General features: G+C 39.4%; 1 protein-coding gene and 1 long non-coding RNA gene across 5 annotated transcripts in view; one reads left to right on the top strand and one right to left on the bottom strand.

The window, feature by feature from the left end:
• Positions 1 to 24,392: 24,392 nt before the first annotated feature.
• Positions 24,393 to 42,006, bottom strand: LOC121922873. 4 transcript variants are annotated; one of them, XR_006102245.1, is made up of 6 exons: positions 41,675 to 42,006; positions 36,552 to 36,606; positions 32,953 to 33,162; positions 29,146 to 29,243; positions 26,456 to 26,547; positions 24,393 to 25,079 (listed from the first exon to the last, which is right to left on the bottom strand). XR_006102245.1 is itself a non-coding variant. In XM_042452782.1 (5 exons), the coding sequence occupies exons 1-5, from the start codon at positions 41,723 to 41,725 to the stop codon at positions 26,512 to 26,514; spliced, it is 450 nt and encodes a 149-aa protein (XP_042308716.1). In that variant the 5' UTR covers positions 41,726 to 42,006; the 3' UTR covers positions 24,393 to 26,511. The 4 variants fall into 4 exon arrangements, 2 of the variants coding, with proteins under 2 accessions (XP_042308716.1, XP_042308715.1); XR_006102244.1 differs by having other exon boundaries at positions 26,456 to 29,243; XM_042452782.1 differs by having other exon boundaries at positions 24,393 to 26,547.
• Positions 42,007 to 69,299: 27,293 nt separating this feature from the next.
• Positions 69,300 to 69,470, top strand: part of LOC121921473 — a 9,603-nt gene continuing 9,432 nt past the window's right edge. Inside the window, exon 1 of the long non-coding RNA XR_006101956.1 lies at positions 69,300 to 69,379. This is a non-coding gene — a long non-coding RNA (uncharacterized LOC121921473). The remainder of the gene's footprint in view (positions 69,380 to 69,470) is intronic.

The raw sequence follows: 69,470 nt of genomic DNA, 5'->3' as shown, positions 1-69,470 counted from the left end.
GAAACATTACAGCTGGACAAGCACCGTAGTTCTAGACCCTGTAGTGGACTTTCCAAATGTGTGGCCGTTTCATGCTGGTAAAATAACCTCCCTCCTTAATCCAACATCTGGCTCTCATGCCAGCACATGATAACTTTGCTCACTGCCTCTGTCCTAAGAGACTAAAACAAAACCCTGCAAAACAGTCAGTATACCATAGGATTAAAAAGATGTAACTCATCCTTCATGTAGATTACAAGGCTATCTAATCCTTTATTCTTTCTGGATATTTTCTCAACTGTCTTTGCCCTAGTCATTCCATCTAATAAATATCCCTTTTTTATCTACTGAGAGACATAACAATTTCAACACAGCAGAACAGCTCTTCCTTACTGGTGCCATTAGAAATGCCTTCCACTATACCTGTCCCCATAGACTCATTCACTCACTGAAGTAAAGGATTGTATTTTCCCTCCTTCTCTCTGTATTTAAGAAGGTGATGAGATCATTTATTGTTCTTAACTTTTAATGGAGCCTGTCAATGATTTTTTGGGTTGTTGTTGGTTTTTCTGCTTGCTGCCACTGTTGCTCCAGCAAGATCGGTAACAGCTCCAAGCTACATGATGCTAAATCAGACCACACTTCACTGAGGGAGGAAAAAAAGAACTAGAATGAAAGAAAAACTTACCACAAATGAAGAAGCAGTTTAAACTGGTTTGGGTAATGGGGTGGGGGGCAGAGAGAACGCTGGATAGAAAATAAGAAACTTTTCCTCCCTGCGCCTTTCGTATATATTGAAAAGACAGTTTGGAAAGGAAATTAGTAAAAACAAACAGAAAGTGCCAGGGTTTCTTTATCATACCTGGAGTAGGATATGCTAAATTCCACAGGCTTTCGTACTGGCGCCAGGTGTTGTGTTTTGAAAAAAAATGGCACCCATGGTTCCATAAAACGTTCTGTTGGGGCTTCAAAGCCATGGCAACCCTATGTGGCACAGGATGTACTCAATTAATTATGTGATTTTAAAATGACATGCGTAAGGAAAAGTCAAAATAAAAAAAAGTTGAAGAAGAAAAAGTACATTAAAATAAGGGGGAGAGAGAGAAGTAAACTGAAAGGCCTTGTTGTCTGTCTGCCAAACAGCAGTAGCAGATAAGGCCTGTAGTTACTGTGGAAACACAGGCCTGTAGGAGCCAGAATCCAGTTTCAGAAACCACAAAATCAACATAAACGTGTGCAAAAATAAAAAGGTTTGTTTGGCAAGTAATAAGGAGAAGGCTACCAATGTAAAAAACAGATGAACCAGGGTGACCTTAGCCAACGTTAAGCCATAATAATGACGGCGTCCCACATAGATTTGGCACCTCCAAAATGAGCGGTAATGAGACGCAGTCCATGTTGCCTACAGTTATCATATAATTGCTACTTTTTAAACAGTGAACACTGGAGTGAAGTGGGGTAGAAACTTCATTAAAGCTACATTAGCAGATCTTATTTATGACTCACAGATCAGGAAATTTGCAGCAATTTTTTTCACTTCTGTTGTTATGTTTTTCCCCTATTGCTTTCTGCTAATGGCATATTTATTTTCACTAGCTTTTCTATAGCATGATTGTAACTGAGGCATAAGACAGGTAACAAATTAAACATTAAAAGCTTCCTAAATTCCTGAGTCCTGCAGGTTAGATAGATGAGAGGTTTGAAGATTGCTTTTCTTTTGAAGGTTGCTGTGATTCTGCACCCCACCCTCTGAATTACAGGACATTTATATTATGCCGATGTATTGGAATGGTGATCTCCTCTGTTCATATTTTGTCTTTCTTTGAAAAATAGCATTCAAGGTAGATAACAGAAATAAGTCAAATAAAAATAGATTAAAGATATGATTAAAATGCATTCATAAAATGTAATAATACCACTCAAACCATTCAAGCCTTTCCAGGAGCAATACAGTTTACATGCCAAAGGTCTGTTTGAATAAAGAAACATCTTTACTTGACAGCAACAAAGGGAGGCAGCCTAAACATTTGTCCTCACCAAATATGGCCCTGATGATGGCACAACCAAGAAGAAGGACTCCCTGGTGATCTCAAAATATGGACAGGCTTGTAAAAAAAAAAAAAAAACCAGACTTTCTGCTTCTGAGAAAAAAGAGGATATGTTAAAAAGCTGAGTGGGGCTTAGTAGCCACTGAAATTGGTTTCAGGACTCCCTGTGGAGACCAAAATATGTGGATGCTCAAGGGACATTATATACATTGATGTAGTAAAATGGTTTCCCTTATGTAAAATGGCAAAATCAAGGTTTGCTTTTTGAAATATTTATATATTTATATGCTTAATATTTTCAAATTGGATGGTTGAATCTGTGGATAAAGAATATGTGGGTATGAAGGGCCAACTGTACACGGAGACCCTTTAAACTCTTCAACATGTGAATTCTTCTTTGTTGGGCCAGAAAATGGGTGGAGTGAGCGGTCTGGAAAGGTCAGGGGTGGGGACTTCAAAAACCCCTTTAGATAGCTCCATAGGGCTTGAGGAGCACAATTTACCCACATACTTTGCCTACTTCTGCTTTATGTCTCATTCTTACTGGGGCTGGAAAGAGCAAAGAGAGTCCTGCTTCTTTTATTTGAGTAGTATAAATAATACAGCAGAAAGAAGGAGAGAAAGAGAGGTGATTTTAAAAAAAATGCTTCTCTCCCTTTTTTTCAAACAAATGGGTCAATGAGTGGGAGGTGCAGTTTTATTTTTCAAGAACTTCTGTTTTCTTTTTGGACTGTAAATTCTGTGGAAGCACATACAACTTGAAAGAAGCAGCACTTCACGAACAAGCACAGTGATATTAGCTATGCTTTCAGGAGTATATTTCCTAAATAATTTTTAAAAAATGGTGATTTGGTTAGGGGTGTGTGTATGTATGCGTGTGCGTGAGTGTGTGAAGAGAGGGTTATAACCAAACTATTTCCAATGTATTTTAATTCACCCATTTATTTTCACATTTCACTATATGCTTTTCTTCTTATTTCTCAGTCCCATCTCCGTTGATCTTTTCTATGTAAGGGTTGCTGTTGTTGCTTCTGCTGGACCTTTAGAGTCAGTCTGATGGCCTCCCTGCTTATTTGTTACTTTAAGTTTAATTTGTGTGGCATCTTTCAGTTTCTCCTTTCTGTGCAATGCCTTGCTGGTTGGACCGGAAAATGTGAGCTCATAGGGGTGGTGAGAGTAGTATTATGCTGTGGATGTCAGGCTGCCCCCAACACTCTGCTTTGCACTCTCGGGATTAAAGCTAACTTCTTTGCCAGTGTTTCTTTTTTTTAAAAAAAAAAAATCTGCATAATGTTTCACTCACCACACAAACATGAGTGCTGCCTAGCAGTCCTTTTGTGTTTTCCTGGAATCAGATACAATTTGTTTTTCACTTTCATGATTCGTCAAGTGACACTCCCCTCTCCTGCATTCCTTTTTCCTGTGTCAAGTAACTTTCACCTTGAGCCTTTGTTGTGCTATCTCCAGCTCCATTTAATCTTGGGAACTTGCTTGCAATGTGGAGTGTTTCTGCACCATGTTCCAGAAAACTAGATGTGCCCTCATCCTAGCTTCACCCCTTAATCCTCCAACAATCAGGCAGCATAACATCCCATATCCACTGTGTATCCTAAGTCCTCATTGGGCTATTCCCATGTTTTCAGGACTCTTTATTTTTCAGTTTCTCCTGAGTCCAACTTTTTTTCAATGGGGCTTGTGCCCATGAGACAGTGCATGGATTAGAAGCTTGCTGTGCAATGGCTCTTACTGTAACTAAAGTATTTTCCTGTTCCTTCCTCCCCCAGACCAAAAGATATGTAGCTAGATCCCTAGGCCAAAGGCCTAACTGTGTGTGTGTGGGGGGGGGGGGAGGGTGTACATTTAATGGGTAGTGCAGGCCCATTTCCTCAGTATCACAACATTGTGTGCCTTTCTTTTTACAAGATCGCTCAGGCCATCATCATTTAACAATGAGCAGAGCATATTATTAAGGCATGGGAGCTTCAAGGAATGATGACATCCATAAACTTTTTTTTATCAACACAGAACCATGTATGACAACATGTATGTATGTATGTTAGTTCAATCTGTTATTGGGAAGTTTTGTGTCAAGGTGTTTAATGTGTTAATGTGTTGTTCTGGTATTTGTTTACTGTATTGTATTGTATTATATGTTTTTAACAATAAACTTTATTAAAATTTAAAAAAAAAGAACCATGTATGTCAACATGTGGCATTTTTGTGTTAAAGTAGACCATCATTCCTTACTTTGGCACATTGTAAAGAATTGTGTAAATATACCTAGAGTCCTCCCAAAACAAGAGGCTACAGACAGCACTAGAACTAGTTGGCTGTGCCATTGCTGAACTCTTTATTCTGCCTAAAGTGCCCATGGACTCCAGCAGAGGCCAACAGTCAATGGCTGCTATTGAATTTTGCCTAAGAGAATCTTAAACTAGGTTCGGTTGATCTGCACAAAAAATATAAGAGGTAAACAGAATTCTGAAAAGATCGGCTATTTTTCCCCCAGAAACTGACATTAATCTCAAGATGTCAACTTTTATTTCATTTTAATTTAATTTGTTGTGGCATGATAAGGGTGGGGAAATTATTCGGTCATACTACATAAACACAAGAGATTGCTAAACCAAGGCCTTTGATTATAAAACTAATTGACATAACTGACATAATACTAATTACATGACATATGCCCACCCAACAAAATGAAGAAAACTAGGAAAATGAATGTTGTTTTTGTGATTTTCCATTAACAAATGAAAGTTACTGGGAAATGTATTGGTTGATGTCAAATGTCAAAATGAGCAAAGTTCCTGGATCCTGCTTGCACGCATATTTAGGAATTTTCATTCCAAGTCAAGCAATGCCTAACATTTTATTCTTTAGTCAATGCAATCAAAATAACAGCATTCCATCTAATTCTGTAGTCACTACTTTGTGGGAGCAGGCTAAGACTTTGCAATCTCCCCATTTTTGATCAAGGCTGAGGCAGCAACAGTATGCTGTTTGTTTTTACCCCACTTCACTAATGTTACAGAAAGCTCAGCCTAAAGACTTTGGTTGTGTGATCTAAGCCACTGCTACCCAAAGTGGTAATGTTTGGGCCAGTGCTGGAAGTTTGAATCATTGGGAGTTTGTCCCTGATAAGTTTCCCGGGGGGGGGAGAAAGAAACCACTATAGCCAATGGACACAAATTTGTTACTGATCCCTGATCTAATCTAGCATACAGGGGTTCCTTATCTCCATCTGGTTCCCTAAGCCCCCAGTGGCAGAATCATCTGTCTCCATAATGATGTCTACAGAGCCCTGGTGATGCAGTGGTTAAATGCCTGTATTGCAGCCCCTCACTCACAAACCATAAGGTTGCGAGTTCAATACCAGCAAAAGGGCTTAAGCTCGACTCAGGCTTGTATCCTTTTGAGGTCACTAAAATGAGTACCCAGCTTGTTGGGGGCAATTAGCTTACACTTTGTAAACTGCTTAGGGAGTGCTTAAGTGCTCTGATAAGCGGTGTAGAAATACACTTGCTATTGCTATTGCTACAGATCCTAAATGGTGACTTTACATGCAACCTGATTTCCTGCTTATCCTGTCATTATTGACACCGTTTCATGCACTAGGGCATGTTTTGTTGTTGTTAACTGCCCTTGAGTTGATCTCAATCCGTGGCGACCGTGCTGCTGATACATCTCCAAGACCCTCTGTCCTCCTCTGCACAATACCTGTAAACTCATACCTGTGATTTCTTTAATAAAGTCCATCCATCTTGCATGCAGCCTTCTTGTCTTTCTACTTCCCTCTACCTTTCTTAGCATTACTGTTTTTTCCAATGATTCATGTCTTCTCATGATGTGTCCAAAATACGACAACCTGAGTTTTGTCATCTTGGCTTCTAGGGAGATTTATTGCTTGATCTGCTCCAGGACCCATTTGTTGGTCTTTTTGGCTGTCTGTGGAATCCTTAGCACTTTTCTCCAGCACACCATTTCAAATGAGTTGATTTTCCTCCTATCCTCCTTCTTAACTGACCAGTTCTCACATTCATATATTGCAATTGGAAATACAATGGCTTGTACAATTCTAACTTTTTTGCTCAGTTGTATATCCTTGTATTTTAGGATCTTTTCTAGTTCTTTCATAGCTTCCCATTCTTAATCTTCTTCTGATTTCCTGGCTGCAGTCTCCATTTCTACCAAGGTTTAATTTCAGGCTTGAGAATTCTTTTACTACTTCTATTTCTTTGTTGTCTAATTCAATTTTGCATAGGTTCTCTATAGCTGTTATTTTCGTTTTATATACTGTATGTTCAACAATAGGCCTGCCTTTGCACTTTCTTCCTTGGTCTTTCTTAGTAGTTGTTCCAGGTCTTTGAGGTTTTCTGCTAGTATTATGGTATCATCTGCCTATCTCAGATTGTTGATATTCCTTCCTCATATTTTCACTCCTCCTTCTTCTGTGTCCAAGTCTGCTTTTCCCACAATATGTTCTGCATATAAGTTGAACAAGTAGGGTGATAAGATGCAGCCTTGTCTGACTCCTTTGTCAATTGGGAACCATCCTGTTTCTCCATGTTCTGTTCTGACAGTAGCTTCTTGTCCTGAGTACAGATGTGTTGGCACTCCCATGTCTTTAAGGTCGTTCCATAGCCTTTCATGACCCAAGCAGTCAAAGGCTTTGCTATAGTCTATAAAGCACATGCTGATTTTCTTTTGGAACTCCGTGGTGTGCTCCATTATCTATTATATGTTTGCAATGTGGTCCCTAGTGCCTCTTCCTTTCCCCCCCCCCCCCGGACTTCTGGTATTTCTCTCTCGATGTATGGTTGGAGTCTATGTTGTAGAATTTTGAGCATAATATCAGTGCTATTGTTCTATAGTTGTTGCAATTTTTTGTTTCTTTTTTTGTGGATGGGGATGTATATTGAGCATTTCCTGTCTGTCAGCCATCATTCTGTTGACATATGTTAGTTAGCACTATAGTTGACTCTGTCGATGTGGATTGCAGCAGTTCAACTGGAATATCATCTTTTCACCATGTGTCTTATTGCAGCTTCTACCTCTTTCTTTCTTTCTTTCTTTTTAGAATTTGGGGTTCATTTTCATATGGCTCTTCGCTCCATGTGTCCTTAATTGTGTCATCTCTTTTATATAGCTCTTCTGTGTATTGCATCCATTGTCTTTTTATTCCTTCCTGGCATGTTAGTCTCCCTGAATTACATTTTCTTGCAGAATTCACAAACAAGTATATTAAATGTATTACATTAATGTACATTAAATACACTTGCATAGAATGTTGTTTATAAATTTTCCATCGCCTTTGTGTAGAATGTTATATACATTTCCACAGATTTTTGCTTATAAATATAAGAACTAATGAAGATAAACCTAACCTGTAGACTGTGGCTTTATAAAACATAGCTAGGTATCAAGGAAGTGAAAATAATTGGGGAATAAGAATAAGTTTGTCATCACACCATTCTAGTATGGGAACAAGAGAGCAGAGTAAGGCAGAGAGAAGCATTTGGAAAAAGCATCATCCTTACCAGATTTCGTAGGCCCATCAATGTGAGGAAAATGTCAGTAAATCTGAAACCTTGTGAAGTGAATGTTGTTCACCCACACAACTTTCAGCAGTATCATTTTGTATTCTTAGTTGCCATATGGCACTAAAGAGGGAAGTCTGTCAGCTCTGTGATATTAGCTTTGGAAAAGTCTCTCTCTCCTTACTCTGCACCATTCGTTACATGGTAGAATAAGATGTGATTTGATGGCTTATCTTAATATTTATTATTTTTATTAAAGCACTTTCTATCTCTAATGAGTTTTAGACAACATCTAAAAATAAATATTTAACAGTTAAAAACTTATAATTTGAATGTAAACTGTTGAATAGCTAACAGTAAGCCGATTCAGTGTAGATAGGGAATAGATGAATACATTAGGGATATAGATATAAATCACTATGTATTTCATTCTTTATTTTGAATGATATAAATAAAGAGGAAGAGGACAACTACTTATTTGATATCCTGTGCTTGTCCCAGGATGGGACCCAAAACAAATTAAATTAAAACAAAGTTTAGCTAAAAAAAACTTTAATTTTTTTAAAAAAACAATTAAACAACCAGTTATATTAAAAACACTGATTTAACACAGACCCAAAACAGATGGGCTGAATAGACTGGCATGAGGCTGCATCGGTGCCATTCATGCCAGTACTGTGGTAACCACATGTGTTGTAGTCGTGAATTAGGCCATCGAAAGGAGGGGATTCTTGCTGCTGTGGTTGTTCTTAACTGCCCTCAAGTCAACCTTGCCTCATGGTGACTCTGTGGGTGAGACATCTGCAGGACTCTCGATCTTCTACTACTCTACTCAGGTACTGTAGGATCGAGGCCTGTGGATTCTCTGATTGAGTCCATCCATATGGCATGTGATTGTCTTTCTTTCTGCATGATTGTCTTTTCTAATGAGTCATGCTTTCTTGTGATGTGACCAAAATATGACAGCCTCAGTTTAGTCATCCTGGTGTCCAGGGAGAATTTGGGCTTGATCTCTTCTATGACCTATTGTTTGTCTTCTTGGTCATCCATGATATCCTCAGCATTCTTTTCCAGCACCACAATTTTTAATGGTCAGTGCAGTCAAAGGCTTTACTGTAGTGAATAAAACACATGCGGATTTTCTTATGGAATTCCTTGGTGCACTCCATTATCAATTGCATGTTTGCAGTATGATATTTAGTGCTTTTCCATTCCTGAAACCAGTTTGCACCTCTGGAATTTCTTTTCCATATATGGTTGGAGTGTTTGTTGCAGAACTTTGAGCATGACTTTGGCCCAGTACAGACCGCTGGTTTGCAGCAACCTGGGACCAAGTCTAGGGTTTCAGAATGTGCAGCATCTGCATGTTCCAAAACCCTAGCACGTATGAGCGGCACCATCTTTACGCAGCGCTGTCCATATGACATGAGCATCCATGATGCAAGTGCGGCACAGCATCCGCACCTCCGGGCTCTGCACTTCCATCATGGACAAGTCACAATGCACCAATGATGCACTGATGATATTGTCCATGTGTGCCAAGAAGAAACCAGTTTTTCCGTGTCTTTTTTGGCCCGGAGGGATGCTGTGCGGTTTGGCTCCTGCGACGTCCCTCCAAAGGAAAACTGGGTGCCTCCAGCCCACCCTTATTGGCCGATCTGGAGAGCCCCTTTGTTTGTGTGTGATATTAGTGCAATGTCCTGTAGTTACTGTAATCTTTTGTGTATCTGTTTTTGGGTATAGGAATGTACAGTGGTGCCTCGGGTTACGAAAGTAATTCGTTCCGCGGCCGCTTTCGTAACCCGAAAAGCCTTCGTAAGCCGAATTGCCATAGGCGCTAATGGGGAAAAGCCGCGTTTCGTGCGAAAAAGCGCCGAAAAGCACCAAAAATTTTCTTCGTATCCCGAAAAAACATTCGTAACCCGGAACAATGATTTCCAATGGGATTTTTTCGTATCCCGAAAATTTCGTAACCTGGGTATTTCGTATCCCGAGGTACCACTGTATATTGATTGTTTCCAGTCTTGGGCCATTGCTTTGTTTTCCGTATATGTTGCCAGATTTTAGTTAGAACTGGATTCCGTGGATTGTAGCAGTTCTATTGGTATGTCATCTGATGCTTTTTTCTTCTCAATTGCTTTGAGTGCATCTTTCACCTTTCTAAAATCTGGGGTTCATCTTTGTATGTTTCTCCTTCCCTTGTGGCATTTACCCTGTCACGTTTTTTATATTTTCTGTGTCTCACCAAACATGTCTATGTTGGTGATGAGACCAAGCAAAAGCCCTCCCCCAGAGATCTTAAAACTTGAGTAGACCTATATAGGGAGATGCAAACAGTATCTTTCCGATAGTTTTCAATATTATAATCAGCACTTTGAATTCTGCCTGGAAAGGGACCAGATGTAGCTGGGTGGAGAGACAAGAACTCAAACAGAGGAAGTAAGTTAATAACCATCCTGCATTTTCCATTTTATATGGACTGATTCATTGTGGATGTAGCTCATTCTTAAAGCATCAGAGTGTGTTTACGTGCTATCTTCTCATGTCAATATTTTTACACTCTATCATTCAGTCCATTGGAGGCAGATGAGGGGGGGGCATCCCTAGAATTTAAGTAAAGGTAAATGAACAAACACATAACCAATAAAGGAAAAAGAAAAAGATTTGAACAGTGAACAGAACAGTCTGTCTGTTAAAAATTGCTATTTATTGATAAAATAACTAATCTAAACATCTGTAGACTGTATCTTTTTTCAAAGATGTCTGGTTGTGCTGAATGAAGATTCTACATTTTAAGAATCAAAGGGAGGTGGGGGAGATAATAATTTTCTAAAGAGGTTAGACATAACAACAGGAGAAAATAAAAGAAGCTGCCTAGTTCTTACAAGTCTAATCTGTATCTACTGAGCCTCTGGCTGGCAGATCAGCAGATCTCTCCCATCCCCACTCATTCCAGGACTGCTAATGGTAAGTCTTTTCTATTTCACTGGGCAAACTTAATAAAAGATGACTGTATGCAGCTAACATACTCTGCTGGATGTACTCTGCATACATGCTGTGATTTTCTGTATTGTCTTCAGTGGAGAAAGCTGTTGAGGATCAGCTGTCTTCAGTAAAGGCCTGCATCATTTTCTTCTGAGATATCCAAAGAAATTGCCATGTCAGCTAAATCGAGAAGCAAGGTGGCCCCTCCTAAAGTGCAAGGGCCAGGACTTTCCTTTATCTTTGGTGTCCCTGTAAGAAGGGCATGTGTTAATCATGCGCTTCAGCTACAGTGTAATGTCAATTCTGAGGCATGTGATCACAGACCTGGGGCTTGCTCTTTCTGCTTCTTAGCTTGTGACTTTTCTGCAAGCTAAAAAGAATCTACTGTAACTTTTCACAGCATGCCTTTAGCATCAGACAATTGGGTTCAACATATAGATGGTACACATTTAAGTTGGTAGCCAGCAAAGCATATATTGAGTCATGGAGGAATTGATCGTAAAGGAGAAAGCAAAGAAAGAAATGAACACAACTCTCCACACAACAATATAAGATACAATATTGGTATCATAAGCACAAGTCATCTGTTCCACCTTCCAAATGATATTGACTAAGCATTTCTACACAGAGGTAAGGCCCACTGAATTCAGCAGGATTTTCTTCTGAATAAATATGCATAATGAGTATTGCTTAGATATTAGAAGCATGGGGGGGGGGGGGGTAATGATGGGAGCCAAATGAGGGTATTACCTCCCAAATGATAATTTTGAATCCCATTTTGGGAGAAAGATGAGATATAAATCCAATAATAAATAAATAAATATCCCTCCCCCTTTCTCTTTCAGTCAAACCTATTTCATAGTGAACAGTTATCTAATCATCCTGCCTCTCCAGTTCTCTATGCCCATTCAGTGAAAATGGCCTCACTAAACCTGGGATGTAAGGCTACAATTCTATACATCCTTGCTTAAGAGTAGGTGCCTGAAAGTACAGAATCGTGTAGAGAATTCTGCAAAAGTATAGAATCTAGCTCCAATGAAAACTTGCTTTGGAGTAAGTCTGGTGGAGAAAGTGCAGAGGAAACTGTACCTTGTTTGGAAGGAAAATCACCATTTTTCAGGACACATGATTCCTAACTTTTGTCTAAATCATAAAGTGAATGAAAGTAATAATATTTCTTCTTCTTCTTTTTTTTACCATGTGAAAGAGCTATGACGAAGAATGTGGTGATATTACATTTTATACTTAAAGCTGATATTTGCTTTTGGTGATGGTGCAAGATAGTATGACCTGTGGGCTCTGCCTGGGACAGCTGTATTTTCAGACATCTTCAGAACATAATTTTTGTGGGTTTTTTGGCTATGTGGTCATGTTCTAGAAGAGTTTCTTCCTGACATTTCACCAGCATCTGTAGCTGGCATCTTCAGAGAATGCTTGCCTGGAAAGGAATTAGGTATTTATATTTTGTGACCTGGAAAGGCGGGAGTGATTTGCATGTATATTGTTCTGTTACTAATGTTGTTAATGTTGTTGTTAATGCTGTTGTTAATATTGCTAAAATCTTCAGAACAGTTGGTGAATCCTAAGGTTGTCAGGTTAGGATTATTCCAGGCTCTATGATTTTAGGCTGAAACCCTGAGACCTAAGGATAGCCCCATGTGATATCAAAGGGCCTTGTGATATCACAAGGGACAGCCTCTGGTGATGCAATGAAGCATGATATATCAAGCACCAAGCATAGAGCATGCCATTTAAATTAAAAAAAAAACCTAAGCTGAACAAATGAAGAATGCACACACACACTTTTCAAGGCAACACTCAGAGATTCCTTCCCCTCACTTTGAGGGTTGAAGAAATGGAGCCAGGCCCTGAGATCCAACAACTGTGGTGAATATTCATATTTCAATTTTGCTTAACACTTAGCTTGGCAGTTAAGGAGTGTTGAATCTACTCTAAAAGACACATCAATAAGCATATTTCAAGTTCTGAAAAGCTGGCATTGTTCCAGCCTTAGCCATTGACCCAGTTCCTTAGATTTATATTTAGAACATCCAGGAACAGTTAGTACTCTGTGATGAGCCTACAATGTTCCAGTTGCACATGCTGTCTTATGCACAAGAAATGCTTGTGATTCCAAAGTACATAGTGAAGAGCATTAGGGAATTTGGGGACTGAGTGGCAACTGTATATACTACTCCTTTTGTGATTAGATGGAGCATCATACCATGGTTTCCAAACTTATACTTGCTCAGTTCATGTCAGCCATGTGATCATATAGCAGAAACCACAACTCTAAAATACGTGAACCAATCAGAAGATGTGAATCTGTTCATGGCTTGTAGAGGTAGAGTTTGTAAAGATTTCTATGTGAAACTCCAAGGAGGTGGTACTAATCACTACAGACAGACATAGGTAGACCAATTATCTGACTCTGTAGATGACAATGTCCTATGTTTTATAGTTTCTCTCAGCTCAATGCATTAAGAATACATTGCATATACCCCATCTATAGCATGTTGTTCATATAGGATCCTCTTGATTTACCACAGAGCAATCTAATGGCTTCTGCTGATATCCATAATAAGCCAGCTATGAAGCTGGGGCCAGATCATCCTGATGTAAAAGGAATGAGCTACATCCTGAATGTTTTTGAGTTTTTTGTTTGCTTGTTTTTGTTTTTCTGGTTTTCTTCAATTAACAAGAGCTCTGCTGAGGGAACGTATGCACTGTTAGTATACATGAAACAAGTTAGTGTTTGCAAATATCAATAAACATCAATGATCTATATATCCAGGAGAGAGAAAATAGAGGGTTTGCAGCCTGCAGCTACAAGTTGAAGAGAGAGAGGAAGGAAAGTGGAAGGAAGCTAAGTCAAACCACCAGGCTTGACTGAGAGTATCTGTCTATAAGTAAGGAAGAAACAAGACAGACAGTTCAAAGATGGAATATACCAGGGAACCATAAATCTTAAAAAAACTGGTCTCTACTTCTCCTGCCTCCTAGTGGCACATAGTCACCTTTCTTCACTTGTACTATACCTTGTCAAGCAAGCCCCTCTCCAGCATTTCAGCAACAATTTTCTTTTTCTTTTTGGTGGTGGATGTTGGGAGTTATTGTTAGACATTTGGGGGTTAGAGCCCCATTGGTCTCTTTATTTATTTGAAATATTTATATCCTGTCCTATCTCAGAAGATGTTGATGATCTTCTCAAAGTTCTTTCAGTAGATGCTGTTTATGCTAACTGTAAACTTACACTTGGCATTTGGATAACAATTGCTTCATATTTGTTTTTTTGTTTTAAAAAAGCTTCTTATCTATAAAAAAAAAAGGTCATACAAATCCAGCTAATGATATAAAGCAGAATCTGACAACTGCTGATGTTTCAGTATTTCAATCCCATTGCAGCACTAGGAGGTCATTACTTGGAGGAGGGAATACTTTTATTTACACAAGGGCCTTAGTGAGTAGAAATGATGGGAAAGGAAGTAAAAAAAGAAAAACTAGAAAGAAAATAAATGGGGATTTGGTAAAATATGTTTCGACGTTAGGCCATGCATGACAAAAGCTCTTTAAACCTATCTGGATATATTGTTTTATGTAATGTGTCTTTCTCTTTCTAAGTAGTTTACCAGTCTATCTGTGGTTGATGGCAACACAGCTGCATTTAAAATGATAAATATTTTTAAATAGTCCTATAAATCTTTCCAGTCTTATGACCCATTTCTAGCTTTTCTTTTTAAAAACCACAACAACAACAAAGGAATCTTTAGCAAGTTGATCATGGACAGCAGAAATTTGGAACCATCAAGAGTATGAGAAATATTATTCTGTGGTTCTGATCCTGAAATTAAACAGGCGTTGAACTTCAGGGATAATAATCATCCTGTTGTTTTAGCCTACAGTATATGGAAAGTTTCATGTCTTTCTGAGATGAGTCCAATGGTTGACCAGTACTTCAAGCCAGTAAACAGAACCCAACAATTACAGGCCAGAGTTTCCAGAAAACTTTAATGGACAGTAACTATCTACCAACTAACATACCCAAGAGCTGGAGGGAATCACTTCACCTCCCCATGGTTTCCATTAACAGAGGCAATGATATTTGCTTGTAAGTTTCACCCTGAAGCTCCTGGATGGAAGGCAAAAGTAAAGGCCTGTTGTTGCTGTGAAGTGGCATGATCAAAGCACAGGGCAGAGCTGATGATTTGCATGCTGAATGTTCAGTCCTTGATGTCTCCAGGAAATCTTTGGTTGAGAGTTGCTAGTCAGAGTAGATTGCTTAGATGGACCGAAAAAGGTGCAAGACAATTTCCTCTGTTGCACCTGCACAGTGCTGGAAATAATTTCAACTGTGCTCTGGTGCCAAAGTGTCTTGTATTGTCAGGTTGCCAACTATCAGCCTTGGATTGCTTTCACCTTCAGTCACATAGTCCTTGCTAAGGAAAAGCTGAATAAGCTAGGTTGCCTGTGTTCACAGCAAATCAGAAACAAGCAAAATGGAGAAGGATAACACTCTCTAAAAGTTTTACTGGAACCTCATGGGGGAGAGGGAGCCCTGATATTGTCCTGTTACAACATATGCTGCATCTACACTACAGAAATCATATAGTTTGGCACCACTTTAACTGCCACAGCTCAATGCTATAGAATCCAGGGATCTGTAGTTTGTTGTTGCACCAGAGCTCTCTGGTAGAGAAGGTTAAATATCTCACAAAATTATAAATCCCAGAATTCCATACCACTGAGTTGTGTCAGCTAAAGCAGTGTCAAATTGCATTGCATTGCATTGCAGATGCAGCCATATTTATATTACCATGAACTTTCAAGGATTACAGTCCCACTTATTAGACATATGGACTATACATAATGTTAGAGATTCATATATACACGATGTGCGCACATTACTGGGAATGAGATTAGAGCAAAATTGGCACATGGCTCTTTGATGTTAAGGAAGTGCGTTATTTGGAAAAATGACACAGATTAAATAGCCCTCTCAGTCTCTGCACTGCTACAGCTAAAGAGGATCTATCTATTTGATTGGGTTTATAGTATAACTTAGCCAAATGTGCTCAATTTCCCCTGTTTCTTTTCCTATATCTTCTGAATATGTTAACAATAATGCAGCTTATGGACTGAGAATGTCCCCTGAATTATGTATGTAAAGTAAATTGTGGGGTTTTTTTTAAAAAAAAGAAAAGAAATTGAAATACCCCATTCCTCCTTTTTCTTTATGTACATAAAGGACATTTTATTATTTTTACATTAAATCTTATCTTGATGCCAAGTACAAGAAAGAAAGGAAAATGTTTGAAACCCACATTTTCAAAACTCTGGTACAAGCCTGAAAGTTTGCTTTAAAAATGTTTCATGTGTGTGTATAATATACCTAGGCTTTGCAAAGTCATTTGAGGTCTCCCCATAACGCATTTCGAGGGCCATAAAGCTATATATTTATATAATATATAGTGGAATCTCACCTTTCAGCACAGAGCCTTGGCTTCTTGCACTTTTAATCAGATTTTGGCCAACAAGTCCTTTGGTGACTCTCCCCCCTCCCCAAGTGCTCCAACACTTCAATGTGTGTGTTTTCTTTCCATTCTATCACCCAGTGCCAGAACTCAGCTTAGAAAGAAGTCAGCATAAATGGGGTCTGCTTCTTGCGGCTCTGATTAAGCAAGACAAAATCAATTAGCATTGGAGACCTCACAGGATCCTAGAGGTGAACTGTTCAAATTAGCCAACTCCAGAGGCAAATTAAGAGGCAATTAAAAGGAGCAGCTGGGATTTGGCTGACACAGTCTTGCCACTGTGGTTGCCCCACATACTGAAAGTTGTACTGAGTAAAAGGTTGTTTGGCTAGAGATTTTACTAAGTATGTCTGTGTAATATGCATGCACATGTATGTTCAACTGTCCATTAACCATCAGCAAACAGGCTACACTAGAAGTAATGATCATAGGATTGTTTACTGGATATGAAAGTATTCAAATGACATAGTGGTGTCAGTCAAAAAAAATCAGTATGCAAAGGGATGTTGTAGCACATTTGAGATTAACAGAAAGAAAGAAGCTGGTAGCATGAGCTTTCATAGACATGAATCTACTTTCTCAAATGCACAGAAAGGATATAAGTCTGATCCTGGACTCTCCATTTACTCAAGGAAGTAGACTCAAGTCTACAAAAGCTCATGCTACCATCTTCTTTCTTCCAGTTGATCCCACAGTCCTTTTGCATACTGGATTTGAAATGGTATGCATGTATCTTTGTTTAAAATCAGTTGTAACACTGCTTTGTATATCACTGGACCACTGATTCCTGTCATTCATGATTGTAAGGAATTCATAAGTGAATTCATAAGGAATTTATAAGCAAACCAGATTTACTAATGTGAGTATAAAAGGAAGTGAAATGTAGCCAAATAAAAGAAGTAATGAATGTGCTACTTTACACATCAAATGAAAAACTAATGAAGCCAAATTTTTATAAGCAGACATTTTATTGATTTAATGTGTATGTGTGTGTCTGTGTATCAGTTTTGATAGCAAAATATGCATTTAGGGTGCTGTCGGAACCCATAGGATGCTATGTCAAGTTCTTGTACTCAGTTCCCTTTGAATTCTAGAAATTGTGGGAGAGAAAGGCAACCTGTGGCTCTGTTTCGAGTAAATTTAGTATGGCAACAGTGACTCTTGTTTTTGTTACCCTATAGCTATTGCTCTTCCAATATTTTTCTCTGCTAAATTAACCCATACCAAAGGAGCCTGTTGTGCCTTGTGCCAGCTAATTTTGCAGTCAAATATGCTCTGTCATGCTTGCAACACATGAAGGAAAGAAAAACCAGCATGCTTCAGTCTTAATAGCATTCATTACTCATCTTCCAAGAGAACAGAAGCTGTTACACTTATGACGATGGGGTCACACTGCTTGGGGATGAGAAACACTCTCAGTAAACATGCCGCACCTCTCTTCCCCCTCCCCTAAAATTTACCTATTACAAATAAGTCACAGATTCCACCCAGTGGCAGTCGGCTAAGCTAGTTGTTTTGCTAACTCATTTGTTCCCTTGATATAAATGTCCTCCCATTTCTACATCATTTCTCCCTTGGCAAATGGCTCCACTTAGAAGGTCACTGGCTCTGTTTATTGGGAGTGGGATGTACACAAACAAAGAGAAAACATACACAGATAACATTGGGTTGCATGCATAGAAAGCTGGATTCAAAAATCCACCCAGAACATTTCTTTTCTTTTTTTAAGAAAAAGGGACTGAGCAACGGCACTTTGCCAAGTAAGTGGAGCTCAACGGCGCGTTCCATTTGAGGTGTTGACAGTGCATAATAAATCCCGGCCCTACCTAACATTTACAGGAACGTTATAAAATGAGTGAAACGGCGTGAGCTGGTTCCCCAGGCAACCAGACAAACATAATAAACAGTCAGCAGTGGCAAGAGTAACTTACACCATGCACAAGTCAGAGGCCTGAAATATATCACTTCACCATAGCCCCTTCTCTGCTTCTGCAGTTCTTGAAAGATCTTTGTATTATTGTTTCCCAGTCATCTGGAGGAAGGAGGCTTAGCCAGCAGGCAGCCAAGGAAAGGGGAGGGGATCATAATCTTGTTTGGTTTATTGTCTAATTGGACTTCTGATTTTATTCTTCAGTCTTCCGTGAATAATTATAGTAATAGTTATCTTCATCACTAACGTTTTGGGTTTTCACCATTAGGGGGATCACAGTGGCAGAACACTGGTTAGAAAGAAATTCTTCTTATCGTGTTAAGCTATCGCAGATCATTCGTAAGGCAACTGTAACTAGTTCTACTAAGACTAGTTACACATAATGATTTTGGTTGAAAGATAAACATTCTCTTCTGTTTCATCCTGTTCTATTACTTTATACAATACACTATATAAGAAAAAAAAGAGAGAAATTCAGTAAAACACATCTAGCTAAAATATATAGGAAATGTTATGACTAAAATAATATTAAACTCTTTGTAGAATTAAAACTATTTAAAACGATGATTTAAAGAAAAAAGAATAAAAGTAGTACAGCCCAGGAAGAAAAGCCCTTTTCTTATTAAATAATCAGTGATATTCAAGAGATTCAAAGTAAGGTCATGGGACATTTTAAAGTGAAGGTGAGAATAATACCACTGTCAGAGTGATATTGGGCTTCAGTTGCCATCATTCCTCACCATTGCTGAGTACAGCTGTTGGGAACTGTAGTCCAACTGCATTCAGAAGGCCACGTGCTTTCTACCTGTCTTTTAAAGATTGTTACAGTAACAGTCACTAGATCAGGATGCCTTCCACAGTTAACAATCTTGCAGAATATGAAAGATTAAATATCCAAGCTAAATGCAGGAACCTTTGGATCTGTGCTCTGTGGTCTAGGTGGTGAGTGTATTTGGCTATCAACAATCTCTGCTTTTGGAACCTGACCCAATCCTCTCTTCACATTTGGCCAGCCACTCACATCACTGGCCACACCACACCTTCCTTTACATCACTGAAGGTGAGACAACAGTTGACTTTACCTTGATGAATCTGTTCTCTTATTGTGTAAAGTGACTAAAAGGCACCCATTAGAGCAAGTCCCAGCAATCAGGAAGACATTTTAAAGGTGAGCCAACTGCCAGAAGCTGCCCTTCTCTGCTTACCATGCCCTTATGTCTCAGGTCTACAGCCTGGTACCAAGTGATAGAACTCCAGTTTCATTATCCTGTCTTGCTTTCTGACTCCCTCTGTTTCTCTCTTCTGTATAAAATAATAATAATAATAATAATAATAATAAAACTTTATTTGTATCCTGCTTTTCTGTGACAAGACAATCAAAGCAGCTCACAACACATTAATATCCACATTTACAAATCATGTCCCAAATTCCCCCCCCCTTAAAACAGGATTAAACATGTTACAATTAAAATATCTATTAAAAACACAATAAAAAATACAATGAGGACAGAGCGGTGGGCAAATACATGATGTGGGGGGCAGTCATTCTGTGGCCGGGCACTTTTATTCAGGAAAGGCCTGCCGGAAGAGATCCGTCTTGACAGCTTTTTTAAAGCTGTCTAAGCTGGCAATTTGACGGATCTCGTCTGGCAGGCTGTTCCATAATTTGGGAGCAATTGCAGAGAAGGCCCTCTGGGAGGTAGCAGTTAGTCTGGTTTTTAAACGCTGCAATAGATTCCTCCCAGAGGACCTGAGGGTGTGGGGTGGATTATATGGGAGCAGGCAATCCCTCAAATAGGTTGTAATAGGTTATTACAAGCAGATTTGCAACCCAGCTTGGATTTGCAGTCCTGGTCACATTCATTTTCCACCCATATATTATTGTATTATTTTCAAATAATGCAGTGCTTGTCTTTATTTTATTTATGCTTGACCCAACAGGCTCTCCTTTGTTTATTTCAGAGACCTAGAATATGGAGACCTAGCATAGTGGATGTTAGAGGGATCCTGGATAGGGAGGTGTCTATTTTCCATCTATCCTTAGTAGAATTTTACAGTGATAATTCAACAAAGTCTTCTGAATCTTGCTTTCTGCTTTTCTGCCTCATGTGTTGCCCCTATGCCCTGATCCAAGGGACCCCTGCCTTCTTTCCACATTGTGCTATGCTTCCAGGGTCTTACAGAATCTTGATTAGTGGCAGGGTAGCCTATGAAATAACTTCTAAAATGTCAATTAATGTAAGCTTTCCTTAGATTTGTGTGGTAGATCCTCTCTCTGGGCTGGCCCAGCAGTTCCAAATCCTGTCACTCACCTGCCCCTTTTGGATCTCAAGGTGATCCTTATATGGGACAATGGGTGGATGTTCTATGGGTTTACTGTGGTAAGCATGACCAGGTTCTCTATCAGAATTTAACAGGAACAGCTAGTCATAGTTGTTAAAAAGATTAAACAAGTATATGTTCATCAATATACAATTAGATCATTTATTAACCCCAAAAATTCTTCAATCATCCACAGATCCTCAAAGCCCTACTCAGTTCTCCCTGGTTGACTGTCCTATCTCTATTACAATTTTTTTTTATCTCTGTGCCATCTCTTCCCTATCTCTCTGCAATCCTTATTTAGGCCATCTTTCCCCTACCTGCCCTCTGTCAGAGACAAGTCTCAGTTTTGTATCCTTTCTCCTCTATAGGACTCTTGACACCATTCCTTGAGCTGTGCTTGGCTGGCACCAACCAGACTTGCTCAGCTCCTCCCTTCATGGATTGTTTTTAAATATATTTGAAGGTTAGACACCTTGCTAGATATACATACTGACCCATATTTGAGGGTATACTGTGGTTGCGATTACCTAATGAATTTGAGGGTCTTGTTTTGCATTTTACTGTCCATCTGTAATTTGAGGCCTGAATCACTTGTTCCATTAACCTGTACACATCTTTTCGTAGGAGTAAATATCCTGTTTCTTCTTCTCTTTCTTTATAACCCCTGTGAGCAGACTGGGGCAGTACAAGCCCAGCATAATGGCTTGTTTATACTTCTTCTTTCCTCCTCCTCTTCCTCCTCTTTCTCCACTCCCTCCTCTCAGATACTCTCTGGCATGGGCCGTGCAGACTGATCAATCTGATTCTCATAGTCAAACACTGAATGATCCTTTTCAAAGGAGAACCAACAATAATTAGAGAGCTGGAGGAAAATCTGAGGGAAGCCTGGCTGCCATACTAGTTTTAGTGCAAGAGGAAATTTTTAAAACATTAAACTACAACTTTAATCCAGTAGTAGTTCTCAGTCTTTTTACCTTGTGACCCTTTTACATATACATGCAGGTATCACACACACACCCCCTGATGTAATATGTGAATAAAAGTATTTTGTTTAGTGTGTATATTTTCATTTGTACATTCATCTATATTCACATTTTAACATTTTATAAAGAAATAATATTGTTCAAATTAGAACAGTTTTATTTAAATAAATTCAGTACTTAACTCATATGTAAATTTTACACATAATGTCTCGTATACAGCCACACTCACTTAAAACAGTGCTCTCAGATATGCAAATACACACTCATACTCTTCTATTCTTTCTTTCACACTCACACATATTCATTTACTTTGTCACACATACAGTCACACAAAAACATTCTCTGGTGCGAGTATACACCAGGGCATAAGTGAATATGTAAAAGAGAGACTGTGTTTAACCCCCATCCAGGAGTTGTACAGCTCCTCTAGGCATCTCATGGTAACTTCTGCAACAGAGAGCTTTTTCTTTTCATGATTTTGAACCTCTGCTTAATCAGGACTCCTTTCTGTAGGTGGTTGCCCTTGTTTCATCAGAGGCTTACTGATATTGTGAGACTATTCCTTCTTTGGCCAATAATAAGAGTGTCTAGTTCCACCTGCAGAAAATCTCCTCCGGAGTTTTAGGGGCTGCAAGTATATAGGTTTACACAATTGCATGAAGCAGTGGGGCCTGATGGTTTCCATGGCAGTGAGGTGGTGTGTCAATTACTGTACAAGTTTTTGTTCGCTTTAGAAGAGCTGTCCAATGTGCTGAAATGGTTTAGTAACTGGATTAAGCACCTTGGATGTCTCATTTAAAGCTTGGCTTAAAATCTGGAGTGATTCAATGTTCCATAGAGATGGGAGTTGCCAGCTGTCACTGGTATGAAGTACAAACTAATGCCCCAAGTGTTTTGAGCAATCACACTTTCTACTGACAACTTGAAGAATATGAACATTTTAAGCAACTCTATTTTTGCTTGTTTGGTACTGTTTTCCTTTTCTCTCCTTCCACTTTATTTTCAGAGTGCTCCATCATCTATAAGGCAGCTGGTGTCCAGTTTATGGAACTACTCCCCAAATCTGCCTTGCAACATTGTTAGCTTTCTGGCATGGCAAAATCATTTTTATTTTCCCATTTTTATACAAATATAGTATGGTGTAATGGTTTGAATCTTCAACTACAACTCTGAAGACTAAGGTTCAATTCTCTGCTTAGCCATATAACCCACTGGGTGACTTTGGGAAAGTCACATGCTCTCATCCTCAGGGGAAAGCAATGGCAAACCTCCTCAGGACAAATCTTGCCAAGAAAACTCCATTATAGATTCACCTTAGGGTCACCATAAGTCAGAAGTGCTTTGAAGGCACAGAATAACAGTATATGATGTCATTTTTTCCCTTGGAGGCATGCTTTGTTTTTGTAAACAGATATGGAAGCATAACTAAAGAGCTGTTATACGTATAATTCTATAAATAAATATAACATAGAAGATATGTAGAATAATAAAACTGTGGAATTGAAACAGATATCAAAATTCATCTATTCTAATATGTTTTGCCATCATGGTTCCTGATAGATGGGCATCCAATCTCTGTTTGAAAGCCTCAGTGAAAAAAAGCACCCAACCTCTTTTTTCTGGGGTATGGCTTTTCTTTTGCTCAGGCCAAAAATACCCAAGGTCCTTGCAGAATTCAGTCTGTGGCCTTTTCCTTCTGCTTTTCTTTCTGCCTGTATGCCTGCTTTTCTCACTTTGTCCCTACATCACTAGGGAAGCAAAAGTATCCTATCAGTCCAGCAGTTAAATGATGATGATGACCCACATGAAAATTGAAGATTGACTTCTTCCAAGCTTTCTACTTTTCTGACAGTGGCAATTAATGTAATGCCATCACTTTGCATGATGCTGTATAAGAAGAACAAGAAAAAACAGTTCACTGCCTTCAGGCTTTCAATCTAAAGACACAACACAAAAGGAAAAGGGGTGGCAATGGAGAAGCGGATTAAATCCAGAAGATACTGCCTCTTCTTATCTCCCTCCGAGACCAGAGCAGTGGCAGTTAGGTCTTTCATCTACTTTGGGGCCTAGGCATGATGGAGCCATGCCCGCCATTTCTCTTCCTCCATCACACCAAGTGTGAAAATACTGTTTCATAGATGTTATATCAATACTGTACTCCAAACCTATATCTGTTTAATTGTAATGTAAACCACCACCAGCACCACCACTGGGCAGCAAAAATCCTAGAACTATATTTTGAGAATTCTGTCAGAGATCTCCATCAGAGGACTACAGTTCCCATTATTATCTGGGGAAACTGACAGTAAAACCTGAGGCATTACATATGGCTTTCTCCTTAGGAAATGTCTGAATATTTTAACTGTTAAACCAGTTTAAGTCTGTGGAGTCCATGTGCTTAATTCATTTCAGCTACAGAAGGCAGCTATAAAATGCAGGGTGGTAAAATGGCATTCAGGGGCATAATTTGGGGGTAATAGGTCTAAAACCTCCTAAGCTGTCCGAGAAAAGCTGCAGTACAGGGAACACATTCTTGCAAGTTTCCTCTTTTTATTGTTTTCCCAGTCTCATAAACATTTCCTTTTCTGGAAGACTTAACACTCCCAGTCACAACCAAGGGGCGGTCTGTGTCACATGCTCATGCTTCTTGGCGGTATGTATGGGAAACTCTTCCAGCCTGCTACACTTTATGGCTTTTGGCTTGGTGGCCCTGCCAAGTAATAAGCTCCTGGCCTGTGTGAGCTTCTGGGTAGACAGCTGTTACACAGGAATATGTCTATTCTGAATGGTATCAAAGCAAAGAAGGGTGGGCCTAAGTTTCTAAGAGCAAGAATCTTACTAAATTTTAAATAGCAGGAAAAGAATTGCCTGGAGGATGACTAATTATACAAAGTGGAGGTCCAGAGAACAAGTGATATTTAAAATGCCAGATATTTTAATGCTATATTGCTTTCACCAGAAGGTCATGAAGAACTAGGGCCCAAAGTTGTTCTTCTGGCTTTGGCCAACCAAATAGACACAGGATCATTAATATACATAGAAAAAGTTTTATTTCATAAATGTTTCAAAGATGGCATCATATCATGGCTGATGTCAAAGAAAGAACTTCCAAATGTAAAATATTCAAAATTTATCTTGTTTTTTTCTTTTTCAAATTTTCTTTTCTTAAACGAATGCATGAGTTGAAATACACTTCTCACTTTCTTCATTTTATGATGAAATTCTCCATTCAACACATGAAAGATGTGAAAAGTAAGCAAGTACAGTGCGCCCTTGGCTTACGCGGGGATCCGTTCTGGAACCCCCCCGGTAAGCCAAAAAATGCGTATGCTCGAGCCCTATTCATTTGAATGGGGCTCGTGCACGCGGCGGTGGTGCGGTGGCGCACATGTGCCATGGGCATGCACCCCATTCATTTGAATGGGATGCTGCACCCTGCACGAAAAATATATGCCAATTTAAATAATTATTTTTTTAAAGAGATTACAACATGATAGGGAAAAGCATGGGTAAGGACAAGAAAATGAAAAAGGGAGCAAAACAAAAACTGATAGATTATTTAATCTGTTCAAGGATATCAACATTACTTTTTCTCATGTTTTATCAGTCTTCAGGACTGGATACCAGAAGAGAGGAAAACTGCACATGAATTACATAAGAAAACTGAAAGCTGTAAAAAAAAAAATAGGTTGTCCATTTCTTGAAGACAGCTGCTATCATAAAATAGCTCTTCAAATAATGATGTGCATGAACTCATCCTAAAAGATAATAAAAGTTAATAAAAGATTCCATTGGAAGTATTTGATCTGTATCATCTGGATATTCTCTACAATGGTTCAGTATATAAGACTTCTTGTGAGCTAATCTGTTTATCTTCTTATCTTCCTGAGATTCACCCTCAGCACAGTCACCTTCTCAGTGCGTGCATGACAGCTGGAGCATCCCCTGATCCATATGTTGACTAAGGGGCTGAGCAGATGGATTAGGATATCAGGGGCTGAGCCTGTGCTATCCCTGCCCAGGTGCTAATCTTGGTTGCTCTCTATGCTGACATGAGAATGGGCAGATGTTTACACATCCATCCCTGTGCTGGCCCATGATCCTTACCTCCCTATGCCACCACCGCTACTGAGAAATCCCACATTGCTGCATCTGATGCAGAAATGGGATGCCTGGCTGCTCCCATGGGGCCAGGGCCCCATTTTTGCATTAGATGCAGCAGCAAGGAGTTTTCTCAATAGGAGTGGTGGCACATGGAGGTAAGGAGCACGCAGGGGCCATCTAATCAGCTGGGGGTTGCTGGAAACTTTGCAGCAAATGGTGTGTCAATTTGACTCCCTTTAAGCCCTGTTTACCCCAGGATTGGGTTGGATACATCTGATCCACATCTGATCTGCCAGGATTCACTGCAATCCTGACCCCAGGGTTACATCTTTCAAACAGGATGACATGAGGCTGTGCAGACAACTTCTAAGATTGTGACTTTGGGCACAGCTACCTGAGGAAGTTCTGTAGAAACCAGAGCATTACTAGTGAATATATATTCATGGAGTCACACTGGGACATTACTCTGGTTCCCCTGGACTGAAGGTAGGCATAAAAATCTGCCACATAACCACAAGCTTCATTGGGATTATTCCTCCCTATGTAGAGGTATTACCTATGATGGCAAGATACAGTTCAAATGCTGCTCCAGAATGTGTCTTATCATTTCTCAGAAGTCCTCTTCCATAGGAATGGAATAATTTTACTATTTATGTTCTCAAATAAAGCAACAAGTGATTTTATCAAGTTTCTTCCCAACTGCAAAGATTAAAAAAAAGGGATTTGAAAACTGCCCAAGAGGAAAATGCTCTTTCCTGGGCAGAAAATTTTCTGTGAAAAACAAAATCCATGTGCAAATTTTGCACAGAATAAGCCTTGAAGGTTGTAAATATTTTTGTCAGTTCTGGATTCTCCCCATAAGAGTTTCCCAACACTTGAGAAAATATTCTTCCAACATTTTCCAATAGTTCCAAATATTATTTCCATCTTTACAATTCTCCATGAAAAGGTTTTCTATTTGTCTTCTTCCACATCAGAACAGTTTACGACATCTCTGTAGAAAGGTTTCTCATGGTGCTTTTTGGCTTACCTTATTGTTGTGAGGTGGCTGGAGATGTTGTGCCCTCCAGTTTATTATAGATCTCTCTAGCAGTCTGCAGCCTCCTCTACTGTCTGCACTTTCTGATTTGAGAAACACACACACAAAGAACCATGGTAGAATAACAAAAATAATGAAATACAGTAACCTCTAAGTACTGATTACAGCTGAGTACATCCCATTATAAGGCTACATCTGAGCATGTCAATAATCATTTAACCGTATAATGTGCCCTGTAAGAAGCCACACAGAAAGTCCTAAACACATGCCATACATTCTGCTGAGAGTTTTCATCACCATGTTCCAGAGAGCAGACAAAAGCCATTCTTCCATCTTCCAGGTGGGAGAAATACGCAGGGATTGACTGTTACAAGCTTGACATTTGGATCCTGGTGGGCCTTACTGGCATATGCCGCCATCATGTCAGGTGCTGACACAATGTTTGATCATTCTTCCATAGATGCTGAGGCCTGCAACTTCCGGTTATTTTGTCTTACTATCCACTTATGTAATATTTGCAGATACAGAAGGAACATATGTTTTTCAGATCTTTCGCCTAGAGTGATGGTGCATAGAGACAGAAACTGGGATACTCAAGTAGATAAAAGCAACAGACATGAAACTGAGCTCTTTAAAAGGGGGAATTAGCAGTGAGATCAGAGCCAGAAATTAGAATAATTGAATAGAGTTTATTATTACATAGACAAAGTATGCACATAGGCATCATTCAAATAAGACAAGGACCTGTTTATTTAACTCTGTGGAGGCATCTGGGGACTGGAAAGAAGAACTAGGATAGATGGAGTGGCATTTGAGATCGATGGGGTAGGAGAAAGAGAAGTTTCTTAAAATATAAGGAGGTGGTGCTGTGAGTAGTCATTTAGGAGGGTGAATGATAAAGACATTAATGCAGATAACAGACATGGCTTAACATTTTCAGACTGAGGAAAAAGAAGGAAATATTAAAGAGAGAAAAAGACTGAAATGTAAACATTCCCAATTATATGGTGAAGAGAATAAAGGTGAGACTTTTTCTTCAGTGTCTCTTGTGATCTAGAAGTTAGTTTGCAGATTGAAAGGCCAATTAAAAATATTGTTCCTTAAGGATTAGGGATGACTAAGTGCCTTGGCTTTCAAAGTATGCTCTCTTAAGGTACAAAAAGGCTGGGATGGGCCAAAGGCTAGTGAAACATTTTTAGGTTCCCCTGCACCTCAGTTTTTTAATTACCAAGTAATAAAAATGGAGCAGGAGTAGGTGAAGAGTTAGGAAAGGTAGGGAGAAAGATTTCCTCCCTTCCACAGGAGAAGCTATAAGATCCTTGATGATCAGTTTTTGAGGTGATGGCATCCCAACTGGAAATACAGACCACTGTTTGGGAAATAATTCCCCCCCCCCTCCTAAGTTCAAAAGAAGATGTGGGGCCATCTAGGATATTAGTGTGCAAAAAATGCAAGGGACAAAGTTTGGGTGAAAATCTGCATGTACATTCTCAACTTGTATATTTAAAACTAAGTGTTAACAGTGGCAGTAAGCATGGGGATGGCAGTCAGTGCTTGAAGCTTTTTTTTCTTTTACACTCTAAATTATGTCTTAGAGAGCTTGATTATGTTTAGAATAGGAAGAACATTTCTACTTTTTCCAGTTGTCTGAAGTCTATATTCACTGTATTTCCTTGCACAGTGGACCCTTCCCATCTGTGAAGGTTCGGTCCCTATACACTTTCTCTATACATTTGGGAAAAACTATGGACAGTTGCATCACATATTATTCAATGGTACTGACATGCTTGTCCTGCCATTGAATAATTTGGGGCATGATGAGCTGCAAGTGGTCAAATCCACCAGCCCATCAGTACAAAGGGACCACTGTTTGGCATACCTTGCCCAAGGAAGTTTCTAGAATCTAAGTGCTAGGACTGTACTTAAAATGAGAGTCACATAGCAGGTTTTAATAATACCTGCCATTATTTCCCACTCTACAAGAAATGGGATGGACTCTTTTCATTAGCCTGATAGGATAAGGGGCAGAACAAGCAGTCTCTTACTGACTATCAACAATCTCTAGGATTTGAAACTAGATAGACATGACCAAAAGGGAGGCATTTATTTGGAGGTAGCAACACTGCATTCCTGTCACTTAGAAGCCACCTGGAATTTAGTGACATTGAAATTTGTCTACTCATTGGCAACTCCTCAAGGACATAATTATGTGACAATTCTCTTAGACATCTTTAGTTACCTTCTGGTATGTGGCTGCAGGGGTTTGGTCTCCCAGAAGTCTCAAGATCAGTTTTAATTCCTATGTAGTTTGTGCATCTGAACTGTTACTAAAGGCCTTTCTGTCACAAGCACTTTAGTCATTCATTGTAGTAAGAAATGTAGGCTATTACAGGTTCATTCTCAACAGTTTCTTATGAGGTCAAGCCACCTGACTTGGACATTTCCCTGAGTACACTATTGGCTTCTTCGTTATACTGCTTTGAGAACTGCTCGGCCAGACGGATTTTCTCAATATTTTCTGTCAGGTTTCCCTCTACACGGATCCAATCTAGGTGCTCTGAGTTTGTGGCTTTTACTCTTTCCCTCAACTTTTCCTGGCTTTGAAACACTGAGTGGATCATTTCCTGGAGTTTTGTGTGTGAACTGATGACTCCTATGGTGGCATGGTTCAGCTCCCCCACCTGCTGCTGAACCTGCTTCAGTTTCTCAGGGACATCTTTCTCCCTGACATCCAGCCCAAATCTGTATCCTTCCATGTGCACCTGCACACTGCAGTCACCTGAAAGACAAAGCAATGATTAAGCTCAATTTGGTGTGAACCCAAAACAGTAGGCTATAATTGTTTTACTCCTAAGTAAGCTAAATCCATGAAGCAACAAAGGTTTCAAGGGTAGTCAGCTGCCAGTGATATCACAGTGCCATGAAATCTGATTACTTCCACTTTACTTATCAGTGACACAGTAGTACACATACATATATGTCTGTGTGGGAGAGAGACATAATACACTTATTTGGCAATATTAAGCCAAGATTATCTGAGCCATTTCTTGTAAGAAATAAATCCCTGGCATAGTCTCATTGGCAAGCTCTCCAGTGAAGAGTATGAATTAGACTCATAATCTCATATGCCCTCCCCAGTTGCTCATTCAGCACAAAACTATCAAGTATTGGTTAAGTCTCTCTAACAAATTCTGATGTAATCTCATTTCACTTTGCCCTCTTGTCTGTCTCATTGTTAGTTTCACAAACACTTGGCTCTTCTTTCTGAAGAAGGCATTGTTGAGTTTTTGGCATTAGTTTGGAAGGCTGGGATTACATAGGAAGGATTGGATTTAAAGGCACGTGAAGGGGTAATACCCAGGAAGGTAAAATCTAAAGAGTGGGGTAAGACAATAAGGCTCACTAGATACTACATTCCACTGCAATGTGAAATCCAATCAGGGGTTATTTAGTGAAAACGGAAGTCTGGAATCCTTCATATCTTGATAACTTACTGAGGCATAAACAAGGAAACTGAATTAATTAATGCAGCCAATTTTCTCCTGAAAAGCAGCCGTGGAGTGAAATTTCCATTCATGTGATTCACCAGCCTTTAACAATAGATAGCCCTGGTGGTGTCACATCTGCCTATAGAATAAGAACACACAGCAGGATGAACACAACTGGTTTTGTAAGCTTGCTCCATGAAAAGCACTGGCTTGCAAATGCAGCAAGGTTTTAGGATTGGACTTGAAGTTATCTGTTTTACCTGCCATTTGGAAATCATTTTCTCATCTTGACTCCTGCCTTTCACTATTGCCAGAGAAAAGTGCACATAATGAAAAATGTTGAAACCAAATGGGAGCAATATTAAAAATGTGTCAAATAGTGATGCTACAAAAGAGACCATTCAGTGGATGAACACTTTCCTTTCTTTGAACCCTAAGGAGAGGCTGGCATTATACTTGATAAAAATAAGCTTACAGAAAATGTTTGGAGTCTCTATGTTCTATCAAGCACATTTTTGTGATAGAAATAACATTAGGTAATGTTGTCTCCTGTGTTTCCATTTCAGAGAAGACAAATAATGATTAATCCAAATTACAACAACCTTCCCCAGTCTTTGTAGGATCTCTCTTGCCAGTTAGGAGATATGTGTGTGTGTGTGTGTGTGTGTGTGTGAGAGAGAGAGAGAGAGAGAGAGAGAGAGAGACATTTAAAAATAAACAGCACTTCTGATAGGTTTCTTTTGCATCCCAGAAGGATATAGGCGCTCTACAGATGGGCATCATGTGGCGCCGTCATTACGTGCCATGGGCAGTGCTTCCAGACACCCCTTGCACGTGACGAGGGCATCAAAATGGCGGTGCCCTGTACACATGGGAGCTGCCATTTTGATGTGATGGACACTTAGCGTCTGCATGTCCCGGCATCATTGTGACGCCGTGAGTGTGCCATTGGTGCACTGTGGTGTCACAATCGCACCACAAGAAGAACCCACTGCGGCTCCCTCATGCAGGGAGGCTCCCTCGTACAGCAAAACAAGGTGCCAGCAGACCGCCCTTTTTGCGTGGTCTGTATCCTGCCATTGTATGGGTATCTGTGTATGTGTGTGTTCAAAGATATTCATTCAGAGTGATAAAGAAACAGAACTCAAAAGTCACAGTTTTGTTTTCAGCAACTGAAGGAGGCAGATGGCAAAACCTTTTGCTAATTTATTAGATTCTGTTTGTGAATCACTCTAAGAGACACACATATATAAATTTAAAATGTATCTATATAGACCATGGTTTGGAATGATGCAGCATACTCAATGGTATGCTTTAAATCTCCAGATTTAAAGGCAGCTCCCACATACTAAGTACGCTGGCTAAGTCTAATGAGACTTTCAGTCTAGCAACATTTCTATTCCTGATGCAGACATATTGCACCTCCCATGAATCCTAGTATAGACTTACCTTTCATCTAAATAGTCTCTTTCTTGTGTTCCACCCTGTTCCATATTTTGATGTGACACTAGAATAGGGTGGAATTCTGAGAGCACTGGTGTACACATGTGCACATTAAAAATATTTATGTTGCTATCACAGCTGGAATGTGTACAGGTTGGCAGACAGATATTCAGAATGCTTCCTGCGGACAATATCAACAGTGACATCTGCAATTCTACAACCATTACTGAGCAGTGTCTGGGGTATGTTTTGTCACAGTAACCATTTTATCCACTTGTGCCACATAAGTCTTACACATAGGAGTGAATGTTAAGTGTTACCTTACATGGGCAACAGTAATGCAAATGATAAACAAAATGAATCTACATTACATGATGTCACTGGGTTTGGATCTAAAACCTATCTGTGGTAAATACAACCATGAGAAATCAAAATTGCCCTTCTCTTTTGGCCCTGTCCCCTTCATCAGCATAATCCCCTCCTAGCTTTTCTATTTTCAGGCATGTAGAGCAGGGATGGAGAATATGAAATCCTCCTTACATTGTTGGGTTGGAACCCTCACAGGCAATGGCCACTAGTTATGCTGGCTAGGGCTGATGGAAAGTTTTAGCCCTGCAACAACATGTTCCTCGTCTCATCTCTAGAGTCTGATGGAATGTAGGAAAATGGTATAGATGGAAAGAGATGATAGTGAACCTTCTTGTTTTTGGCCTAGATCTTCCTGACATTTGAGCTACAAAGAAACTCAAACAGATTCTATCTTATTTCATGTGTACACAATTCGAATTGCTAGTTAGGACCTGTACAATCTTATTCATTCAGGGTCCAAATTCTTGAAAGTGCTGTATCTCACCATATGAGCCTGTCTGAAACTTGAAATCAGGGGGCATCCTTTCTCTTGGTCCTACCATTTTCAAAGACATGCTTGGTGAGAGAGGGCTACTATACTCCTCTTCCCACCTTATTACATCTTTCAATTCAGTGTTTGGTTTTAATGTAATAGCTTAATTGCTTTTTAATTTTTTAAATAATTAATTGCTTTCAGTTAACTTTCATTATAACTTGTGTTGTAGGAGACCTTGGGCACTTTAATGGAAGCAAAGTGGAGTACAGTTTGAATATACCTCATCTGAAATGTTTGAGACAAGAAGTGTTATGACTTTTGGATTCTTTTTCAGATTTTAGAATATTTGCATATTCATAATGAGATATCTTGGAGATGGGACCCAAGTCTAAACATGAAATTCATTTATGTTTCATATATACCTTATACACATAGCCTAACTAATTTTATACACCATATTTTTAATAATTTTGTGCATGAAACAAAGTTTGTATACACTGAACCATAAGAAAGCAAAGGTGTCACAGTCTCAGCCATCCATGAAAAAAAAGTTAGAATCTGGAGTATTTCAGATTTTGGAATTCTGGATAAGGGATACTCAATCTGTACAAGTAAAATAAATAGACATTATAAACAAAATGAATCTACATAATTGTATGGAGACTTTTCTGTTTACTCAACATATTCTTCAGTATTATTTCCTGCTGACTTACTGTGTTCCTGCTGTATCTTCTCCATGCATACAGAGAGATAGCTTGCAGGTGAACAGCTATAGGCTTTTTTCAGCCCCTGGATGGCTTCCCAGAGAGCCAAGAAATCCCTTTGCTGCTTGTTGAAAGTCTCAGCAATGTTGGTAAACAGTATGTCAATCTCAGGCACATTGACCCTTTTAAATGCGAGAGGTTTGTCTTTGCTGAAGTCAACTAGAAAGAGAGAAACCAACAGAAACCTTGTGTTAGAGAATTAGCAAAGGATGATACTGTAACACAGCAATATTTTAAATACCATATTCCAAGCTACAGATTATCAATAAATTATGGCTAGCATTGTGTACTGAAGTTACAAATTTGTAACCTACAGTTATGGATCTGTAACTACACATATTATAACACTGGTTAACACCCCAGCCTCACAAGAAGCCAGTTTATCACATATTCTTTCTGATTCCCACCACATTCAAAAATTCCCTCCACCATTCATATGGTCATCCACCCACTGTGGCCATTGGTAAGATCTATCCTCTGCCTTTGTCCTTCAATGACCATAGCTGAAACTGAACCTCATCACCATTCACACATATTTTGCATTTCTAGCACTATTCATATTGTTTGATTATAAAGGTACTTCATAGGAACCAGTTAATTCTATGAATGATGAAGTAAATCAAGGCTTATAGCAAAATTATACCTTTAAATTACAATATTATGCACACAGCCTAAATGTATTTAGATGTGCATTGTTTCATGAGGTTAAAATGAAAAATTATATCTTTAAATTTCAATTTTAAAATTTATTTTTTTTAAAAAAAAAAAGTCCCGGGCCTTTCATTCTCCATCCACTGAGCTTCGCCCCACTCTTCTTCAGTATTTTAAAGGGATGCAGGTGAAAGCCACTGCCCATTTCTGCCAAACGGCAGACATTTAGGGAGCGGTAGTGTCATCCCCCCCTTAGGCTGTCATCTGGTACAGCTCATATCCCCCTCATCCCCCTAGTAAGTTATTCATCTCTTTCCATGTCAATGAATGAGATTTTTTTAAAAAGAAAAAAAGAAAGAAAATAGAATATAGTACTTACAGTACCTGAATGCAAATGTGGTGCTGGCACTATACTAAATTATTTTTATAGAGTGTTTGGAAATGTTATGTTTATTTATTCAAATATTTCTGCCCTGCCCTAGATCAGGAACACTCAGAGTATCAGACAAGTGCAGTAGTTTGGCATTATGCAGTTTACCATTTGGCTAAGGCCTCTTGTGATCATTCTAGTGCTGTAGAATGTGTTAAATGACCAGAAAAAAATGGGCTTGTACAATGTACAGTCCAAGAAGTTGAGTTCTAGTCCATATCAAAGAGTCTGGCAAAAAAAAATCCATCTGTCTGGCCAAGTGAGGCTTTTTCTTCTCATGCTGCATATTGCAGGCTGTGTGGGTTGAGATTTCCAAGTACATCTCAAGAAACTTCAGTGCCCAGCTGCCATTAATTTTAATGGAAACTGGCACTCTGAATCCCTTAAATCGGCTTTGAAAAATCACAGTCATCATATCCGGAAAGCCGTTTCACCAGAATAAGCACGGGAGCCATAATTAAACCTTGAATTATCCAACTGGAAATCAGACCAGTGGTTCCATGACAACACACTTTAGTCTGGAGTTTATTTTTCAAACCTGCAGAACCTAATTGCATCTTTCCAAGCAATGGAATACATGATCTATTTGCTGGTAGTATTTCCAGCAGATGTCACAGAGACCTTTAAAAAAAAAAAGAAAGAAAATAAAAGAAAGGAAGGGGGAAAAGAAAGAAAAATGAAGAGAGAGGGGAGAGAAAAAACTCTGGCCATTTTTTTTATTAGTGTTTTCTCTGAATGTATCTCATCTGCCAAATTTGTTCTGAGACCATTTGAAAAGTTTCTAATATCCTGGAGGGTGGGGCGGAGGGACACAATTCTTTTCTCATGAAAAAGCAGAAGGGGGAAGTATTTAATTCTACACTATTTTTAAAGAAGCAGTACAATGATAGAGTAAATCTAACTGATCACAATTGAATTCTGAACAGTAAGCACACTCTGGCCAATTACCTACATGGAAGTTCCACATACATAGTTCCATGTCCTCCCGTCTTCCAGTAGCTGTCAAGCCCACTGAGAGGCCCCTGCTGATATTATGTGCACATGACCTCCAATTGTCCCAATTTAGTGGAAGTAGTCCTGATTAATCTTCTGCCATCATATTTGATGAGCTGCTTTTAAAACGTCCCATTTTCTGTCACTTTTCCTCACTTGCACCCTTTATCTTGGCTTACTTCAGTTGGTGCTGATTTCAAAGTGCAAATATAGTTTGCATTCAATTAAACCTGCAGGAGAGAAGAGGGGAGGTGGCAGAAGCTTGCCTTTCCCAGTAGACACAAACAAAAGCAAACTGCTGCAGCCTCTCCTACCTTGTGTTTTATTCCTCATCAATAAATTTTGCCTTCTTCACCAAACTGATGTTACTTGATCACACTTTTCATATGTGAAATGTTAGACGGTATGGTACGGGTGGGGAGAGTCAATGGGAAGGGTTGAAGGAAGTTAGTTTTTATTGTGTGGATTGGGTTTTAGAAAGAAGCAATTTTCAGGATCAGGCCTGGGGGGGGGGGGGGGGGGGGGGGGGGCCTGGGGGGGGGGGGGAGAGATGGAGTAGCTTTGGAGTGCTGAAGCAAGCCTGGACCTGTCCAGATACTAAAAATATTCCTGAAATGCACATTTATTGTCTGGCCTCAGCATAGAGGTGGAGCAGCTTTCAGGGTATGAATTAGCATTCTGTTTGCTCTAATTTTAAGACTCTTTGCATGTTTTCCCCTCTTTCTTGCTGATTTTCATCCCATTTTTTCTTAGCTGTCACCATTTTTTCCCTGTGACATCACTACATATCATCGAGATATCATCCTGTTCAATATATGTTGCCTGATTTGATAGAATCACCCACATGACTAATTTGAGTTGGGGGGAGACCTGACAAGTGAGGATGGGAAATATTGATAGAAAGTTGACTTTTTCATATTATCTAAGGGCTGAAATAGACTGGCAGTAAGCGCTGGTTTGGGGGTGATGTGGGGGCATGGTGTTTAGATGACACATGCCCCGATGCTGCCCCCAAGCTAGTGTCATGCCACCCTCCTGACCAGACAGTGGGCAGCATTATGGCACTCTGTCAGCACGGTGTTCAGATGCCACATGTCACAGGAGCACAGAAGAGCTTCCACTGCAGTGAAAAAGATGGCTTTTTCCTGTCCCCCAAAGGAGAGTGTTTTGTAGCTACTTTTTTGGCCAGAAAAACAACGGATCAGGGCCACGGCATGTGGTTGCCATGGCCCTGATCTGGTGCTCAAAGGGGTAATGTCAAGCCACCCCTTTAGGGCTGTCTGTACCGGTCTTTTCCATTTATATCAAATGTTTACCCTTTCAAAAGGCCTGTTTCCACTAGAAAATTATAACAGAAGAATATTTGTTATAATTCTATGTATAACTCAGCTACAAAATAAAACTGAGAACAATCATCATGGAAAAAGAAAACAAAAGAAAAGGAAATATATAATTACGATGAGAAAGAGTTTACCTGTTCTGTTGTTTTGACGGCTTTGATTTGAGTTCTGTATATTGAGGGGTTCCCTCTGTGAACAAAACAAGTTACTTATAAATAAGTACTCTTGTACTCTTCAAACTTACAAATAATTTATTACTTGCATTTACATCCTTTCTCCATTTACACCCAATTCCCCACAATATAACTACTTTATATTATGATTGTGACTTGATGAAAGATAATCTTTACTAATTTTGTAACGAATCTATATTTCAATTGCTTTTAAACTTATTGAGAATGGTCACACCAGTGGAGGATGGGGAATATCACATTGTTCAGTGCTGGCTTTGTGACTTTGTACTGGCACCTTGTATTCTCTTGTGAGTGTGTTGAGGTGACAATGAAGTGAACAGAAGAAAAGTGTTTTTGTTTTTTTACAGGCCAGTAGCCTGCTACATTCAGACTGTTTTTCTAATAAATAGAAAGCAACTTTTTCATTTGCTTTATTGTTGTTTTTTAAAAATGTAACCACTGCTAATTGAAGGGGAGTGTAGAATGGTAACTAATTACATTTTAAAACATAGTTTTCCAAGTTATATCCCCACACAACCCTTTTTAAAAATCTTACCTATTTTCTCTGCCCTTCTTCTGTTGAATTATAGATTATAAACAGCTTCATTTATATACTGCTTCATGCTGAACTAGCAGTGTCTAAGCAGTTTACAACTGTAAGCTAATTGCCCCCAACAATCTGGGTACTCATTTTAGTGACCTTGGAAGGATGCAAGCCTGAGTCAAGCTTGAGCCCTTTTGCTGGTCTTGAACTCGCAATCCTATGGTTTTGAATGAATGGCTGTAGTACAGGCATTTTACCACTGCACCACCAGGGCTCCTGTCAAGTCTATTAACTCCTTTAGTGCAGGAATCCAGACAAATCCCTTCCAGACAAACCGTAGTGTGAAATATACACTATGCTGGATATTAATGTAAACAGAACTATAAAGGAATGGAAATGTAATAGTGTTAATAGGTGAAACAGATGGGCAAAATGAAGTGGTTTCCAGCCACTTTGAAGGCAGGGTGTTTAGATAATGTACGACATGAAAGCTGATAGAAACCAGACTGAATCTGTCCTCCAGGCCTAAAAACCAGAGCAAAAAGAAGCCAGGATAGTCTGATTCAAGGTGGAAAATCTGCTTCATTGTTGCATATAAATGCCCCAAAGCGAGTGCAGGGCTGTGGCAAAGCAAAGAAATGAAAGTGTGACAACACTAATAGATGTAATCACAGACTACACCAACCAGACAGTCCAACAGTGGGGCATGGTGTGAAGGGGGGAGAAGGGGGCATGTATGAGGAGCCTTCATGATTGTGCTTTGACAATGTATCACTGGGCACATTGATGCACTGAAGCCCTGTACTGGTGGAGCATTGCACATGTGACTGTTTCGCTGATAAAAGGGGTGGCCATGCAATGGGATGACATCTGGGCAGACATGGGAAGTACTTGGTCTCAGGCAGTGTGTTTGTGCAATGATGCACATGTATGGTGGGGACACAGCCAAAAAAAGAGAAAGAAAATGCAGTGGCGCAGCTTGATGTTGCACCATGTGGTTGGACTGTGCTTATTCAGCCCACCTTGGGACTGAGCCATGCAGACAGTGGGGATTTGACTCACTTTTGGAAAAAGCAGGATTGAACCACTTGCTTGTTCCACCCCAGTAACAAGCCCTGTTTAGTTTAGGAGTATATCTGTGACTTAAGTCCTTGAAAAACTGCCAAAATGAAGAGCATTTCCCACATTAAAGATCAGTTTCAAATGACCAAAAAAAAAAAAAAAAAAAAAAAATGGAGAAAGGGGGAAGAAACATTAGAAAGCTGCACCGGCTAGCTTTTTTCTTGCTGTATATTACAGAGAGCTCTGTTCATTGGAAACAAAACTGAAAAACTGTGCTTCTTTTAGTCAGGTTATATTTTCCTCTTTTAATGATTAGTTCTTTCATAAAATTCCTTTCAATGAAATGTTTAGTACCCTCTGGGGTCTATTGTACATCGAAATCCTAAGTTAGGAAGTGTGTGTTTTGGTGAGGAGTTGACTTTTCCCACTCCATTAGAATCTAAAAAGATTTCTGTTGGATCAAACCAAAGGCCTATCAACTAATCCAGAGCCCTGTTTTCCACAGGCTTGTTGAAAGCCTAGAAGCAGAGCATGAGGGCAACAGAACTTTCCTAATATTGATCCCAGAAACTAATGTACAGAGGCACTGTCCCTGTGATCCTGTTTAAATGTAGCCTTCATGACTTAACAGCCAATTTGATAGGATGATCCTCCATAACATGTCTATTTTCCTTCGTAAACTGGTAAATCCTGAACAGGCTAACATAGATTATGAACTTGTGGTTTTAACAAATGTTCATGAACATAACAGATACATTATACTGTAGAAAATTACTGTGGGTAACTTTCCTGACCAACTCAGGAAGTAACGAGATCAGACATGGAGAACTGGGTTATAAAATGGGCACCTTTATTTAACTTAACCTGTTTAATATATTTGAGATCTGTAACAACTGGGGGGGGGGGGGGGAGCAACCAAGTGCAGGAACAGCTGGGGGAGATGGTCTGCTCCCAGACCATCTCCCCAGCCTCCCCTGGGCAAAACACCTGAGATCAAAGGGCAATCCAGAACTGGGCTGCTCCCTGGCCAGCCCATATCCGGTAGGCCAGTCCAAGATTCCCTCACATAATTCCCTCACATAAGCCGCTCTGAGAGCCTTTAGAGCTGGGGTATAAATACCGTAAATAAATAAATAATTCACAAGACTTAAATGAGGGTTTAAATCTTCAGCCAGGCCCAAGGCAAGTCTCTTCCCCCTCCTGTTTGGTCATAAGAAATAAAATTCAACCACAGATGCAGGCAAAACATCAGGAATAAACTGTTCTAGAACATGGCCAAATAGCCCCTCCAAAAACTCAAAAAACTATTGATGCCAGCCATGAAAGCCTTCGACTTCACCAATCAGGTGCTTAAACCATGAACGTCTGTAAGTTGTTTCTAGGAGACAGTGGGTGTATGGAATACAAAATGTATTGCCAGTGTACACTTTTTGGGTGTGTATGGGAACTTTCTCTGTGAGTGGGGTTTTGTTTTGTTTGTTTGTTTTGTTTTGATTTGCAATTGCTGACTTGTAAACATCCAGCCTTATGGACTGTACCTGCTTCTTATTTTTTAATTGAGGGTGACTAGAATGTCACATTTTCTACATTAGCTATTTTTGGATAAAACAATGTACAACCAGGCAGCATATTTTGTTTTATAATGGAATCACATTCCTTGGTGACTTATAGACATGTCAACTCTTTAGCCATTTTTAAAAATGATAGACAGTCTTTGGGGTGTTCCCCAAGGCCTTGTAAGAGGGCTGATTGTGGTCCTCATAATTCCTATGTGGAAAGTTACCACATGATATGAGTAACTATGCTATGTCTATCCATACATCGCCATTTCCATCATCTTCTTACTATGCCTAAACTATCAGAGAGACAATTACCAACCAAATATAGGGGTGTAAAGGTTGCTACCTCCAACAAGAGTTTCCTCATATAGCCTGGAGAGCTTCTTCCAACCTTAGTTCTAAACAATGACTGGAAATCAGAGAAAGGGGGTATCTAAAGGGTGCAAAAATTCTGCATTTAAATGAGCTTTGGTTTGCATTCCTGGACAATTTTCTATGAAACAACAACTGTGGAAAGGTTTTGCATGGAAGAGGAGCTCTGGTTTGTGTACCTGACAAGTTTTTCAGGTCTGAAAGCCAATGCCCTAAATTGGTAGTGGTAAGCTTTTTCTCAACTTTCTGCTGAAATGCAGCCTTGAAACTGTGTATTATCACACCCTAGTGCCTCTGATTATAAAACTTTAGGATTATGCTTCAGGAAGTAAAAACTAGTTCAGCAAGTTTAGCCGTGAAGATCCACATTGTGTTAGGCCAGTAACTCTTAAGTAACTGTTAATGACCATAAAATATCTGAAGAAATGCTTTTTCCTGAATCTTCTTACATGTCCCCTAAAGAATGTGACAAATAAATGTTTGCAAAAATGACAGCAGGATTTCAGGGGTAAATCCACTGTAAAGATCAGATTTACAGTGAAAACACTTACTTTGAGATCCAAAAGTTTCTTTATAGTCCCCTCCACACCTGTGTGATCTAACATAGGTGTATAGTTCCGCTGGAAATGTCTGCTGTTAATGTTTGTGACTGAGACCTAGAAATTTCTAGCAAGTTAATTTCTAGGTGGCAAAAAATTTCTGGTTGGAGGAAGACAACTTTAAAAGGACAAAAAGAGCACTTCTGAATGAGTCAGTAACAAAATCTGCTGCCCTAAATTCAACAATCACAACCTTCATGCAATGCTCTGCAAACCACATGGTTGGCTCAATATTAACATTGAAATCGACAAGTCATTTACTGATAACTGGAAAGAATTAAATAAATTAAACTATTACTGTTCATGGTAATGCAATTAATCCTGTAGAACTTTTGTATTATTTTCCCCAGTTTCTAATGTTTAACGTCACCAAACTGATGTTTTAAATGTAACATTCTAAGCTCCTCCTTCCCCCTCCCTCTTCTTTTTCTTCTTCTGCCACATCTGTTACAGGAAACTAGCAAAGAGCACTAAAGCAAGCACAGCTTGACCAAGTCACATAAACTATTACTCAAGTCTGGATTCAATTCTGTGCTCGACTATGAAACCCATTGAGTGACCTTGGGCAAGTGACATGCTCTCTCAGCCTAAGGAGAAATGCAATGGCAAACCTCCTCTGAACAAATCATGCCAAGAAAACTTCATGATAGATTTGCCTTAGGGTCAGAAATGGCTTGAAGGCACACAACGACAACAGTGACAACAAAGCTAATAAACCACCTTTTCTTTCTGCTTTCCAAGTGATAGTATCTTCACAAGGTACATGGCTTCCCTATAAAATCATTTCCTAAATATCTTAGAAAACTGAATGGGGTATCTGCCTATTTGACATTTTTACAGCGAGTTTGGTGCTCCCTTGTTTACCTGAATTTCCCGACAATAGCTATGAGTTTCAGGTTCTTTTGTTTTGCCTTTCCCACCATTACCTTACGATAATTAATTTCTTACCTCTTCTGAAGCAACTGAGAACCAAGGGCAGCAGCAACAGGGGAACGCCATGCTTATTGGAAGAAAAGAGAGAACTCCCCCCACCCACTAACTTTGCAAGGAAGGCAAATGTTGATGAGCCCCTGCCAAGCCCAGCTCTTCAATGTGCCTGCTCCGCAACTTGACTAAACTGAAAACAACAAAACAAGTGGGAAACTCTTTCAAAACTATCAGCAGTGACACAACAAAACTAGAGACCAACAGATAAAACTCACACTGCTCTATGGATAAGACACTCTGTCAAGCTGTGTTTCTTTCTGTATGTTTCTATTCAAGGGCCTAATTGCCTTAAGCAGGTCAGACTTGTTCCCTCAGCAAACAAGCTGTTCATTGTCAAACAAACCCTCTGCACTTGAAACAACAATGTCCTCTGCACTGGTGCTCCTGGAATGTACCATTTGCTCCATTGGGTGTGAAAGGGAGCAAAAGTGACATTAGCATATACCAATCTACTGACATAATGAACCTTATCGTCTGTTCTAAAAAGTTGCGTAGTGAAAGAAAGGAAGTCAGCTCCTGATTTTAGTAATGACAATGCATTGTAATGACAATGCAATGTTGTTGTTAACCAGAAGGATAGATATTTCTAGTCATATATAATGACCTCGTACAAATTCATTATGTATGATGAGGACACTGAAATAGTCAAAGACTTCCCCTATCTTGGATCAATTATTGACCAGAATGGAAACTGCAGTCAAGAAATCAGGAGACGTCTAGGACTAGGAAGGGCAACTATGAAAGAACTAGACACGATCCTAAAATGCAAAGATATACAGCTGAACACTAAAGTGAAGATTGTTCATGCCACCATATTTCCCACCATTATGCATGGGTGTGAGAGCTGGATAGTAAAGAAAGCTTATAGAAAGAAAATCAATTCATTTGAGATGTGGTGCTAGAGAGGAGTTCTGAGGATACTGTAATTGGCTAAAATGACAAGCAAACACTCTTCAGATATTTTATATCAAATATATACTGTATCCAGACTTGCATTTCTATGTTCTTATTCCAGATAGGAAAAGATGCTGTAGAGAAAGTGCGTTTCTCAAACCCATATTAGGAAAACCATCCAAATGTCTTCTATTTGCTCCCAATAGCTTTTCTTCTTCCTTTTCACTTCCTTTTATATTTGTTAAGTGTTTCTTTCTGGTCCAGCATGGCATATTATGTTCCTGACAGAGATTCACAGTTGCATTTCATTGGGAATTCTCTGAAATGGTCCTTCTGGACATATAAAATGGAACAATTAATGGGCTGCAGCATCCACACAGTTGCTTTATTCATCATCTGTCTTTAAGGCCACTGAAAAGGAAGCCCTGGAGAGGTAATATCTCCATTATGAATGTCAGAAGTGAAGAGAATCCAGAATATTGGAGGCAGAGTGGATGGGAGAGAATTGCTAAAAGCTTATTTATTGAGTTGCTATGAAATTTCTGAAAGAGGCAACAACATATTCCAGTAACAACGGGGGAAATGCAATGTCAATATAGACAAGGAATCAGCCCGCAATTTTTAAATGTTTAATTTTATTTTCTCTTATCACTGTTTAGACACAGACAAAAGATAGTTGTTATCCACCTATGGCAGGACACAATTCCATCAAAACAAGATTGTGAGAGAGGTTGAATTTTCCCCAATATCCATAATCCCTTGTTTTATTCTGTTGTTTTTGTTTTGTTTTGTTTTACCACTTCAGGCTGTAAAAATGTTAGCTCCTCTGACCCTTATTGCTGACTGCTTTCTTTCTGGGACTCAAGCATTCCTCAAAGAGTGTTCTATTGACATGCTTCTAAACTTGACCTCTTTCAGGTTTTTCCCATTCTAATGCCCCTGTTTTATTTCTGAGAAAGATCTGACACATTAATCTCCTCTTGTTCCATATTTTAATTTCATATTAGTTACAAAGTACTGGGTGTAGAAAATTTGCTGCAGTTCTTTCAGTTGGAATGTCTCCCCTGCAACCATCTATGTTATTAATGCACCCATACACATTGCTAAAGCATTGCAAAACAAAACCAGTCTTGATGAGACTGTGTGTATAAGTTTCCATCACAAGTCAAAGACATAGCCCTGTTAGTATGGGGAATCAGTGAGCAAAGGGATCTTGTAGCATCTTTGAGACTACCTGAAAGAAACAAGCTGGTTGAATGTGCTTTTGTATACTTCTCCCTGTCAGGGAGATGAAGAGGCATTATCTTGAACCTGAATATATATTCCACCTTACAGCAGAATAGTAATGTTACAGCAGAATAGCAATGCTAATATGCATAAAGGTAATAACTATATTTTGCATTTTTATCAATTGCATTAAAATCTTAGCTAAATGAAAACTGATTCTTAATTAAAATATAGATTCTCTCTCTCCCTGTCTCAAACACATATACACAGATGTACACGTACACACAACACACATACACTTTAGTATTTTCAACCATTGATCATAATTTGTTTCCTATGGAATATCTCTGTTATCCAGGAAGCAAGCATGTTGCAAGATGCAATGTTACTACAGAACATGGACTAGAGAACTTACACGTGGATCACATGGGGATGTGTTCTCTCTTAATCTCCCATGATGTTGTTCAGTGGAATCTTGTCCCCACTGTAGAAAAAGCAGGAGGGCTCTTAGATGGTGTCCTAGACTCATAGAATCATAGAGTTGGAAGAGACTACAAGGAACATCTAGTCCAACCCCCTGCCATGCACAAGCACACAATCAAAGCACTCCCAACAGATGGCCCATCCAGCTTCTGTTTAAAAAGCGCCAAAGAAGGAGACTCCTCTACACTCTGTGGCAGCATATTCCACTGTTGAATACCACTTACCATCAGGAAGTTCTTCCTAAGGTTTGTGGAATCTCTTTTCCAGTAGTTTGAATCCATTGCTCCATGTCCTAGTCTCTGGAGCAGCAGAAAACAAGTTTGCTCCTTCTTCTTCAACAGCCTAACATGGCAACCTTCCTATCCCAACTTATCTTGACATTTCTCAGCAAATTCTTCCCAGTTTTCTGAAGTGAATTGCTCATTTACCACCAATTTAATAATAAAAATCTATCTCTGTGTTTCCCACATTAGCCAGAACTATATACAAGTGTTGAGTAACCAGTCCCTATTATCAATTATAGTTCACCATAATTAATTTTCAAAGACCACATATACTGCTGAGGGGGAAAAAAGTAGCATTTGTAGAAAACCACATTGACACAGAGAACTGGATTGTCTGACTAAAAGGTGCCAAAGGTTTGCCAGACTGTCATTAGAAAATATAGCTTGTGAGGACAGCGTTGCAGTCTGGTTCTGTCTCCTGTGCCAGGAGATCCCTGAAATTTTGCCCTGTTGGCATGGATTATGTTTACCACAATGGCATCAGCTTCATGAGCTGGGGACCATTTTGTTTGGGTAGCTCCAGCCAAGGTCATCATTGCGTAGAGCATCAGCCCACGAATAGCCTTTCCTTGCTATTTCTGAGGTGAATTGCTAGTTTCTGTTTGCATCAAAAGCTGTGAGGAATCCCTGCTACACTTGGGACGTGGCAGAACTGACTTGCTCAGAGTTTCTTGGACTGAGTCCTTAAAAAGAAAAGAAAAAAAAATCAGCTAGAAAAATGAGTCATTAGTGTACTGTATAAAATTTGCTCCATATAATATAATCAGACGTCTTAGGTTATCCATGAGAAAGATTAGATGTGAGCAATTTATGAGCTGTGGACTCTGTTAGCTTCCATCTGTGTTGCTCCTGCCCCTGCATTCCTATACATTCATGCTGCTGCCACCATAAGGAGGAATTGCTCTTTACAAGGAGAAAGCTCACCTCTGACCACATCCGAGCATGTCTTGCTAGAACAACCTTTAGAATGAAGTTCAGGTACCACACTCTCTGGTTTGGCCTCCAAATCTGAACAAGCAGTGGATTGCTTCCTTAAACACCCTAAGCAGAAGCCATCACACAGAGAATGGGAGGGGGGCATGATTTTCAGGAGTTTGCATTATATGAGCTTGCATTACTTGTGTGCATGTTTCTTGTAGCCACTGAACTGAAGGCAAAGATGGTTGCCTGAGGCTGTATGATAAGTGATAGTCCCTCCATTTATCAAAGCCTGCTTCTCATATAACAAAAGGTTAAATGTTGTGGAGGTATATTTTAATGAGGGTTGCCATCACAGCTGATGAGATGGCAACTGCCCAATGAAATGGGCAGTTGGGGGAGAAGCGCGAACCTTTGAGCTTTTTAAAAGCCTGGATGCAAGACAAGGCTTTTGTCTGTCTGCCTACTTGCCTTCCTGCCTGTTGGCTGGTGGTTTCTGGCTCTTGTGAGGCAGATCATGAGAAAGATGGTGGAGATGTGTAATGACTAGGCTCCCATCAAGGACTACAAATTCTATCTGAACTGTGAGTAAGATTAGGAACATGTACCAGTCAGTGGCATCAGGATATTTTGATTTGTTTTTACTGGCTTGGCTGAAATGATTATACTCTGTAACTTATACTTCCTATCTTTGACTGTAGAACAAGTTGGTCCTGCATATAGTGATATCCTTTTGTTCTAGAACTCCTTTTAGTTAGAATAAAGCTTTTCTTTAAACTGCTCTTCACTCCTTTTCTTCTTCACTCTTTGGTTTGGCTAGTTCTTTTTTAAGTTGGCTAGGGGAAGTATCAGTGGAATCCTCCAGCAAAGACCCAATGTGTTGCTAAGGTGGGGGAAGAGTTCATCAGGTGGTGGCAGCGAGGTTTGTTTAAGATTTTTAAAAGGTGGTCTTAAGGGGTCCCATCCAGCTCAGCAGGAGAGGGACCATAGAGAACCTTCACAGGTTGCATCTACATACAGGTTGCATTTTGATGGCTCCATCCTACAGAATCCTGGGGTTTATAGTTTTGTGAGGTACCATCACTCTTTGGCAGAGAAGGCTAAAGACCCTGTAAAATGATAAATTGCAGGATTCCATAGGATGGAGCTTAAAGTGGTGTCAAACTGAATTATGTCTACAGTGTAGATGCACCCTGAGAGATTGTTTCTTGTAAACCTATAAGGATGCTCCTGAATCTCTGTGCTTGCAAGGATTGGGACATTTTGTTTCAGTTTTAAAAACAGGATTCTCCCTCTCCCCTCCTCTTGCACTGAATTATAACCAAGCATATGTGTGTTTCCTGTCCTACAGCCTTGTGCCCACCTGTCTGACCTCTTGTGCCCACCTGTACCACTGTAGATAGTTACCATTCTACTTGGAATCTATGGACAGCTCTGGGAGTGCAAATCTACTATTTCAATGGGTGTCACCAGGGTGGTGATGTTCCCATCATTGCTGGAGCTCCTCATCTCTGTGGAGAGATGCCTCTGTCACATCCCCCTTCTCAGACACCCATTTGAAAGACATGGTTTGTTTTATTAATTATCTGTTTTATGATATTGGTATGCTGCATTTTATAAAACTTTATCCCAGGGCAGATTGCAATTCAATTTATAATACAACCATAACATCTCCAATAAAAATGTAGTAATATGTTATAAAAGTTATAGTGCTGCTAGTTTTCATTTGTAGTGAAATGATCACTGTGTTTATAACAGCTCCATTTCATTATGGGGCATTGTTCCAAATGCATTGTGGGGAAATAGAAATGGTTGCCTCTACTGGAAGAAAATGTAAAAGCACATAGAAATCTGTTACTGCAAATGTCATTTCTATTATTTTCCCTGAAAATATTTATATTTGCACCCATCCCAGAAAATTGAAGGGATTGTTCTCTTCTTCATCTTCCACCACTCCCCCAAATCAAAGACCTTGACAAAAGATTCAGAATAGTTTCTAAAATGCAACAGTGTTTAAAATAAATGGCTTGTTAATAGGGGAAAAAAGAAGAAGCCTGTTTAAAAGGCATAAATTGTAGCATTTCCTGGAGTGCAGATTTCAAAAAGGATCAAGTTTTAACATATATATTAATGCAGTAGGTATTAATTGGGTGGGTTTGCTTTGGAATGCAAACCAACCAAATTCTCAGAGCATCCTTATTTCCAAAACTAGGCAGCCTTCCAGATATTGTTGGACTGTCCCTGGCTTTGCTGGCTAAAGTTATTGGGATTCAGACTCTTGTGCTTTATAACTTACGTTCATTTGCATACCTAAGGAGCCACCTACTCTCCTACTTTCCATCACACACTAGTAATGATACATTTTTTATATTATTATCACCATTGGATGTCCACTGGGTTTCTTTCTCTTAGGTACTAAAATGTTATGTGCCTGCTGGCTTATTGAAGTCAGCTCTGTGCTCTAAATTCAAGGGGACCTCTGTGGATATAAGGCTACTGCCACTAGATAGTCAGCCAGTTTTAACCCTCAAAATAGCATGTACCAAGTTCAGAGCACAGCAGGGGTGACTTGGGATGCACAGGATCTAGATTCCTTTTCTTCCCCTGACAAGGCCTGCATCTTCACTGCAGAAATAGTGCAGTTTTATACAGTAATTGTCATGGTTCAATGCTATGGAATTATGTGATTTGTAGTTTGATGACATATTTAGCCTGTTTCTGACCCTGAGAGTTCTGGTGTCACAACAAACTATACAAATGGCAAATCCCATAATTCCATAGAATTCACTTGCTCATTTATGCAAAGATCTATAATGTATATATGGTAGTGAAGACTTGCCCAATGACTCTGGAGACCAGGTTCACATCCTCACTCATCCATGGAAACCCACTGCGTGACCTTGGGCAAGTCACACACTCTCATCCTCAGACGACAACCATGGCAACCCCCCTCCTTTGCAATCTTTTCAAGAAAATGCTGTACAAGGTTTACCTTAGAGTCACCATTAAGTCAGAAATGACTTGAAGGCACAGAGAACAGCAAAAGAGGAACAATACAAACCACAAATCTATCAGGAGGATTGCTTTCCTAGGAGTCTTGGCTACTAACAGTGTACTACATAACTACATCAGCAGAAATTTACCAATCCCTGTCCTAAGCAGGGAAGTATACTGAACAGCAGATCACTATAAAACAAGGAGCAGTGATTCAAGGAGTCTTCAAAATAAGGTTTGGTGTAAGCTACCCAATTCACTGAAGGGGCATTTAATTTGCAATATATATTTATACTATGGCGTAGGACAGACCGCCCCAAAGGGGTGGCCTACTGGTGGCCTAATTCCCTCCACAGGGAAGCCACAACCACCAAACATCTTCCCTCTGGAGGAAAAAGAACCCGGAAAAACTGGGTTCTTTTTGCTCCACAGGTCAGCCATCACAAGTGCACCAATGGCGCACTCACAATGTAAGTGCCGTGGGGCACCGTACGGATGCCATGCAGCACTTATGTCACAATGGTGGCACCTGTGTACATGGGACACTGCCATTATTACTTCGCCACGCCATGCTAGAGTTAGGGACCGTGCGGTTGCCGCATGTTCCCTAACCCTAACATTGGCATGCATTTGCGCGGTCTGTACCTCGCCTATGATCCATTTGGGCCTCTGGGCAAGCAGCCTGTATATCCCTTCCCATTGGTAAATTGAGTTATCAAAGAAAAATAATCTAGAAAATATATCCAGTAATCAAAGTTTATCAACCAAAAATATTCTTTTGAACATTAATGTTTTTCTGTTTGTTTTTTTCATGAGAACCAGCTAGTTGTAGATTTATTTCACAGCTAGACTGTGAGATTTGAAAATCTATGCAAAATACTTTCCCCCAATGCTTCATATTGTTAAATTAGAGTATTTGGTTATGTTTGGTGATATTATCTCTTTACTGAACATGATATAATGCATGTACGCTACCTTTCCTGCTGGGTGACTGCAATATAAAAGAGACACCTCTACATAACACACAGCTGCAAGCCATACAGACAATTTACAAGTCTCAGTGTTCTTATTTAGGTAGTAGCCCCACAGCACCAATATTCTTAATGGTGGACCCCAATGGTGGAATGTCATTAATCACATGGTAATGGACAGGAAGGTGGGTGGCTGCTGATAGTTTTGGACCATTTGAGATGGTTTTGGGAAGCTGCCAGCTTGTGCGTTAAAAAAAAATACTTTGACATGTTTCAAACAATATGAGCTTTACAATGTTATAAAATATGGGGTGGTTGGAGCTGTTTTTTAAATTTTATTTTTTAAACTGGACTGATGCCAACAAGATCTCAGGATTTCAGTCAGCTGTAACCCAGAGTCAAATGTTTGTCTGAGCTGTTCAAGGTCAACTGTTTTTCCTGATTTGTGTGCCCTGAGGTTTGCATGGTACCATAAATGAGAGATTGCCCTGTGCAGAAGATATCAGTCATTGCTAAATCCTTCCTTTATTTTACTCATTCCCAAATGCAATGTTCTTGATTGCTGAATTGCATATATAATTCTTGATATAAACTAGAACATGGTATAACCCATAATCTCATAACCCAGTAACTGACAGCCTGTATTATTATGCTGAAACACGTAATTATTAATGTTCTATACAATGGATATGTGTCAACAGAGTGACTCAAAACTATAGCTCTCAGTGACAGAGAACCACAATGATGATAGTGGAAGATTCTAAGTCATGAAGCAGGTGAAGTGGATTGTTAAGGATGTAGTTACAGAAAGAGACAGAGAGCTATTCCCTAGGTAATTACAGTATATTTGTCTGTAAGTCTAAAAAATTATGTCGACTTATTTATGGGTCAGTATGGTAATGTGGTATCACACCTGGATTATTGCAACTCATTACTAGTATGTCTTCCTATTTCCCACTTTAGCTCCCTAATCTCTGTGCAACACTCAGCGGCCAGGATCATCTTCTCTGTCCGTCGCTTTGACCATTGTTATTATCCCTCCATTGGCTCCCCATTACTTTCAGAATCCCATATAAAATTGTTCTCATCATCTTTAAAGCCCTTCATGGCTTAGATCCCTCTTATTTGTTAGCGCTCATCTCTCCTTACCAACCTTCATGCGCTTTGAGATCTTATGACTCCAATGTCCTGACCAGCCAAGGGTCTCCTCCTCCCCTGCTCAAATCCGCCCCTTCTCCTGTGCTGCTCCTCATATCTGGAATCTCCTCCCCACACAATTAAGATTCCAAATTACTGGTTGTTAATCTGCTTCTTACATTGGTTTTATTGTATACTAATTAGTATTATTTTAGAGATATTTTAATCATGTAATGTTGTTGTTTTAGATTGAACGCTGCTTGGCAGGTTTTTATTCTTTTTTTAACCCTTACTATGTAAAGCACTGTGCAAACTTTACAGCGCTCTATAAATAAACAAATAAATAAATAATATGATAGCAGCTCTTTCAGATTTCCCCATACAGTTTCTTTCTGTCCAGAGTGAAGCAGATAGATTCCTCAGTGAATAAATGATTGCTGATTGTTTAATAGTCCCTCTCTCACCTGCAGGCTTTGCTGTCTTGGGAGTGAAAGCTGAAACACTTAAGCCTTGTATTGACTGCTGTTTCCCTCTTGCCACATGCATACACACACTGAAAGAGCCTCCAAGTTTTACATTTGACCTATCCACGGATCATTTCAAAATCCATAACTTTGGTCCCCAAACTTCCCTTCAATTTATACATGAGGCTGACTTATAGTCAAGTATATACTATAGTTATAATTCTAAGTGAAGAGGTAATATAACTCACAAGCAATACAGAATAAGAAGGAAAAGAGATACATAGCCATGTTAGTCTAGAATATCAGTATGCAAAAATCTTATAACACCTATAAGACTAACTGTGCAAAAGACGTTGTAGCCTAAGCTTTCATAGACCAAGTCTTCTTCAGCTACATGGAGTGAACTGGTACCCAGGAAGGAACTTTACAATCAGATTGCATGACTAGCTATAGAAATTCAAAATTTGTGGGTATGGTGGTAAGGTCACAGATTCAGTTTTAACTATGGCTGTTGAGGGACAAAGGCAGAAGGAAAGATATTGCCTAAGGCCAGGGTAGATGGGGAGAGATTTAGAATGTGGTATGTGCAAACTGGGAACCAGAAAAGAGATGTGATAAACTAGCTAAGCATAAACTTTGCATAGAGTTATAATATGTGTAGTGTACAAACAAAATAATGCTCAAAATTCCCCAGCATAGACTCCTACCGTATATGGAGTGAAAGATGAGAGCAGGTTTCAGGAAAGGAAGATGCACTAAAGATCACATTGCAAAACAAATGATAATGGAGTGCAAAAGGGAAATCCAGAAGCAAACCAGCATTCACTTTATCGACTACAGCAAAGCATTTGACTGCATAGATCATGAAAAGCTATGGCTTGCTCTTAGAGGAATGGATGTGCCACTTGATTGTCTTGATGCGTAACCTCTATCCAGGACAAAAGGTTGCAGTCAGGCCTGCATAGAGAAAAACAGAATGGTTCCCAATTGGTAAGGAAGTTAGGCAAGGATGCATTCTATCACTCCTCCTCAGAAGCAGGAGGAGTGAAGATCGGAGGAAGAAACATTAATAACCAAAGATATGCAGATGACACCATACTACTAGCAGAAACAACAAAGAACAGGAACAATTAATAAAGTCAAAGAAGAGAGTACTAAGGTAGGCTTAATGCTGAATATTAAGAAAACAAAAATAATGACCATGGCTATAGCAATAGCATTTATATTTCTAAATTGTTGCATACTGAACTAAGCAGTTTGTAAGTGGTTTATGACATGTAAGCCAATTGCCCCCAACAAGCTGGATACTCATTTTACCAACTTCCAAAAGGATGCAAGACTGAGTTGACCTTGGAGCCCTTCAGGATTGAAATCACACCAGTGTGGCTGCAGTACTGGCATTTCACCACTGCACCACCAGGGCTCCTACGAGCTCTGAGTCAAACTAAATATCTTTGTTGTTTTGTGGCAACATACATCTGAACACTTTGACACTACAGCATTTAAAACTGTTGTCTGGGGGTGCATTTGCACTGAAGAATTAATGCAGTTTAACACTGCTTTAACTGCCATGGCTCAGTGATATGGAATCATGGGATCTGCAGTTAGTTGTAACACCAGAGCCCTCTGACAGAGAAGGCTAAATATCTCACAAAACCAGAGACTGCACAATCTCCTTTCTCCTCCTCCCTGCACAATACATTACTTTGTGTGCCAAGGTGCAGCCAAGCTACCCCAGAAGCAAGAAAAATCAGGGTAAATATTTAGGAGTAAATATCTGAATCACCCCTCTACATATGCTATCAACACTAGTGGTTCTACTCTACACTACACACACTACAATTTCCCCTGTTTCTGTGGGGCAGGGCTATATAATTACCACATTGTGCATGGCTGTGCAACGTGATGCTTTGTACTGAATCAGTTGGAGAGGTGCATGTCCTCAGCACCAGCCATCTAGCTTCTTCTGCAGTAGGAAGAAAAGCTTAGAGTTGAAGAAAAAAAAGCTTGGAATAAACCCTACATTACACAAATGCAGGACTTGAAAACCAATTTTGGCTCCCCTGATACCCATGCTGCAAAGGCACTCCCAGTGATGCTTAGAAGCGATGTTTCTGAAGAGGTCATTTCTAGTAACCAAGAGTGCCCCCTTTTTTGTCTATTTTGGGGGCAAATTTTTGAGTCATTTTTGGTCTAATTTTTAAATTTATTTGTTTTGTTTCCATGGCTGAAAATCACTTTCTTACAACCTTTTGGAAGGTTCAGGCAGGCCCTTGCCATGTCCAGGGAGTCAGCATCCACAAGTGATCCCCCCAAGAGCTGCATGCTCTCCATGGGTCACATGGAGCGCACCCTTGCACTATTGAAGAATGCTTTTCTTTTTCTGCCAGGTACTGGACTGCCTTGAATTGAACCCTGGAGTAAGCTTAATGTTGTCTGGGATATAATGCACACTTCCAGGGCTTAATTGGTGCCAGGGCTTACCAGAGCTCAGCTCCAGCATCTGTTTTCAATCCCAGTGCTTAACCCCAAAGTATATAAAGTATATAAATTAAGAATATGTGGTTATGCTCTTAGCAGGTGAATGCATTTGCATCACCATGAAGTGACTATAGAAATCCTGTAGCACATCAGGGATTGATGGGACAAGATTTCAAGCCAGAGTCGGTTGATTCCAGGCAGTCTGGAGCCATCATATTACTGTCTTTTTCAGAAACACAGAACTATTTCCTCCAGCCTTACATGACCTTGCCAATTTAAACAGCCATGCTTACAAGCCACAAAGGCTGCTGCCACACTGTAGAATTAATGCAGTTTGATCCTGCTTTAACTGTCATGGCTCCATTCTATGGAATCCTGGGATTTCTAGTTTGTTGTGGCACCAGAGCTTTCTGGCAGAGAAGGCTAAATATCTTACAGAACTACAAATCCCAGGGTTCCTTAGCATTGACCCATAGCAGTTAAAGTGGTGTCAAACCCAGCCATTACTGGGCTAATTGTTAACAAAGTCACATGTAAGATTGGATTATACGTCGATGATGTGTTGATCTATATGACCAGTCCAGATACCGTACTTCTGCAGTTGAGAAAAAATATTAGATTAGTTTGATCGATACACTGTAATCCATATAAATCCCCAAACGTCCAAATTATTATGTTTAAATGCACTGAAGAAGACTCAACAGAGATGGCAAAAATTACCTGGCTTTCAGCTGAATCCATCTGGTTTTGTTTCTATACCTTGGTGTTATCTCTAAAGACTTTCCTCAAGTTATATCTAGAAATTATAAGATGATTACTCGGTGGCTACAGGCAAAAAAAAAAATAAAAAATGATTTGGAAGGACTTTCAATTATCATTGTTAGGGAGAATTGCACTTCTCAAATGTTTTTTCTCCCAACGTTGTTTTTCCTGTTTCAAGTCATACTGCTTCCTTCCTTAGAATCCTATTTTAAATTATGACAATCGATGATGCACTCATTCATTTTTGCAAATAAACATCCCAGGTTTTCAAATCAGGCCAAATTTGCCAGACTCTGCAAGGGGGGGGGGGGGGGGGGGGTAGGCATTCCACATTTAAAATCAATGTCCCCATTTATTCAGTTAATCTGTTATGACAGCAATAATAGTAGGGCTTGCATGGAGCTAAAAACTAAACTGGAATAGAACATGCCTTTTTTGTATAACAGCAACAAATTAGGTTCATCTATAACAAACCCTTTTCTCCACACATCATTAAATGCTTGGCTAAAATGGAAGCATCTATTAACTCCAAACCCCTCCCCCATCTGCCCTTTCTTTCTACATTGTGTTTTTATGGATTCAGATAAAATGATTCAGTATAGATGTTGGACAGAAAGGGTCCAACACATTTTTTTGAAAAGGAATCCTAAATTGAAGGAGGATTTACTAATATCTCTTGTTCCTTGTCATCCCAATTGGCTGCAGATATACTAAATCATGGCACTGCAGAAAGCCCTGGTTAGGACCGAAGGTTCCCCACCCCCTAAACACTTTTTTCAACAGCACTGTATTAAGGACACAGTAACTTTGAAAGGACTTTCTACCAAGTTTTATAATATAATCATGGACAATATACTGTAAATGGGAATAGCCAAATTGCAAAAAGGGGATGGGAACTAGCTTTAAACATAACAATTTCTGATGCTGAATGGTCAAAAATTTGGACCTCTGTATCTTTAAATCCAAATCAGTTTCCATTAAAGAATACTCCATCAAAATGATACACACATGGCACCTCACTCCAACTAAATTTGTGAGAATTACAGGTAACACATCTTCTAAGTGCTGAAGGGGTTCAATGGGTACATTTACACATATGTAATTACACTGTGATAGGTTCTATCAGTTTTGCCTCTCTGTACTTTGAGTTATCTCATATATTACTAATATTACCCTTTTTTGAGTTTTGTTAATTCTTTAGAACATAATGTCATTCAATTGGGATGAGCCTAGCATCAGCCAGTGAGAGTGTAGCCAGGAGGGATATAGAGAGGGAGAGAGAAATGACTGAGGTTAGATAGGGAATTGGTTAGGGTCAAAATAAGAATTACCTTGAGGGAATGAAGAGCCATTGAGGCTGGAATAAGTTGCAGAGAAATACAGTTGTAAAAAGTTCAAAATACCCAAGGGAGGACAAGAAGTGTCCTGGGAGAACTGAAGTGTTGTTATAGGAGGGACATATTGTGTAGTAATAAGTGAGGCATAAATAATTAGAAGAGCTGTAGGAAATAAAAGTGTAATAAAGATTCTGAGGTTTTTTTGGTTTATAAATGGAAACAATTATAAGGACAAGAAACAACAAAGGTCAAACAGGGTACCAAATAAAGTATTCCAGTAACATATCAAATGTGAACAACATGCAACACAAGAGATATTGTATTTGAATCAACTTGCAATTAAATTTATTACTTTGTTTCAACAAATAACTGTCTGAGTAGTTTGGGGAAGTAAGTCACCATCATGCATGTCAACTGCAAAATACTGGAAAATCATATTATATCCAAATATTGTAATCAAATATCTGATAAGTGGTGCTGACTAAAGTATGTAATATTATATACCTGTGAGAGCAGATAATCTCTACATGTCTTCCACAAAATCCCTGTGCAAATATATCGTGATTTTGTTGTTGCTGTTGTTAACCACCTTTGAGTTGATTTCAACCCTTGTCAGCCACCAAATGAGAACCACCAATCTGCAAAATTTCTTCAGAGTCATGGCCATAGCCTCATTGAAAAAGGGGTGGGAAGGGTGCCATAGCTGCCAGCGCTACAGCCATTAAACCTGGCTAGGGGGCAGAGTCGGGGTGTGCTGTCCACATGATGCACTCCCCAACTCAACTCCCAGGCCGGCATGATCCCGTGTGCCACACCTCATGGCAGGCGACATCACACCATTCCTCTAGCACTGCGTCTACATGACGCAATGCCAAAGGAGTGCCAAGAAGCTGTGAGGCGGCCAGCTATGGGACCCTTCCTGCCATTATCTTATGACTGTTTTTGCAGCTCTTTCTTGCACTGCGGAAAGGTGAGATCTGGTGCTAAAAGGGGTGGTCTGTACAGTCCCTGAGTCTACCTATCTGGAATGCAGTCTACCTCTTTTTCTCTTACTCTCTGCTTTCCTAGCAGTATTGCTTTTTCTTGTGTGTCAAGCCTTCTCATGATGTGGCTGATGTATGACTGCATCAATTTAGTCATTCTGGCTTGATCTATTTACCTATTTACCTTTCATAATAATACTAAAAAGAAAATACTGACTATATATATTATTAGTCTGAATTCAGTCTGGTAGCCTTGGGGATCTAATTTTTGGCAACTGCTTTAAAAAGATGCTGGGGAATACCTCAAATATCCCTATTTGGTTAGACGCAATGTCTTACCTTTTATTTCTTGCACACTGCCCGTGCCCCCATAATTCCCTCCTTTCCATCTTTTTCTTCATGCTAAAAAAATCTCCTGAAGAGAAAATAGAGATTGTTTTACTTTTGCTTTAAAAGGCTCCTTGTCCACATTGCCATATTAAATAACCCCCAGACTATCTAATATTTCGTGGACAGATCTAACGGAAAAACTGATGGAAATAAAGCATAATGTTGGTGTAAGGAGCAGAGTTCTTGTGCAGTGTTGTCCCTAACTTGGTACTCAGCCAATGAAAATTATTCTTTGACCAACCTGAGGATTGCCACAGAGTTCATTGCATTTTAAAAAGATGTTATACCAAAAATAAAGGGTCTTTTTCCTTCCCGATGGGATTAGATTCTGCTCATGTGAAACTGGGCTAGATGAAATTGCCTCCATTTCCTTTGGCTACTTTTCTGTAAGTATCACTCACATTCACATTGCACTGACTTATCTTGTCTGCAAGGTGGCTGGGATTTTACTTTGGGAGCATTAATTGCATATTCTGCTACATAGAGCTGAAATAGATGGCCCTGAAGGGGTGGTTTTCTTCTGAAGCAGGATTGGGGCCGCAGCAACTGCACACTGTAGCCCCAGTCTGCCTCAAAGCTGTCTGAAAAAGGAATGGCAAAGAGCCTGGTACCAGCTTTGGTTGATATGCCAACTGCGTCCCTACCTGGACCAAAAGGACCTTGAAGCAATGGTACTTGCACTGGTAATCTCTCGTCTTGATTTCTGTAATGCACTTTACATGGGGCTACCTTTGTACCAAGTTCAGAAACTTCAACTGGTGCAAAATGCGGCAGCCAGACTGGTCACCAGAACACCTAGATCAGACCACATAACACCAGTTCTAAAACCTCTTCATTGGCTGCTGATTAGCTTCCAGACATAGTACAAAGTGTTCGTATTACCTTTAAAGCCCTATATGGCTGGGTCTGAGTTACTTGAGGGAACGCCTCTCCCTACACAATCCGGCCCGCATTCTCAGAACAACTGGGAAGAATCTATTGGATTACCCAAAGACTAGACTAACATCAACTTCCCACAGAGCATTTACTGCTATGGCTCCCAAATTGTGGAATGGCTTGCCAGAGGAGATCCTTCTTATTACCACCTTAGATGCCTTCAAGAAAGCACTCAACAGATCTCTTCCAGTGAGCCTATCCCCCTGATCTGCTGTAACAATTTTGAGCATGTTTATTAGAAATTAGATTTTAATATGGATATTTTATAGGATTGATATACTGTATTGTTCTGTTTTTACGGACTTTATTTTATATAAATTGTAATTTTAACTGAACTGTAATTTTAAATTTACTGTTGTACTCCAGCCTTGATCTGCAGGGAGAGGCGGGAAATATAAATAAAAACTATTATTATTATTATTATTATTATTATTATTATTATTATTATTATTATTATTATTATTACTATATTAGGACACAGAATTCACAAGGTATCTTACACTCTAAAAATATTAAAAAAATAATACATTTTAGAATGAGAATACCATTCCCATGAAAAGCTATTCAGAATTGGGAATGGTGAAGAAATAAAAGACAATCAGTTGATAAAACATTCGAGCAATTTCTCAATAATGACATTTTTTTTCTATTTTGAAGAAAAATCTTGAAATGATATGCAACACACAGAAGAATAAGGTTTGGGGGAATTCTAATAGAAGACAATTTGATTTACATTTCTCAGACTAATGTACAGATCAGAAGGCAGTGATCGTCCTTGAATTTTCCAATATAGATCTTGGTATAAAAGTGGCATTCCAAAATATGTTTATAAATATTCATCTCATCAGAAAATGCATGTAAATCCATGTTTTGAGAGAAACGACATTTATAGTATAATCCAACACATGTTAGCAGGTCCAATGGATATAAATTTTCATTCTTAAATACAAATTCAAATATGTATTTAAATGTGATTTCTTTTTGGTAAGTTTTTTTTAAAAAAAAAAATCACAGATCAATGAGGAAATGAATTACAGTGAATTTATGAGTAAACACATGCAAAAGTGCCATTGGACATAAACTGAATGATTTATCACTCTGCAAATATACACTTACATTATGTAGTTCAGTAACATAAGATATACTTAAGGTGTAAAAAGAGTATTTTAAAAATCATTCAAAAAGGATTTAACTAAGAAATCATATAGATCTACGAAAGGCCTTGAATCAGCAGTTGTTTGGAGGAGGCATTGTTTTTTCAGTGCTTTCTCACTGGTCTTTGGGAGACCTATGACTAGTTACTGTTGATGGTGATTTTATTAGAAATTTTTATGCAGTCTGTTATCTTATTGCTATGTCCAGTCCTATAGTGCCACACAACACAAGTTGATTTGGGGTCATAAATCCAGGGTCCCACTCAGTACAATGAACTCTAAACACCTCCAAACAAAGCAAGAGTGAGCTACTACACATTGAAGTAAGTGTAATAATCATCATTACCAGAGAACAAGTTCTATTATTAGTCAAGGTGAGACAGTCACCTTAGGGAACAGATCTTGGTTGTCATGAAAAAACATTACCTGATTTGTTATAATTTGTTACATTCTGCTGCCACAGACTGAGAGAGATTTTCTGCATCCACATGGATTCCTCTGAATTTATTTACTAGGAAGGGAGACACCATATTTGATGTGTTGCTTTGGACAGCAAAATGCCTGCATTAATACCTCAGTTCTGCCACCCTCAGGGACGTATCTGGGGCTACACAAGACAAGACTTTCTCAGAGGCTTTTAATAAGTTCTGCAGCTCTTGAGAAAGACTAGGGTGGCCTTTGGCCTTCTACCTGTTATCCTTCTGCCATCAGGCAAATATTTTTTTTAAAATGGCCAATGATTGGTAAGCAACCGATTGTTGCAAAAGAGGCCTATTACCATTTGGGTGCTGTATTTTTCTGAACAATACCCTTTTAAATTGGGTTCATTGTACGTTTAATTTCATTTTTATTTTCTGTTTTAACTGTATTTTTGTTCAATATTATTGGAAGGCATTTTGAGTCCACCTTTGAGAGAAGGGTGGGCTATTAATCCAACAAATAAACAATACATTGAAATAACCTACCCACCCCCTGTGCCTTACCCCTGAGACAATGTAATTCAGAGTCTACATTTATTTAACTCTGCAACTGGCACAGTGTTTCTCATATTAGCAACAGGAGCCTTAGCGTATCAGTCTGTTACCTAGATTCTTTAATATGCACTTCTCAAATGTCATACTTAGACTTTGGCTGCCTGGATTCATTTAATGTTCCCACCATGTAAGTTAATGAGTACTAGAGACAAGTCTGCTACATGCCCATCTGACAAAGCTGCCCAGGCTTCCAGCTTGCCAAGTCTTGGCTATGAAATTCTTATTCTGGAAGGAAAAGAGGTTTTAGGGTTTGGAGGAGGGGTGTTGCTTCCTTTCTGTTAAAACATCTCCTACCTGAGGCACCAGCATCCTGTTCAGCTCTCAGATCCAGAAACAGCAAACTCAATCTAGCTGTGGCAGGCAAAGGCTGAACTGGAATGCCAGCAGCAGCCTGGGACTACCAAACCACATTCTCCTGGAAATAAGACAAGATTTGGAGAAATGATTCCGGCCTAAAGCCAAGCATTTTCACCCGGTTTGTTTAAAAGTGTTTTCAATTTGTCTACGCATGTCGGCAGTATTTAATATATTACTCTACTTTGCTTCAAATATTTTTTCTGACAAAACCCTTTCTAAACATTAAATAAAAAAATATGCCTGTGGGATCCTCAGATTTTCTTTTCTGTTTCGTGGTGTCTTATTTATATCATCTGCTAGGAGAAATGTGGAGTCCAACCAAACCACACTTCTACTGAACATTGTTCAGACTGACCTCTTATCCATTATATGAGTTGTTCTGAATGGCATAAAAAATAACCTCAGAGAAAAGGGCTGAGAAGTGGGGTGACAGTCATAGAAATATAATTGGCAACATAAGGCTGCTACCACACTGCAGAATTAAAGAAGTTTGACACAGCTTTAACTACCATGGCTCAATGTTATGGAATTCTGAGATTTGTAGTTTTGTGAGATAATGTGAACCTTTGCTATTAGAGAACTCTGGTGTCGCAACATACTACAAATCCCAGGATTCCCTAGGATGGAGCTGGGACGGTTAAAATGGTGTCAAACTTCATTAATTCTGCAGTGTAGCTACAGCCCTTGTTAATTATCAGACAGGTTATCTAGGGAAAAGCACACAGCAGAGAAGAAGAGTCCTTAGAAGTTGCAAAGAGGTTTGGAAGTTAGTAGACACAATCATTAGAAGGAGAGAATGAGAAAATGGAAGGATTTGAATAAGGCTGACATATGATGGTCGGTGAGGATATAGTAACGGGCAAGTCTGTAACTTGTAGTCTGCCAGGGTTAGTCAGAGCGTGTGATCTGTCAGGTTTAATTAGTGAATGGGGTTTAAGAACCTGAAAGATCAGGAGAGATAGAGAGGGTCTGAGTTAAATAGATGAGAGTGAGAGATGTTTTAAATGTAATAAATAATTAATTTGCAATGTCACGTTCAAATTCTGTTACTAATGTATTATACTTTTGGCCTCCATGAATGCTATGTATTTGAAAGCCTGGGTTTAGACACAGTGTCTATGATGGCAGCAGTTAATAAAGATGATGTCCCGGTAGGGACAGTAAATAAATAATATCTTGCACAGGAATTATGAGGCCATCTAGGGGATCCCCACAGTTGGTGGAACGCAGTGGTAGGAACTCCGTACATTGCTGACAGGCTAGGAAAAGGGATAGTCCTCACATTTGGTAGTAGTGAATGAAATTACTCAAAGGTCTTCATGTATGGTTGCAGTGGAGGTATGATCAGAATCTCACACTCTTCCACCACAATAACCTTACAAATGAAACACAGAGGGTTAGGGCCTCCTGATGAATAGGATGAGTTCTGGTATGAGGCTAAGGAGCGAACCCCTGAAAACAAAGACAGAATTTCCAGTAACAGAGCCCATATATTTCCTTGACCCATTCTTACTGTCCTTACTTAAAGAAGAACAATGCTTCACTGATCTACTGTCATTGCTAACTCATCTGACAACAAACAGAATAACAACAGAAAATAGCATAACAGAAACAATGCAGCCATATAGCTTGCATACAGTCCTTAGCATCTCCAGTTATTATCCTTTGAAGAATTAGTACCAGTTGCAATACAAGGATACCTGGCTATAAGCTGCCATATCAAGGTTCAACCTATATTTTGGAATTCCTGTAGCACTATGGTGGGCCACATGCTTTTCATCTCCACTGTGTCATTCAATATTGGAAACCTTTTTGCCTGACACTGGTGAATTTTTTGAAGGAAAAAAACTCCAGCAATATGGGGGAAATTTTCTCAAAATTCTTAGCTGAGATAAAACTTTTTGAAATATTTTCATTGCATTTTTCATTTGCATAGAATTATAAAATAGAGATTTACATTCCTATTATCACGTTGCTTCACATCTGCATAATTTTGTCTGTAAAGACAAGGCTGGATTACTGATGATGCAATTAGAGTAAATTCTCCAGGGCCCTTCGCTGGTGCTGGCAACAAGAACATTACATGTACAAGCTTCTTCTACTGTGATTCCATCAAGAGCTTGACTATATGATCTAAATGATCCTGGTAGAATTGCATAAAATCTCTTCTGTCTACATGCAGCACCATAAAAAATCACTGTATTATAAAAAAGACTCTGAAAAAATAGCAGCAAAGATGAGAGCCAAGGGCCATGAAAGGACTGCAGAGGAGTGCCAGGCAAAAAGTAAGGATGCACGATTGAGAAGATTCACATCAATGTGCTGCAAACTCTTGAATGTTGACTACCCCCAAATGATAAATATCATTTATCATTTGTGAGAGGAGAATTATCATAGATGGTTCTTCCAAGTCCTGCCCTAATCTCCACAAGGGATGATAGTATTTACCTCTCACCTCAGCCCCAATTCCAAATTTTGATGTGAGGAGAGAGCCCAGCAGTTCATTGGTTGTTGCCTGTAGGACTTAGTCATCCAAATGGCACACAGCTTGGCCTCCATTATGTGAGCACTAGCAATCCTGATCCACCATAGAGCAAATCCAGTCCTCTAATGGGAAAACTCATATACGTGCCCTAATGGAACCCAGTTTTGGGAACTGGATCCCAACCACCCTAATCCAACCTTGTGTTCCAGGTTCCTTGGTGGTTTTAAGAGTCCACTGAAAGAAACTAGTCCTGATTTTGATCCTGCTGTTATTTCCCCAAGAGACTTATATTATAAGTAATTTCTACCTGGATTGTTTGCTGCCAATGTGTAAAATGGTCCTTCACTGCTATTCCAATTGTTCTGATACTTGAATATACCTATGAACCTTCTATGGTAGTTGTACATTGGACCCCTGATCTCGGTCTACATACCATGGAGGGTATTTTAGCTAAATTTAATATTATGGTGTCTGTCTGAGGGCTGTTTCCTTTTGCAGTCTCAAGAGAATTAACTCAGGAGACTAGAAGAAGTGAGCTTGCCAAAAAAACATGAACAAGCTGATGAACCTTGACACTTCATGTATTTGGGGAGCTTGAAATGGGTCTGACTGTGAAGTACGGAAAATGACATTTATATTGTACATGGGGGTGTGTTTTTTCCTTCTTTTTTCAGCAATGAAGTAGTTTAAACTTCCATTTTAAAAAAAACCATGGGAGGTGTTTTTTGTACACCTGTTAGCTCTGTTTCATCAGTTCAATCACACTTCCTAGCAGTACAGTTTCTCATACATACACACAGACACACACTCCAAGAAAATAAAAATGCTAAAAATATACATATGGTGTTTGGGGGAGAATGTAAGCATGTAGGCAGTTAGGAGACTTGAGTGATCAAGAGGCCTCCTGCTGGTGTATGTTGCACTCTGTGCCAACTGTAGCACATTCATCATTAACATGCTGCATGGGAATTACCTCTGTGTACACTCATCTCTCTCTCTCACATGCCCCCAACAAAATACAAGCATGCACCCCCATGCAAGGGTTATGTTAATATGTGTCTGACTGCAAGAGAGAGAGATCATCTAGGGTTGTTCAAGAGGCCCAATGGGTACAAATCCTGCTTTATTGCTAATTGCAGTGTTTTCTTCAGCAAGGTGTTACCGCTATTAGCCTTGAAGCAATTTTATGCTCCATTGGTAGGATATGCCTCAGCCATTCTCGGTGTAGTCATTGCTTTGGAACAGGGCCAATAGAGCTCATTTCCACACAGAACACTCTCCGTTATTCACCCTCCTGGAAAAGTCCTTAGAGGTGGGCACAGAGTTTACAAAAAGAGTAAGCATGAATAGTATCTGTCATTTTAGTAATGTGCTTGTACCTAAATCCATATGACACAAGAGTTGCCTGCCTCAAGAGAGTTTTGTGCTTTGTTTCATTTCAGAACAACTTTCACCCATCTCACCCCAGCTGTAAAACAATATAGATGAAATTTCAGAATCATTAGCTAGATGATCTGTACTTGTGAAAGCTAAAATTCTGTGAACAACTATTTTAACATTGCAGAAGAAGATATTTAATACCTCTATGAGGAAGGTCTACATTTCCCCCTGGAAGGGCAGCTGCCAAACACACATCACTCTACCATGGCCATTTATTGGCCGAGGGGGTGGTGCGAGGCATCTGGGCAGCTAACAATTTGAGATGTTGACCTCACCTTTTTTCCACACAAAATTTGAGTTGAACACTGGCCAGACACCTTCTGACACACACTCTTTTGCCAGTAAATGGCCACAAAAGAGCACCTCACTACTTGAAAAACCACAGAATCATCCTTCAATAGTTTTAGCAGGACATAAATCTGTATGGACTAAGGCTCTGTTTGCACCAGCCAAATAAAATAGCCTTCCCCTGTCCTCTTGGCAGGGAGTCCGGATGACAGAGGGCCCAATCCCTGAGTCTGGCACACACAGTCCAGATGATATCTGGCCCATTCAGTGCCTAAAAAGGGGTATACTTTTTTTTTTAAAAAAAAAAAGTTTTTTAAAAAAAGGCCACTAGTTGCTCTGGATGTTCCTGGAAGATAAGGAGCTCTCTGTTCCCTTGGGTGTTACCTCTGAGATCAGAACAAGGCATCCAGTTGTGTTACCAATCTTTGTTCTGACCTCAGAGCAAGCAATGTGTGGCCATGATGGCCAGCACAGTGGGGTGCATGAATGAACTGCCACCCCTGCATTGGAATGGAGGGCCCCAGGTAATGAAGGGAAGTTGGGGCAGCTATGGGGCCAGAATACTCCAGTCTGCTCCTGGCATTGCAGACACCATCAGAAAGTTGTGCTGTGCACTGGTAATATAAGCTGTCACTATTCATGCCAAGACACTATAGTAAGAAGTTCAAAAAAAACTGATATAACAAGATTGGAACTATAAGAGAAGCAAAATCAGCTTCTCTTCTATGTGTCATATGTAGAGGAGTCTTATCGTGATTCACTACCCACTCATAAGGATGGATGTATTTCACTAATTTTGTTTTCAAAGGAATTATTTATTTCATTTCATTTCTTTTGTATGCTTCCTTCCTCCCAGAGTGGGACTGAAGACAGATACAAGTGAGATTTGATTAAAAAAAAACCCCTTCACAATAAAATCATAAAACACTTAACTCACCACTTAAAACAGTATTCTTTTTTTTTTAAAAAAAGCATACAAAAGTTAAAAAAGATAAATAAGCCTGCTTAAACAAAAAGGCCTTTGCCTGCCAGTGAAAGGAAAGCAGGGAGCCTCTGTTGGAAGGAAGTTCCAGAGGGTGGGAGCAGCTATTAAAAAGGTTAGAGTTCTGACATTATATACTGGGCCCAGTCAGCATTGTCGCAGCAGCATTTTGGATCCACTGACACTTCTGAACAGTTTCCAAAGGCAGCCCCATGCAGAGTGCAAACAGGATTTAATCAATGCATGTGTCACCATAGCTATATTTGAAGGAACAGGTGCAGTTGGTTTTAACTATGCAAATGCACTCCTGACCATTTCTAAAACCTGGGCATCTGGGTTCGGAACTGAGTCAAAGCAAATACCCAAGCTACAAGCCTGAGATTTCAGGAGGAGTGTAATCCCATCCATCAGGCAGAGTCCCTGTTTCCTGATCTGCCTTTGTTTTGTCTGGATTAAGTTTCAGTTTATTTGTCCTCAACTAGTCCATTATTGATGATAGGCATTGGTTCAGTACTGAGAAAGCCTCTTTGGAATCAGATGGGAAGGAGAGGTAGACTTGGGTGTCATCAGCATATTGGTGACACAGAACCCAAAAACTCCAGAGGTTTCATTATCAAAATGGAGGATAAGGTAGAACCCCAAGGGGCCCCAGAGGCCAAATTATAATTTTACCAATTTTCTCCTTGCTATAAGAAAGTCTTGGAAAATTAACATACGGCCTGATTCAGATGGGCCTATAATGTGCCCTCATCATGTGCTAGGGGTTGGCCAAGGGCGCACCGCCCATACGTGCCTCACCCCAGCACATGAAGAGGGCATAAAAATGGTGGTGCCCGGTACAGATGGGCGCCACAATTTTGAAGTGATGGATGCCTAGCGTCATTATGTTTTTTTGTGGGTTCTTTTTGCTCCACAAAGGAGCCGCACAGTTTGTCTGCTGTGGCTTCCTCACAGAGCAGACCACCCTTTTGGGGTGGCCTGTACCCTGCCATATTTTTACTTTAAAAAAACCCCATAATATTAGAGACCCATAGGGATGTGTTTCCATCTGGATCATGAATTTCTACCTCAGGCCAGATGCTGTTGCAGTGCAGGAAGCCTGGGTTCTTATTTCCAGTCACTCATGAGAGGTAAAAGCTAGTGATTCACTGCTCAGTGTTCAAGAAAGAAAGAAACCCATCACAGATAATTGGCTATAGCAAAAAGAAGCTGAGGATTATTAACAATTTTAATAAATAATAAAACTTTATTTATATATTATCCCTAACTTCCCCCACCAAAATAGGAATTAAGCATGATTAATAAAACTTTGTTTTATTTTTATTTATTTATTATTAATCAATATTGTTTTCCTCATAGAAAATGCTGTTTTCTGCACCAAAAACTGTGCACACCTTTCACAGAATAAATTCTGAACTGCACAGATTCCTAATAGTCCAGAATTTTGCTAGTCAGGATTTTCTGACATTGAGAAGCACTTTTTTTTTGCCCATTAAAATATTTTGAATATTCTTTCCATCTATACCCATGAGCCCAAAAACCTTGAACATTTGAATCATACAAAGCCCAGAGAGATTCTTTGTCCCACCCCTGACAGTTCAAGTTTTATAGGAACTAAAATTCTGAAGGCCGGTCTATAAAATGACTGGTTTTCAAGGTGGCTTTCAGGGGCCAGATGGGGACATAAAGTGTAGTCACAACATAGTGGCAGCAGGTTTAATGCAGGATCTCAACTTGTATATGCTCATAAATATTTTATGAGCACATGCCTCCAACAGGTTCTGCCCAATTATTATGAAGCTGAGCATACAATAGTTTTACAAAAGGAAGGGGTGCCTCTGAGGTGGAAAAAAAGAAGCACCAAATTGTCTCGAGGCACACAATCTAGTGCTGTGTGAATCTGGAGGCAAGCAGATTGTTAGGCAGTGTTCAGTTATAGACAGGTTGCAATGCAGCTTTCACTGCAGCAAATTAAACCAGAGGCACAGAAGATTTGGGGCAGGGGGGAGGCAAGTGAGAAAATTTCAGATTAAGAAGGCCTCATGGACTGGGTTCCATCAGTAAATACAGGTAATAATATAGGCAGGGGGCTGAGGACCAAGCAGATGAGTTTAAAGCCAATCTACATCTTGCCACTTTGGATATTTTCCCACCAAGCATACAAAGCAGAACTCAGTTCTGCCAGTTTGTACTCAGGAACTACTCAGGAACAAATCTATTGCAACACCTTTCAGGCATACAGAGCACAGCTTGGCACCACACTCAGATCAGATGCTAAAGGTTAAACTTTAAAGGTATTTAAAAATCAGAGGGTTTAAAGTTTTAATGCTTTTAAAATGTTCTTTTTGCTATAGCCAATTATCCGTGATAACAGGATGGTTTCCATGCCCAGCACTGAAGTAAATTCTTTCTTGAACATTGAGCAGTGGATCACTAGCTTTTACCTCTTATGAGTGACTGGAAATAAGAGACCAGGCTTCCTGCACTGCAACAGCATCAGGCCTGAGGAAGAAGCTCATGATCCAGATGAGGAACACATCCCTACATGTCCCTAATGTTATGGGTTTGTTTTGTTTTGTTTTTTAAGTAAAATGTGTTAATTAATGGGCCATAGTTTTTTCATCTCAGTAGAAACACAAATAGAGGATTTTTGCAATTACGAAAATTGATGCCAGGTCAAACATACAAAATAGAGAATGTGGTGGATTTTCAAAACATATATTTCAATGTAATTGGGTTGTGTGAAAAGAAATCTGTGCGCTGATGCATGTAATAAAATCACTATAATGGAGCGCAGATGAAAAGACATGGAATATGGTACATAGGTAACTATTATGGGATCATGGTGTATATTTTGTATTGTGGCTGAAAAAATGTAGAATTTTGGGGGTCTGGGTAATGGGAGGGATCAGGGAGAATTGGGGATTATAAAGGGGGTGGCCCATAGACTGCACTTTCCTCATACCTGGCCTAAAGTTTTTATTCCATTCTTTTATTTGCCTCATTGAGGATGTTAGTCTTACAAAACATTATTTACAAGGGATGCAGGGATATTTTGTTCAGTCTGTCTTTTAAAATAAATTACTCCAGTGCAAACTTCTAAGACTAATGTACATACAGAGACATTTACATTTTAGACTATGCACATCTCCAAATTTTGCAATGCAGTTCACAGGATTTTTTCCTCCAAAAAGGATGAGTAGTGTACATAAATGTTAAATCAAGAGAAAATGCACGAGAAATATGCATTTTAGAGGCAATACATATAATATGTGTGCAATACATTCAAAAATGTGCAATTTAGAGAAGTGGCTCTAAAAGATGTCATTTAGAAGTAATGCAATTTAAATGTATTTTTGTTGGATTTAATTGCAAACTGATGTAGAAAGGCAACACAACAGGTATGTGAATGAACATATGCAAAACTGAGGATCAAACTAGACAATATGTTTTACATATTTTTAGAGGAGGTGCTACCTCAAATGGTAAAATAAATCTCTTCATTGTAGCCCATGATTTCCCTCAACCCCTTATTTTGTATTTGTGTGGTTTATTTTCAGGTTGGTCAATGGCAGTTAAACACAGGATTAATTTTCTTGGGTAATTACTGAGGCACATATCTCTAAGGAAATTCTGTTATGGGAGGAAAAAGACATTACTTGCAGGTAATATATATATATATATATATATATATATATATATATATATATATATAGACCTTAGCATGGACCAAAAATAGACCGATCCATATTTCTC

Source organism: Sceloporus undulatus, chromosome 2 (assembly GCF_019175285.1).
Source record: "Sceloporus undulatus isolate JIND9_A2432 ecotype Alabama chromosome 2, SceUnd_v1.1, whole genome shotgun sequence".
NCBI classification, from domain to species: domain Eukaryota; kingdom Metazoa; phylum Chordata; class Lepidosauria; order Squamata; family Phrynosomatidae; genus Sceloporus; species Sceloporus undulatus.
Note: the sequence above shows the minus strand (reverse complement) of the source record. Positions and strands in the feature narration are given on the sequence as shown.

Excerpts from the sequence above, each read along its gene's own strand:
- LOC121922873 (XM_042452781.1), bottom strand. The coding sequence starts at position 41,725 with ATGGCGTTCCCCTGTTGCTGCTGCCCTTGGTTCTCAGTTGCTTCAGAA. Across the intron at positions 33,163-36,551 it reads CCGTCAAAACAACAGAACAG|TTGACTTCAGCAAAGACAAA; the intron begins GTAAACTCTTTC and ends CTCTCTTTCTAG. Across the intron at positions 29,244-32,952 it reads GAAGATACAGCAGGAACACA|GTGACTGCAGTGTGCAGGTG; the intron begins GTAAGTCAGCAG and ends TTTGTCTTTCAG.